At 35.5% G+C, this 54,928-nt stretch overlaps 2 long non-coding RNA genes and 2 pseudogenes across 2 annotated transcripts; 2 read left to right on the forward strand and 2 right to left on the reverse strand.

Annotated features, from left to right (window-relative positions):
• Positions 1-24,454: 24,454 nt before the first annotated feature.
• LOC130047466 (uncharacterized) lies at positions 24,455-26,164 on the forward strand. Its single transcript, XR_008796356.1, has 2 exons — positions 24,455-24,857; positions 25,555-26,164. It is a non-coding gene; the product is annotated as an uncharacterized LOC130047466 (long non-coding RNA).
• LOC125648815 (uncharacterized) lies at positions 25,518-27,771 on the reverse strand. The gene is made up of 2 exons (XR_008796355.1): positions 27,389-27,771; positions 25,518-25,914 (listed from the first exon to the last, which is right to left on the reverse strand). It is a non-coding gene; the product is annotated as an uncharacterized LOC125648815 (long non-coding RNA).
• Positions 27,772-29,516: 1,745 nt separating this feature from the next.
• Positions 29,517-37,193, forward strand: LOC125648413 (uncharacterized; annotated as a pseudogene).
• Positions 37,194-37,205: 12 nt separating this feature from the next.
• On the reverse strand, positions 37,206-39,591 carry LOC125648055 (uncharacterized; annotated as a pseudogene).
• Positions 39,592-54,928: the final 15,337 nt, after the last annotated feature.

Below are 54,928 nucleotides of genomic sequence, written 5' to 3' on the forward strand. Positions count from 1 at the left end.
GAAGTTTTTTTTTAATTCTTATTATCATCCTTTTTTTAATAACGAATTTTCCACTCAGCTTGTTTCGAGGTTTTGCAAACTAATCCGTGCGCAACTCTAAAACAATCTACACGTAGTCCACTATTTCGAATTCGTTTTTTTTAAAGTAATACACTATGCTATTTTATAAATTGGGATAGTTAAGCAACTATTTCGTTACACTGTCTTGAACCTTTCTTTGCATATGCAGAACACTGTTTCAAAGTTTGAATTTAGTACCAAAAAAATTACATATTAACGTTCCTGTTTATTTTTTCTTACCTTAAAAATGCTCTTCTTAGATAGATTTAACGTTCTATCTAGTTCATTGCTTGTAAATCCATCAGTATATTTATACACAACAAATCGTGCCAAAAACATTCTTTTCTTCCTTCCGAATTCCGGTAATCTGCATACTGAATCTAACTTTTCTGTCTCAATAATCAACTAAATGCTTAACCAACATATGTCCTGTGTATAGAATTTTCGGGGATTAAAGTCGGGGAAGATAGCTTTACAAGAGGTGGAGTATATTTGACCTTTAAGAAACCTTATAGCCTCTAATTAGGAGAGCAAGATTCAGTCATTTCGGAGGATCGTTATTGCCGATGGGCGCCCTGGTTTATGGTTTTTCTATCAAATATATCAGATAGGAACAGCATTAGGAACAAATTTGACAATTACAAGCCTTAATGAGCAAGCTTTCAACAACTCGCTTAAATCGAACCAAGGGCTACTGAAGATTTTCTCTAGACATACATATCAGGTTTCCAATATCAACAGAAGTCCCGGCATGTTTTGTATGTGATGGCCACGCTTTGTAGTAAGCGCTGATCCGATCTCCTCAGGACATAGAATCACATTATAAATGTTCGTGAAAGGTGATATTCAATTTAGTGCTATCATTCCAAAATTAAATAAAAGTTTCGGAAATTCGAGTTGAAAATTGATCTGCTCGATCTTTTCAAGTCAAATTTTCTTCTCTTTTTTGCATATTAGCACTATCCTGTCAGACTATTTTCAAAGATATGCATGTATTCATAAAAATTGGTTGAATATGTGAATTATGTAATTATAATACAAGTAAATGTCTATAAGATTTATCAAGTATAAAGTCTCTTTTAAAAAAAATATCACTGTTTTTGCATATTGCAAATTTGATAAACAATATCCTTTTTTTTCTTATGCCCCCTTTGATATTTTCTCACTCATCTAGATGTGCCTCAAATGTTGACCTATGCAAGGTGCTTACGGCCGTAGCAGTGAGAGGGCTTTATAGTGCCAACACTTACACTGTACCGCCCCTAAGGTCGTATCCGCCGCGACTTTCACCTTTACGGCTTAGAGAAAGAAAAATCATGATCTATGTTAAACTCGAGAATCGAACACGGGCCATTATCCGTCTTTATGTTGAATGGACACAGAGAAAACCCATCCTTATTCCTACTATATCAAAGATTTTTATTTCAAGCCAAAGTCAAATATATGCATTAAAGAATATTATTCCGTCGTTATTGTATCCGTGGGACCAGAGTGGCTACCGGAAGTCGCTACCGGAAGCCCCGGGTTGAATTGTCGATCGATGTTGTAAAGATATTTCGCAGACTTTATATATTGTGTTAGTGTAACGTGTAATGTGGGTTCAAACCACGGATAATAATTTTTCGTAAACGTTTCTAAATGATTGCATTAACCTATAGTTCTAAACAATGATAAATCAATTTGAATCAAACACTATGATTATTTCCTCATTGATTTATCATATGATTTTCCTCTATTTCTTGCCTAGTCTAATCATTCGTGTTTCAGCCTATGGTCTGAAACCACTGTTTCAGACGTTATTTCAAACTACAAGTCTAAACTCTTTATTTATTTGAGCAGTTGCTCCCGGGCTATCTTCTGAAGGAATAATGTCTCAAATGGTCCACCCGCAGTAATTTGACGTCCCGCATATGAGACAATAAACCTTACCTAAATTCTGGATCTGAGATCCGATCTTCTCTCTTCTCCGTCTACCAGCAAACAAACTCAGATACGCAGAAGTGCCTTCTATTTATACCTCCGATCAATTCTGCTGTATCATATACTAGTCTCCAAAACGTTTCAGACAATATACAACACACAAGGAATAGCTAATAATTGACACGACTTTGATTGACCCTGATGGCCTCATTTACATAATCAAAGGAATTCTTATTACACTAGTACAATTTTCTCTTCATCACATTCAAAATAATACTCTGCCTTAAACTTGACATTCTGGGTTAGAATATATGTAGGTCCACAGTTCCCCTTGGTAGTCGTAAGATGCGACTAAATGGGACAGTCCTTCGGATGAGACCGCAAAAACCGAGGCTCCGTGTGACAGCAAGTGTGGCACGATAAAGATCCTTCCCTGGTCTAACGGCGTAAGCGCCGAGCATAGACCTAAAGTTTTGCAGCCCTTCACCGGCAATGGTCACCTCACCTATCTTGTTCGTGCCCGTTAGTATATAAGACCCCAATAGACTGCCTCCGCCTGCCTCTGTCTCTGGCTGCTGCCCCCGCTGACGCCCAGCTATTCCACCCCAGTTTTAACCTTTCCTGTTTAGAAGTTCTTCTCCACGTTGTTTTTGGTTGGCCTACATTCCCCCTTCCGTCTGGGTGCCATATCAGTGCGGCGGTCCTTAGTACATGACCAATCCAATTCCACTTCCTACGAGTTATTACTTTGCTTGCTCTTTATTTTGTTCTATGATTGAGTTCTTTGTTTGATATTTTCTCTGGCCATCTTATTCACCGGCAATGGTGACGTCTCCATGATTGAAAAAAAAGGAGAAATGTTAAACAATATAAAATCAATCAATCAACTCGGCGTTTAGATATATCGACGACGTTTTATCTACCAACGATAATAAAAAATTTCATTCATTTGTCAATGCGATATATCCCAGTGAACTCGAGCTAAATAACAACACAGAGTCCTCCGCATCTGCTTCGTACTTAAATACTGCATAACTTTATGACAAACGAGATGACTTCAGCTTCTCTATCGTCAATTTCTCATATGTGTGTAGCAATATTCCATCACCACCTACATGCGGTGTTTATGTCTTTCAACTGATTCGATACGCGAGAGCATGTTCTGCGTATGATTAAATTTTAACTCACCTCAGCTGAAAGCTCAAGTGAGCTTTTCTGATCGCCTGTTGTCCGTCGTCTGTCTGTAAACTTTTAACATTTATGACTTTTCCAGAACCACTGGGCCAATTTCCATCAAACTTGGCAAAAACATCCTTGGGTAAAGGGCTTTCAAGTTTATTCAAATGAAGGGCCAATACCTCTTCAAAGGGGAGATAATCACAAAAATAATAAAAAAAAAAAACGGTGGGGTCATTTAAACATCTTCTCAAGAACCACTGGGCCAGAAGAGCTGACATTTACATGAAAGCTTCCTGATATAGTGGAGATTCAAATTTGTTCAAATCATGGCCCCGGGGGTACGATGGGGTCACGATAGGGGGTCAAAGTTTTTCATACTAATACATGTATATAGGGAAAATCATGAAAAATCTTCTGAAGAATCACTCAATCTGAAAATTTTACATTTAAATGAAAGCTTCCTGACACAGTGCAGAAATCCTGTCCCCCGGGGGAATGTTGATTCTATGGTCGTTATAATGATTGGCCACAATATGGGGTCAAAGTTTTACATACAATATATATAGAAGATCTTTAAAAATCTTCTTCTCAAGAACCATTGGGCCATAGAATTTTACATTTACATGAATGCGTCCTTATATAGTGCAGATTAAAGTTTGTAAAAAGCTTGGTCCCTGGGGGTAGGTTGGGGCCACAATAGGGATCAAAAAAAAGTTTTACATGTGAATATATGGAGGAAATCTTTTAAACTCGAGCTAAATAACACCACAGAGTCCTCCCCTTTTAAATATGGGCCAAGGGGTCTCAGGTGAGCGATGTGGCCCATGGGCCTATTGCCACATCGAGACAGGCTACTGATTGAGTTGATGCTGTGGGGGTTACAACAGTCTCGTTCAAAGTCAGCATTTCGTAAATTCTATGGTCATTATAATGATCTAATTTAATACAAGCTACATGCATCACTAAGTTGAATGCTATCTGACATGTTTCATACCAATCGTTAGGTCGTGTATTACAATCAAGTTTGACAACGCATTACTCCGTTTACGTGAACAAGATACAGGGAGCATGACGATTGCAACATATCAACCGAGGATGCTTACCCCTTTCAGGCACCTGGTTCCACCTCTGGTATGTCCAGGGGTCTTTGTTTGCGCTTCCCTTTTTTGTATTCTTTGAACACTGTTCGTTATCTTCACTTGTTCATTTGTGAATTTATGGTGTTTGTAAAATATTTCACTTAATGACGAATTCATGTTTGTAAAATGTTCTTCTCTATTTCATGTGTTATGAGGTTATTGAACTTATATTGGTAAATACTGGCGGAGTTGGGTTTGAAAAATTTGCTAACATATGAGCGACGGTTTACACCCAACGAGTGATAATATTCACCAATATAAGTCCATTAACTCCTTTATCCTGTGAATAAATTAATTCCAATGTGTAAATCATCGACATTGCTCTAATTTCTATATTGAATCAAGTTAATTGACAAGATGCATATTAACGCAATATGGTGGAAGTAATTATGTACCTTCAACACAGCTTTTGTCACACACACACACACACACACAGAGAGAGAGAGAGAGAGAGAGAGAGAGAGAGCTCATGGGTAATTATTGAATATCCCTATTACATGTAGTATGTTTTCATTTACTGAATATATACATTCAGAAGTTCAGAACAGGAATTGCCTGCTGTACGCACTATTATCAAACAGTGAATTTAAGAATATTTTAATAAAGAAATGATATTTTAATAAAGGAAGGGTGATTAGAAGATTAAAAGGATATTTTTCAAAACCAAGTTTTCTCAAAAACATAATTCAAAGTGTTTGGTATCGTTGGAATTGTCTCAAAATGCTGAAAAACAATAAACATATCAAGGGGCAAAATATTGACATTTTTTCTTTTAAAATTCCACCTTTATCTTGATGATTTAGCCTGCAGTACATTTTCACCCCTCCTGCAAGGCGTCCATGGCCACAGCAAAGCTCCCGGAAGCTGTGTATATTGGCAAATAACACACATCGTGGAACACGGTCTATCTCCGTGGATTTTCCATCGTGGACTTTCCACGCTAGGGTGTATAAAACTCCCGTGTTGTGTACTGTTCGTCTTAGAAAAAGTATAGAGAATTAGGCAATAGATATTCCATACATCATATCCCGTGGGGATCCGTAAAGCTCGGTAAATTACAACTAAAATGCACATAACTTCAAAATTACTTCTTTTTTAAAAAAAATTATTCCAAATTATGAATAAAAAATCCCATAGGCAGGTCCGAAACAGAAACATTTGTGGACATCTGGAGTCCCTTGGTAATCAACTAGCGAATCGTTACTTCTTGAGGATTTTCTTTTGTAATTGTAAACTTCGGCTTGCGAGGACGGGGTGATTACCATGACCTTGAAAACCTCAGTTTACCGCGGGTGAAGATGAAATTGGTTCATTGGTCGTTCCATCAAGCCGTTTTCGAAGACGGCATCAAGCATCGCCGCGTAAAATACAAGATCCCCAACCATCTACTTGACTGACGGCGACACAGATCGGAGCCTGCAATGCTTAAATAAACAACTTACCTGAGGATTACAGGTGAAGAAAAATGTTTGTTCTCTAAACAGATATTGATGTTAGCAATCTTGCAAAAACGCGGAAAGAAAAACAGAAAATATTATATGCAATAATGTTATGAGGAGGTCAGCATTTTGTAAAATCAAAAGGATTATCATGAACAAGGGAAGCAGAAATCACAGAGAGAACGGGAAATCGAAGTCATCCTCAGAACCCACCGTTTCATATATTTCATACTAATGCATACATGTATGTACATGTGATTTAATACCATTATAATTTATTATGAGAAATTTAAGCAAACTCCAATGGGTACCGCCCCCTTTTCCCGACTTTGTCATTTACTGACCCCCCCCCCTCTTCAGATTTGCAGGGGGGGGGGGGGCAAACAAACCGTGAGTATTCTTTCCAGTGTCGCTGCTTGCTAACACCTCTGTCATTGCAAAGCTTCTCATTAAACGCTTTAACGTTTGACGTAACTTAATCAATTTGTGGTGCAGAATTACCGTTCATAAACAAATTCCCAAACTTTTGATTTTAATCAAAATAAAGCATATTCTCTCGATGTTTTGGTCACAGAGGCTCGGTTGTCAGATATTGAAGTTTTGTATTATTTGTTCCCGAATAATAAATTGAAGTTTTTCCGTGGAAAACATTCGTTTACTCAATTATAATATTCAATTTAAATTCAGTGCTTATTTCAACTTAGACTTCTCTAGATTTATCCTATACATTCGGAACACCCCAGTGATTATATGGAGAGTTCCGGTAGGCGTCGTGTCACTCGATGCAAACTTCCGTTGCTTTCGATAAGTAGGGGCAGGTATCGAGGATGTTTCGGGTCACTGGATCTTTAATACGGCGTGTAGATACATGTATAAGCAGACGATAGGGAGAAGTCGTTGGATCTTTTTCCAACATAGATCTCGCCAGAAACCGGTAGGCAGAGAGTAGAAATTGTTAAAAATAAGCCGTGAATCGAGGGCCCCCCAGAAATCCAAGATGGCGAGTGTCGTCCCTTTACTTTTTTTAATGTACACAAGATACACCTTTTTTAAAACCTCGAAAAAAGCGGATTTTGGTGGTGGATTTTATTTATATAATCTATTATTCGGACACAAATCATGCAAATCTTCAATTTATTATTTGGGAACAAATAATACAAAACTTCAATATCTGACAACCGAGCCCCTGTGGTTTTGGTGTTAGCTAAATTGATCATTCTAATTCTTAAATTCCGTTTCGTTTTCCGTTCCGCGCTTTAGCAACACCCGTCGAACAGCAATTTATGAACAAAACAGGCTCCACAAGCAAATGTTTATGAACAGAACAGGCCACCGAAGCGTCAAAGGTGAGAGAAAATCCAAAGAACAATTAAAAGATGTAACATTTCACATCGACCGACATAGAAAAATGAAATTGGAAACTGAAAGTGGTGTTAATCATGTGCTTCCGTTAGGGATCGTACGATAAAGAAAATGTGTGGGAGTGTGACAAAATTCTTGAGTGCAAATTTTACCTTCACATTTACCCGTTATACCAGACGGATTATGTTTACTGTGAATTTATACAATAAAATATGTCCATTTTCTTCTTAAAATACATTGTTTAAAAAAAAATTGTGTTTGTAAATTATCTGTCTAAAAATAAAAACCAGGGTATGTTTATTATTTACGGTTAGAACATTTATTGATTTTAAAGAAAGGGGAAATTCATCAACGTTTCGTTGAATTGTTTATATGCATGTGTTGCACAAGAAATTGATTAGGTGCCGTATGTTACGATTCCCAGTACCCGAATGCTACACAAAGTCCTAAAGAGACCACGGAGTCGTAACATAAAACACGTTTAGATTTTGACTTAGGTTAGTTATTGTTTAATGTCACACTCAAGAATTTTTCACCATTGACTTAATGTATTCAATGTATAACGAAAGGAGATTGAACCATTTTGAATGACTTAATTCAAGATAAATGTTTATTATCAAATATAATGATGAAAGTGAAGTTATCTAGTAAATGATTAAAGGCTGATTGTTTTTGCATGTACTTAAGAATTTTCCTCCCTTGACAATAAGAAAAATATGATATATTCTAAAAATATGTGCAGTAAATGATTAAGTTTATTTCATATTTTGTAAAGAGAAATTTTAAGTAACTTTCTACCAAGAGATCTGTATGAAAATGCAATTTCTTTAAAAATTCTTAAATAAAACTTGGTCTTCCCATAGACTTCAGTGTAAAATTCAAGGTGAAATAAATCAAGCAGTAATCAAAATTTTGTACATTTCTATGGTGGAAATTTTTGTTAGTTTAACAAACTCTTCAAATTGACAACATTATTACAAGAGTACCGCCATCCTTTTATTAGATATGAAATAATACCGTCATATATTGAATACTTTAACACCGTTCACAAGGAGGACTTTTAAATGCACAGTCTTGAAGGGCCTGTCTAAGCTCAGCTTGAGAATGTCTTCTTGTGACATACAGTATATTGTGACACATAGTAAACTAAGCAAAATCTTAGCTAAGACAAACACATGCATTTCTTAAGAATTGCCTTCAATTTTTTAAAATTTCGACAAAATGTGGATATATAGCTAAACTGACCAATGGTATAACCATTTAAGTTAACCAAAAAAAAAAAAAAAATCATCAATGGGGAAAACAAAGCGTTTCATCGTGTTGAAAATATTAAAAACAAGTATATTAATTTGCTGTCTTCGGTTTATGAAAATCAACAGTGTTGTGAGCCACAACAAGTTCGTGTAACATGAACCGAAGGAGTGATTTCTACTCAATATATACACAGAACATGTAGGTGTACAAGCACACTCTCTTTGAGGTCTCCATGCAGACAATTGCGCGCGATGCACATCAGTGAGATTTTCATAGTTTTTGTTTCGAAATTGCAGAATAGTGTCTAGTGTTTAAATTCAAGGTTAGAAAAAAAACTCCAGACAAGTGCACTCTATACCGGCGATAAAATAACTCGGGTGTTTTGAATAAGAAATACTTTCATCAATTTAATTAAGTGATGCACAACTTAAAATAAACACGAGGCTGCATGTCAGGCGTTGTTAATGACTTCATAATTCTGTTTAAAGACGATTTTCAACCGGTCGCCAAAGTTCGGTTTAAACTTTAATTACATTCATAGCAAGTTTGTGACTGAAATACACATCATGGTACATATATTTACATTTTGCCTTCTATATCTTTATCATTTGTAATGATACACGTAGCCATTTCCTCATGAATGCGATGCAATTGTGAACAATGCACATCTGAATCTTAATTACTATAGTACATCTACCTCACCGACTGGGACTTCCAACAGAAATAGAATGAGACTGTAACTATATGATAAATTTATGATATAAATTTAATTTTAGAAAATACATGAGGACATGAACTGCAACGCTTCACGTCGGCATCCTTTTCATGACGCGCTAACACGCCTCTGAAAATAATGTTTTCGGTTTACATTTAAATATTTAAATTTCCATTGTTTCTAAATTCGATATCTTAACGAAATGAAATGATAGCCATTTCTTCATGAATATGAACAATGTGCATAGGAATTCTGATGAATATACAAGGACTATTTTAACGACTGAGAATATTTCGAAATTTAAATGAAAGTAAAATGTCAATATACAAATAAATTTCATTTTTGAAAATACATGAAGGCATTTAACAGCAACGCTTCACATCAGCCTACTTTTTATGAAGCGCTACATGTAACATGTCAGCGGTAAGTATGCTGGTGTAAAGAGTCGTAGTTCGCAGTTCATGCTCTCGTGTATTTTCCACCTTAAATGTACGACACCCTTGCCCCTTTAACGCAAATGTTTATATACGGCACAATCAAACTGTTCGTATATTCCTGTGACATGAAGTTAAACTTAAGGGATACTGTCAGCGAAGGCACTTGGTAGGTATTTTCATGTGTATGTTGTCTTCTCCGAAAAACCAATGACTCTTTTCTTAATTATTCGTTTAGATGATGTAAAAATACACATTTAAATCGATATGCAACACATTTTAGAATGACACAGACAATAGTGTTACCAATTGTTAGACCGCTTTTTACATACGGATTACTCCGTTTACTTGATGAAGATATTGGGCTCACAGCATGTGTGACCAGTCAACAGGGAATGCTTACTCCTCCTAGGCACCTGTTCCCACCTTTGATGTTTCCGAGAGGTCTCTTAATTTAGTAATCCTTATGGAATTTATGAGATTGATCACTGCTTGCCATCTTCATGTTTTCACCTTACAAACGTAAACAGTGCTTTCAATGAATCTACATTTGATAAAGACGTTAGCTTATTCAATTTTACATCTTTGGTCTGGAGTAATATCTTCCATGTAAACATTAAACGTTGGTTCTTTACACATTTCTGATCAGTCTAGTACATAATGACGTTCCTCACTGCCGCTCTGTACTGCTGAGGAGGGTACAAAGTGTAGGGTTTCGACACTATGACCCACCTGTAAGTTTGTCCTTTAAATATCAGACATAGCGATTGTATAGCATGCGTTTGTTCATGGAACGAATAACAAGGAGAAATGCGATACCGAGAACCCATTCCCACGTTAATCAGAAGTTTAAATTGAATTTGGAATTGATTTAAGCTATAATAACAGATTCGTCGTAGAGCACATTTTACTTCAGAAACACTTTCTTAACATTAAGTAAGTCACATTTTTTAAATAAACGATGACATTAACTACATGTAGTACAAGGCATGCATGGTTTGTTTTTCGAATCTAAAAATCAGGAGGGTTTTGATAAATGACAATTAATACACACATTTACAATGCCGAGTGATATCACTTGAGGGTAGGCCTTTTTCATCTGCATAAGTTAGCGGTACATTGGTTACTACATTATCACCGAAATTAATGGTAGATATAAATGCAGGTTTATTGTGATGATCAATCACTACTGAGTAATGATGTACAAGAGGAGTCTCATTACTTTTCGGAAGAAAATGTTTTCTGCAAATCATTTTTCTCTTGTATTGACAAAGGTCTTTCTTTATAATCAAAATTTCCAATTACATTCAGCTTCTCCATCGTCAACTTCCCATATTTATGTAGTAATACTCCATTATTACTTGCGTAGGTTGTGTATATATCTCAACTGATTCTATACACAAGAGCTTGTTCTGCGTATGATCAGTTTTTAAATCGAGACAGGCTACTGACAAACAATTTCATGGTGCAGGGGTTTCAACAGTTTCGTTTAAAATCAGCATTTCGCAAATTCTATGGTCGTTATAATGATCGACTTTGCCAATACAACCTATCATTGGTCAAATGCTGTCTGATGTGTTTCATACCGATTGTTAGGCCGTTCTTCGAACACTGATTTTGACTACGAATTACTCCGTTTACCTGATCAAGATGTAGGACTCACGGCGGTTGTGACCGGTCGTCAGGGGATGCTTACTCCTAGGCACTTGATCCCACGCGAGGTATAATTTCAGATACCAAAAGACATTGGAAATCCCAAGACCAAGAACAACTAGGTATGGTAAAAGGTATTTCAGCTATGCAGCCGCATTATGGAACTTACCCAACCATATAAGGGGAATCTCCTTCAATCAATTTAGAACTTTTATAGACACTTGGAGGGGGGAAACTGCAGCTGCAGCTCCTGTCGAGTACACGGTGTGGAGGTGCATGGCTGAATGAAAACCTCTTTTTCAATATATTATATACTGTTTTAGTTTGCTGTTTCCTTTTATGAAACTTTTGCAGCCTTTCATCTGTATTACTACCAATTTTTGCTTTTTGTTTAATTTATACATGTATTTTTTGTTCTGTCTATTGAAAGATTCATTTTTATTTCATCTTAAACCTTTTTTGTTTATATACCTTGTAACTTATTTACTGTAAACTGCTATATATCATTTATTGTATTATCATATTTTTCCTTATTTTACATTTAACAGTTTGTCGAAATGCGCATCTGGTGCATCAAAATTGGTACCGTATAAGTTTTACATTATAGTGCTTCTTAACAATTATTAAATGCTGAGGTTTGAATTTATTGCTTAAATTTTATAGTGAAAACTTCTGAAACTGTTCAGCTATACAGTATGCGTGTAAATATGTATATATGTGGTTTTTTGTGCATGCTTACCCTGTAATATTTTATTTTGTCTGTGATAGTCGGTTTAAGAGCTCTGTAGAGCTCATGTTATTTGTTACTATTGTATACAGTGCCGACTTTAGATAAAATTTACTTACTTTACTTACTTATACAGATAAACAGACTTATTTGGGACCGATAATCGAAGACATTTAGTATGCGATGAAATTAAGACATTTTTAAAATTAGGTTCTGTAGTGTTTTCTTATAGATCTAACCATTTTCTTCTAAATATACCGATGTATTGTTGAATTTCACTTTTACAAATCACAGAAAAGTGAGGTAATTAGAATAGGAGATCGTTATAAAATGTGTACGAGACTGTTATTTTAACAAGTTGCATAATAAAACCTGTATATATTCTTAATGTATATCGTATGATGAACTATCAGATGTGCTTTTACAATCTGTAAACAGTTTAACACGTGTGTTACATCTCTTTTAATTACTTGAATGATTTTAAGCATTTCCCATCAGTTATTTTTCTGTAACATTAAAACTCTAACAACATGTAATCTCACTCGATGTTGTGATGTATATAGTAAAATAATTAACTTTCCGTCTCAGTTACCAAAATTTGCGACAAACATCGTTAATGTATTCAGTTAATATAAACCGAAAATGCTTATCTGGAGGGCATATCTGTCTACGGTTTTGAGTTTTATTGAAAAAATACGCCTCCGAATTTAAATTTCATGAGGTTTCATTGTAATCAAAGGACTGCAGTGACATTATATAAGTCGTAAATCAGCCCATATCACCCATGAATACGGTTTTGACAAATATGTGTTAATTTGACTAATTGTGAAAAAACGTATTGAATAACAGTCGCGGCCACCCATAAAATGTACTCGCTTTAATGGAAATTTTGATCAAGGGAATAAAATTGTATGATTAATAATGGCCAAACGCACCCATTCTGTCAAAAGGACAAGCGACGTGTTGCGGATTTCGTATCTCAGGGAGTAATGTTTCAAGGTAAAAAAAAAAAAAAAAAACATTTGGAAAAGGGAAAGTAGACAAATTCATATAATACACGTGCAAGTCGCAGAAGATGAAAAAATATATAGAATAAAATTTAGATACGAAATAAGGCGGTGCTGCATCTAGTCCTATTTCACAAACAGGGCTCAATGTCTCGAAATATTTAATGTTAATACATATTTAGAACGGCAATTTGTCTTGGATTGTGTGCATGAAAATGTAAAGTTTGTCAATAACTTGAGCATCATTCCACATGTCTTTGGAGAAAGTCTGATATAGCTCTATTTCCTCATGGAAATTGATAGTAATGCTTCTTCGTCGAATTTAAGGAAGTTAGCGCCTCAGCTTTTGACCACAACTGCGCAGGATGCAATAACTTTGCAAGGCTGCTGGAAGATCTGATCACCAACAAATACGACGATATTGTCAATGAGGAACTGTCCTGTTGGGGTCCGGGTTAGAATAGGTCCTCAATACCCCTTGCTTGTCGTAAGAGGCGACTAAATGCTAAAACATTGACGTCTTTTAAAAAAACCCTGTTTAAACATACTTTGAAAAATTGCTTTCCTTGATTTTTAAGCTTCTTATACAGTACAAATTTTTGTCAATGACCATTTTAATGCAAAATTCTATATTTTCATAATGTTTTGTTTCGTTGATTTCTAATACTTAGCATAGTGCTCGACAATTAGCAATCGATCTAAATTTAATATAGTGTTCTTTTATTTTGGTAATTTTACAGATATAAGATCTTATGCCATACTGTCATCTTATTTCATTTAGTTGTGATTTATTCCTCTTCTTACATGTATCTTAGAGTAATTTGTTTTACATAAAGCGCTATATAAATTTTATTATCATTATATTATGAATGGGGCGGTCCTTCGGATGACATGGAAAAATTGAGGTCCGTGTCAAAGCAGATGTGGCACGATAAAGATCCCTCCCTGCTCAACAGCCAGTAAGCGCCGAACATAGGCCTAAAATTTGCCGCCCTTCAATGGCAATGGTGACGTCTCCATATGGTTGGAAGATGTTAAACAATATACAATTCATCTACCAATTTTGAATCCAATGAGGGCAAACAACAGAAACACTAATGGTATATACATTATTTACAACATTGGGACTTTGTGACTGGTACATGCATTAGGAACCTTGTCAAGAGGTTATGCTTTTACTTTGATTGGTGCTTGTAAAAGTGACCATGATTCATTGAAATATAGTTACCAAACTGTGTTTCAACTTCATATTATACACTAACGATTACAGTTCTTGTATTAGTGGTTGTTCTCGTCATTTTGACTCTACCTTGTTAACTTGTGATCAAAATATTTTCAGTTTGTCCATTTTATCAACGAAAATGAAAAAAATTCTTAATTTAATCAGACCAAATTATGATATACTGAAACTTTCGTGCATAAATATTTTGGATAAAACCATGGTTCATTTTGTTACTAATATTATTTTTATATATTAATTCCTTTCTGCTGTTCAATTAATATAGGAGGTCAGATCTGCGCTGTATAGATGAAAGATGAAGATAACGAACAGTGATTAATCTTATAACTCCTATAATGTAAAACATACGGTACCAATTTTGATGCACCAGATGCGCATCTCGACAAATAATGTCTCTTCGGTGATGCTCAACCGAAATGTTTGAAATCCGAAATAACGATAAATTTGCTAGAGCTATTTTAGAGAAAAACAGAGTACCAAAAAGTAATACAAAATAGAGAGTTGGGCAAATAAGAACCCCTGGATATACCAGAAGTGGGACCATGTGCGTAGGAGGAGTAAGCATCCCCTGTCGGCCAGTCACACCCGCCGTGAACCTATATCTTGATCAGGTAAACGGCGTAATCCGTAGTCAAAATCGGTGTGTAAAGAACGGCCTAACAATGGGTATGAAACACGTCAGACAGCATTTGACCCAAAGATTGGTTCTATTGGCAAACTCGATCGTTATAACGATTATATAATTTGCAAAATGCTGGCTTCAAACTAGACTGTTGAAACCCCTGCACCATCAACTTGTTTGTCAGTAGCCTGTCTCGAATTAAAAACCGGATCATACGCAGAACAAAGTATCGAATCCGTTGAGATATATACATGTATTCACCATATGGATGTGATAGATATGTGGACACTTGTGAGTATGTAGACTCGCATTCGTCGAATCATCTATCTTTATGAAATTCCATTTCCTCGTTTCTGTTTCATGATTGGTTTAAATTCATTTACAAATTCAAAATATTGAACAAACGATGCTCTAACTCATGACCTCCCGGTTACGAAGCGAATACTCTATCACGAAAGTACTGCAACTGGTGTTCTACAAGATAGGCAAGAAATGTAAGCTAAGTGCGCAATAGGAGATGTAATTTGAGGATATACACGGTTTATTATATATTCATTAACTTTACTTGAAGTTGAATTAAACAGGGTCGACCTTATTTAACACAAAATATCTTCAACAATTGATGTCTGAAAGTCTTACTTTGAGAGGCGTAGGTAATGATGTCTAAAGGCTTAGTGACAGCAAATGATACCGACACGTACAGAAGATAAGTACCATTCAGGTTGGTTATATTTTGCATAGAAAGAATGTTGGATATATGAAGCATAATCTGAAAGATGGCGGGAGGAAGCCCTTGAAGGAAAGAAGATATTCCTAAAACTATGGTAACTTTCAGTAAACGTAAATACTTAACGATCCCTGACCTTTTGGTGCCATGCAGCAGCAAAACCTCCATTATCTTGATGTGCTTGCTCATAACCAATAATAACAAGAAATGTTTGTAAAACATATATGCCCCCCCCCCCTCCCCCGGTGCAAAATTGAAAAGGGTTATACACATGCATCATTTAATTGATAGCAGTATTACCAATTCAAAATATTGAGCAGAAAATATCTTCCTATGTCAGGATGGATTGACCATGTGACCTAAAGTCAATAGGTATAATCTACTTCTTATGCTGTACCAGTGTACCAAGTTTGGTGTCAATCAGACAAATAATTCTTAAAATATTGGAGACAATATATTACTATGTCCAGTTTAACCCTTGACATTTGACCATGTCACCTCAAAATCAATAGGGGTCATATTCTGATAATGTACCAGTGTACCAAGTTTGATATCTCTCAAGCAAAGGGTTCTCAAGATATTGAGCGGACAGTATATTCCTATGTCCAGTTTGGGTGATCGATTGTATCTTGCTTAACGTCTCGCTCGAGAATTGTTCGCTCATATGGAGACGTCACCAAGACTGGTAAAGGGCTTCAGATTTAGGTCTATACTCGGCGTTTACGGCCATTGAGCAGTGAGGTGTTTTTAAGGTCATCTCCGAGGACCCGTGACATTCACATCTGATGCCGAGCGTTTGGCGATGGAACTGTCACTACCTGTTTTAACGACAAAGGTCTGTCGCGGCCGGGATTCGAACCCCAGCCTTCCACATGCGGGGCGAACGCTCTAACCTCTAGGCCACCGCGGTGGTATGTCCAGTTTGACCCTTGACCATGTGACTTCAAAATCAATAGGGGTCATCTACTCCTGAAGATGTACCAGTGTACCAACTTTGATGTCTATCAAGCAAAGGGTTCTCATAATATTGAGCGGACAGTATATTCTAATATCCAGTTTGAGCCTTGACAATGTGGCCTCAAAATCAAGAGGGGTCATCTTTTCCTCAAAATGTACCAAGTTTACTGTCTGTCAAGCAAAGGGTTCTCAATATATTGAGCGGACAGTTTATTCCTATGTCCAGTTTGACCTTTGAACATGTGACCTCAAAATCAAGAGGGTTAATCTTCCCCTGCAGATGTACAAGTGAACCAAGTTTGATGTCTGCCAAGCAAAAGGACTCTCAAGATATTGAGCGGACAGTATATTCCTATGTCCAGAGTAGATTGACCCATGACCTGAAAAACAATAGGGGTCCTCTTCTACTCATAACCAACTCACATATGAAATATCATTACGATCAAGTGAATGGTATCAAGATATTGAGTGGAAAAGATGTGGTCTACCAAACGACAGACAGGTGCAAAGCAATATGCCCCTCTTCTTTGAAGGGGGGGGGGGGGGGATAAAAATAATGGTATTGATAAATTGACAAAATATGTAGAACCACAAAGTACCCCACTTGAATTGCAATGTTGAAAGTAGCTATAAAGACTCAATGACAAATTCTCCAAATTATCGTCCACCACTGCGATACAAATATTGATAACTTTTGCAGGGAGGTTGTCCTGGAATCCCCGTACTTTATCGGATTGGGAGAGCGATTGGCAAGATAGAGAACAGCATGGACAAAGGAGAACTAATAGGCATATTGTAAAAAGTGTATACTTGATAGGAAAAATAAATTAAAAGCATGTTTCTTGTAGTTAAAAACATCTGAAGAATAAAGATGTGCCATGAACATCAAAACTGTAAAGTAGTGGTCTACAGATTTTGTACGCCACAAATTCATAGTTCATTTCTGTTCGATACAAATATCCATTACGGATTCAAGTAAGGACATTATTTCGAACAGAATTCCTTGACTGGCCCCGTATAATTTTCCTTTCTTGAACACGATAACATTTAAAATATCGTCAAAGGGGTGCAATCCATATGAGACGTGTAATACACCCATACTCTCCGTAAATGTCCGAAAATTTGAGATCAGCTTTCGTATTAAAGAGATCATTGCGAAATCGACTTTTTATGTCATTGATTTTTTCAGTAAAATTTCCTTTACATTTGTCGTATTTAAACTAATAAGAACAATATGATACATACTGTCAAAATCAACAAAATAAATATAACACAGGTTATGGTTTTGCCAGAAGTATTTAGGAACGTTCACAGTCACCGTGCGATTGCGTGTGGCAATAGAGCAGACTTTCCTTGCAGATAAACCGACCCGTGCTACATTGAAACTTGATAATGCATGATATCAAAGTCACGCATTCAACACATCCCTGAAAATTGTTTTTGAAAGATGGTTTGGTTGTTTTATCTCCCGTCGAAAATATTTCACTCATATTGAGATGTCATCAGCTGTAGCTGAAGTACCACGAATTTAGACCTATAAATGTATGCTTAGCGCTCAGGGCCATAGCAGTGAGGTATCTTTATCGTACCAACGCCTGCCGCGACACGGGACCCCCGTTTTTAAAGACCTGTGATTCTTACTGTTGAATGCCGAACCGGTATGGCGAAGGGGCAATTATTACCTATATTTTCTTAGAGCAGGAGCGGTCAGTTACAGCTGGTGACAGCTCAATATGAGGGAAATATTGTCGACAGGACGTCAAATAAACAACAACCTACGTAATGACATTTTAAACAAGAGTATCGCAAAGGGTACAATATACGCCCGTCGGACAGTGAAATTCAACCTGGAAGCATATTGTGCACTCTGAATTGATAGAACACACATTCTGAATACAAAAGTCTTAAAGGGGGTCATGGTGCACCAATCCATCTGACATGTGAACTGATTATGTATTTCTCTGAGAGTGAGGTTGTGACAAAATGTCGGTGCAATATTTATCTAGTATGATGATAAAAAGCTCAGGAAACCATTTGATCTACTTTTAGCCCTAAAGTATGTCAAGGTGCACCAATAAAGTTGAAATGTGAACTGATTATGTATTTCTCTGAAAGGGAGGTTGTGACTAAATTTCAGAGCAATACATGTGACCATACCAAAAAAAAAATCTGGAAAACTATTTGACCTACTTCTACCCCTAAAGTACTATGGGTTACAGTGCGCCAATCCAGCTAAAATGTTAACTGCACTTGACTTCCTCCGAGAGGAAGCCTTTGGCTAAATATCAGGGCAATATCTGTATCCGTAATGAAAAAGCCAGGAAAACTGTCTGACCTATTTTTAGTCCTAAAGCAGGTCAAGGATGGACCAATCTAGCTGAAATGCAAACTGAACTCGTCTTCCTCAAAGAGGAAACCTTTGACTAAATATTAGGGCAATATCTGTATCCACAATGAAATAAAGCCCGAATAACCGTTTGACCTATTATTTCCAAAAAGTGGGTCAAAGACGGACCGATCCAGCTGAAATGCAAACTGAACTTGTATTTATTAAAGAGGAAACCTTTGACTAAATATCAATATCTGTATCCATAATGAAAACAAAATGTGTTTGTGAAACACAAATGTCCCCGAAAATGGCCAATTCCAAAGATGTCCAAGGTCACACGGACATCTTGGTACCAGTAGAAAGATCTTGTCACAAGAAATGCTCATGTGCAATATGAAAGCTGTAATATTTACCATTTAGAAGTACCAATCTCAATTTTTTTTAAAAGTAGGTAATATGCCATGGTCAAAAGATTTGGTACCCAAGGAAAGGTCTTGTCACACGGAATACTCATGTGAACTATCAAAGCTCTATCACTTACTGTTCAAAAGTTATTAGCAAGGTTTAAGTTTTCAAAAAGTACGTCAAACTCCAAGGTCGCAGGGTCAAAAATGTTTCAACCCACGGAAAGATCTTGTCACAAAGAATACTCATGTGAAATATCAAAACACTTATTGTTCAAAAGTTATTAGCAAGGTTAAAGTTTCAGACAGAATGACAGACAGGACAAAAACAATATGCCCCCGCGATCTTCGATCTCGGGAGCATAAAAAGCCGGAAAACTATTTGACCTACTTTTAGTCCTAATGTAGGTCACAGTCGGTCGGACCAATCCAACTGAGATGCAAACTGAACTTGTATTCCTCTGAAAGGAAGATTACATGTATGTGTAAATTTCAGGCCAGTATCTGTATCTATAATGAAAAAAAGTCTGGAAAACTATTTGACTTACTTATAGCCCTAAAATAGGTCAAGGATGGACCAATCCAGCTGAAATGCAAACTCACTCATACAATTATTGAGAGAGATATTGTGACCATGCGAAAGATGATTCAAGCTTTAGAAAAAAATCGGTCGGAGAACAAACGACATTTTGGCGGATGAGGGTGTGTCCATTACATTGTGCATGTCCGTATTATAGGGTTATTGAACTTAAATCGGTGATTATTGGCACGAGTTAGCTGTGAAAATGCACCTATACAAGTTCAATAACCCTTTTATTATATAGCTAAAGTATTTAGTTGTTAAATTATATCCCTTTTCACTCAAAATACTCCAAAACAGACGAGAATTCATCAATATTGGCATCTAAGTTGAAGGTGTGCAATATCAACATGCATTTCTTAACTGTTCAATATTTAACCAGTCATTAATGCATGAAGCAAACCGATTTTGTGAATGGGGACATCATAAGTTATGTACAGTAAAACATTTTGCTTAAGTAAATATCAAATACCGGCTCTGTCAGATTCGGAGGACCGTCGTCTGCCATTTTGGCTTGTTTACGTCGTTACGGTAACGTCAAGATTGAACGCTCATACTCGGAATGTTTCGGGCGCATACAATTTACGCAATGCAGAGTTACCGTTCAATAAATTCTCAGGATATTGAACGCTAACATTCTCTAGATTTTACACAGATTTTATAATAGACTATTTATTAGCTATATAATAAAATGTTGATATTCAATCACGTGTATATTTTTCATTATGATATTTCAGGAAGAGTAATCAACAGTCACACGTCCTCTAAATTCGATCCCATGAGGATCCGGGTTAGAATAGGTCCTCAGTACCCCTTGCTTGTCGTAGAAGGCGACTAAATGGGCGGTCCGGTCCGTCAGATGAGGCCGCAAAAACCAAGTTCCCGTGTCACAGCAGGTGTGGCACGATTAAGATCCTGCTCGAAGGCCGTAAGCACTGAGCATAGGCCGAAATTTTGCAGCCCTTCACCAGCAGTGGTGACGTCTCCATATAAGTGAAATATTCTCGAGGGGGACGTTAAACAATATTCAATCAATCCTCTAAATTCATTGTATTAGTATCTTCAAAGAGGCATGTAATACACTTTAATTCGCATACTTTACATCATCCATTGTACGCAAGTACAGATACATTGTTGATTCATCGTGCAGTGGTTCTCAAATGAAAGACGAATATAACGAACAGTGTTCAATCTCAAAACTACTGTAATGTAAAACTTATACGGTACCAATTTTGATGCACCAGATGCGCATTTCGACAAATAATGTCTCTTCAGTGATGCTCAACCGAAATGTTTGAAATCCGAAATAACTATGAAGTTTTAGATCTAAATATAGCCAAAAACAGCGTGCCAAACAAGTGGAGCCAAATTCGTCCAAGGATAAGAGCTATGCATGAGGGATATAATCCTTAATTTTGAAATGAATTTCTAAATTTTATAACAGCAATTAAATATACATCCGTATTTTCAAGCTAGTAACGAAGTACTTAGCTACTGGGCTGTAGAGAAGGAATACAAAATAGAGATTTGGACGAACACGGGCCCCTGGATATACCAGAGGTGGGATCAGGTGCCTGGGAGGAGTAAACATCCGCTGTCGACCAGTCACACCCGCCGCGAGCCCTATATCTTGACCAGGTAAACGGGAGTTATCCGTAGTCAAAATTGTGTGCCAGGAACGGCCTAACAATCGGCATGAAACACATCTGATAGCATTTGACCAAATGATAGGTTGTATTGGCAAACTAGATCGTTTTAATGACCATAGAATTTGCGAAATGCTGATTTTAAACGAGACTGTTGGAACCCCTGCACCATCAAGTTGTTGAATAAAATGGTTTGGTACTTATTTTAAAAGTTCTTTCAAATTTGTTGCAAGAGGATATGTCATCATAACTGTAAATGAAGTATCTGTAAAAAATATATTCAAATATCTAACATAGTCAGAATTGTCTTTATAAATGGTGTCTGTTAAAGTGAGTATTTCTATTTTTAGGAAATATTGTGACTTTTGTGTTAATTTTAAATGCGTTTGCAGTTTAACTTTTTTACTCATACATGTAGTCGAGATCCATTCTAACCTGCGCTGGTCCTATGGATGATGCCAGGAAAAGAGATCATCATAATTGTTATTTGTACAATTATTAACTATATTCATTTTATTGTGTCAGACGATGTGAAATTTTTGAATTGTTTGTCTTAAAATGAAATTCAAAATATTTATGTTTTAAAATTATGTATTGTATAACGAGAGGATGTGAAACTGCCAGACCATGCTGTCAAAACCACCCAACTCTACGCTGATACACCGATACATTCTAAATTACAAGCCCCGTTAATAATCTTGTTCAATATCCTTTACTTTATCTACCTGGTAGTGGATTATCTGACATGGTTTATAAATTATATATTACATCAACATGTACAAAACAAAACGTGATTGTTAAACACTTGTGGCAGCAAAGTAACCATGACACCCAACGATTGAATATTGTTTAACGTCCCTCGAGAGTATATTTCACTCACATGGAGACGTCACTACTGCCGGTGAAGGGCTGCAAAATGTAGGCCTATGCTCGGCGCTTACAGTCTTTGAGCAGGAAGGGATCTTTATCGTGCTACACCTGCTGTGACACGGGGCCTGGGTTTTGCGGTCTCATCCGAATGAACGCCTCATGTAGTCGCCTCTCAAGACAAAGTTATTCAAGTGGGAGAAGCTCCAATGTCGTGAGGTAATAAAAAATCCAAGGTGAAGGTTACAAGGTCAAAGATTTTGGTACCAAAAGAAATGCATTGTCACAAGAAATACACACATGGAACAATGGAAACCATATCACTAACTATCCAAAAGTTATGACCAAAGTAAAAGTAGGTAAAACTCCAAAGCGATGGTTGCAAGGTGAGAAATTATCGGTCTTGTCAGATAAAAAAGAAACCGTACGAAATATGAAGCGGAATAACCACTGATAAGTTATGGCCAGGAGTAAATATTTTGCGGACCATCAGACTCACAGATCGACACATTAGGCTTAGACAAGTATTGCTTATACACCAGCAACTTTCGATCAATGGTTTTTTCTTTAATCTGACACTTCTTTGGTTAATCATGATCATTTTTCATCAACGCCATATTAATTGTTTGAAAGTTTATTAGACATTGACACAATGAAGATGTCTGTGCGAACGTATGTTGACGAGTTTTCCTTCTAGCTTTCTATACATCCCGGTTAGGGCGCTGCTAAACTAGAAGTTTATTTTAACGACACCCACAGGTCGGTCGTCTTTTACTTATGGTTATGGTGCCAATTACTTCAAAATCTAATTACAGACCCTGAAGCGTACTACTACACCACTTGCACGGAACGTTACGAAACGATTTTTGCACGGAACGGTGAACGGTTTGCACGAAACGCTGAACGATCTGCACTGAACGGTTTGCACGGAACGGTGAACGGTTTGCACGAAACGCTGACCACTTTGTGGACGTGGCTTGCACGCTTTGTGAACGGTCTACACGAAACGGTAGGCGTGGCCTGCACGAAACGGTAGACGTGGCCTGCACGCTTTGATTTTTTCGGTATTATTTGGTACAAATAGTTTCAATATAATTGCAGTATTCTAGATATTAAAAAAGTTGAGAAAGAAATGATAATGATTCATTTTAAAATGATTGCTCATGTACGACGCGGTAAATTTAATTTTTTCTTATCATATCAATAAATTATGAACACGTTGGAATGAAAACAAATGAATTCTTTTTTTAATTTCGGAAATAAAAGAAAAATATGCAAAAATTAGATCGTCGAGGAATATTGATTAATCAAATTTTATTGATCCATTGCTCTATTAAATTCATTGAAACTGAATATGAAATGGTCGCGTTTGTTTCGCTATTTTTGTACATTCATTCTGAGTGTTGATAAAATACATTTGCAATTTGTATATTCCAGGCCTCTTCCCAAAGACAGGCGTTGAATAAACCTATACATTTTATATACATAATGTACATGTGTACGTGAATGAAAACAGATAAAATGATTTAAAGAAATTTATCGTCAGGAAAGATTGAAATATTTTTGGGCGGAGAGAGGGTTGTGAACGGTTTGCACGAAACGCTAGGATTTTTTTCGGCATTATTTGTTTCATCCTGGGGTTAGTTTAAACGAGGAATAATTTGATGACTTACGAAAACGTTGGAATGAAAGGAAATGAATATTTTTTAACTTCGGAAATAAAGGGAAAATATACATAAATTGTATCGTCATGGAATATTTATTATTCAACTTTATTTATTCATTGCTCTATTAAATTCATTGAAAAAGTCGCGTCTGCATCGCTATTTTGTACATTCAATCTGGGTGCCATTAGAACACGTGTGCAATTTGTATTTCCAGGCCTCTTTTCAAAGACAGATCCTAAAATAAACCTATACATGTTTACATACGTGTACATGTATGACAACAGATAAAATGATTTTAAAAATTCTCGTAAGACTGGAACATATTCTCGGGCGGGAGGAGAAATAAATCATAAATGAATAAATAAAACAAATAATGACTAACTACAGTAATAATCAACAGATATGCGAGCGGATCTAACATCCAATTTTAATTAGATTGTTTCATTTGCCTCAATTTTAAACCTATAGAAAACTGCATTCATTTTTGATAGACAAAAGATATAAACACCTCTTTTGTCATATTTCAATAGCCGTGTTTCGAGTTCCTCCGGAACACCCGGGATTTTTCGTATTTAGCCACGCCGGTCACGTGATATGAGCAAAATGTTCCACAGGGGTACTTCCGGTTAATTTTGTTTACACTGGTAACAAAATTGTTTTTGACAAAATATAGATTTTGCGGCACAAACTGTCGCAAATCAGATAAAGGATAGCAAGGGATATATATTTACTTGGGAAGATGTCAAAGTTTACCTTTTCCCAAACCCGGGAAAAGCGTTCACGCAGAGGAAACGATGGCGTCATTTGTGTAGAAAACCACGAGCAGCCGAAATTGAGTGCGATTATTACATTCCGTGAAAGCTGAACCAACAAAGAAACATCATTGTTCTAGCCAGTTTCCTTATATTAACTTTTAGGAAAACCAAGAGGTTTGTACTGACTCTTAAAAATATAATATAGACTGTGCAAAATCTTGTCAATCTTAAGAATAGGTATACTTGTACCCTCATCCACATCTGAGCAGTGTATGTATTTTACAACAATGTTCATGTGACATTAAATAGAGAATTTCAATTAAGAACTTATGGTTCAGGCTCATAAAAATTACGAAGCAATTTCACAAGGGAGGGGGGGGGGTATATATATCTGCCAATTAAATAAAATATGAGAACACCAGATAATATATCCCTACGGACCTATACTAGAATTTGCATGATCATTTATTCAAGCTCCATACCGATGGTTCATTCACTGCAAAATTTTGAATTATATCAAAGAACATTGATCTTTTCTCCAACTTTTAATACAAATCAAGCACAGGCAATATGCATCGCTTGGGGTACTCTTTAATAGTAAATTCGAACACAAGTGATGCATATTGCTTGTGCAATCAAGGTACTTTGCATGTACATGTACATCAGATATGTACATTTCCACTCAAACCACTTATATACAAGAATGGAACCAGCTGAACATGAGCCAGGTTATATATTATGTATTTGCTCTCCTACCCCTTTGATTCAGTACTGTGTAAGGAAATATACTATTGAGTATATATATATTTTAAAAAGAATAACAAAGAACAACAATTTTCATTCATATTTCATTCAACATATATAAACACAGGTTGATAACAATGGCTGATCTGCATATAATGACTGCTAGTTATTGGCTGGTATGCAGTGAAAGGGAGCTAAAAAGGAGTAAAAAGTTCATATCAGCCAGGTGAGAATTAATTTCTTCTTTTTTGTGTGTTATACATATGTAATTCTTTTCTTTTGCTGCTTCAAATCTTGTGTATTTGAAAATTTTCAGTCTAATATTTTGGCAATGTTATAGGTAGTGTGGCTTAAATAAACCAGTGTTAAGGAATATCCAGTAATGGCATGACATCATGAGAGTTTGGCATACCGACATTCAGATGATTAATGATGAAACTGAAGACCTCAAGTGAAAGGCATGGAAAATGATCCTGTTCCCATATACCTGAAAAAGAGGAGGGATGCCACAATATTGATAATAGACTTTTGTCAATTTGAGAAGCAAAGATGTAAAAAATAAAAAAAAAAATAATGAAATTATAATTCATGTATTTGTTAAAAATACTGTTCACTGTACATACATGTATATTTTTTTTAACTTATTTGGAAATACATGAAGTAATTCATATTAAAACTGGGAATGTATGAATTTTCATGATTTTTATCAATAAAGCTTACCATATTTATTGTACATATATCTGATTTCCCCTATACATTGTAGTCATATGAGAGCTTGCTTGCATTCAGAGATCTGACATCATGTATAAAGCCGAGTTAAACAACTTCAAAATCTAACCAACATGTTTTAAATGAACACAAAAGATTCTTCCTAATTTCTTCTCTCTTTTTTTCAATTTTGTTCATAAATTTATATTGAAGTCAATTCACCTTTTTCAAACTTTTGATGCATATGACGGATTTCCTCTGTATTGTTATATCTATCAGGCCCAGCACAATCTCTATATTTAGCTATATAGTTTTATAAAGCTATTTCAAACAGCTTCATTAAGGAGGTATGCTACACCAGAGAAATTTGATGTAGATGAAAAGTGTAGGATATGTACAAAAATATTTTGAATTTGAAAATTTGAAAATTTATTTTGTCAAAAAATGCAGTTTTAGTAGAAGGTAATCTGAAAAAAAATTAAAACCCCTACTGTACTCGAACCTGCGACCTACAGTTCAGCAGTCGGTATTCTAACCAACTGAGCTACTCGGCTAGGTATTTAAATGGAAAAGGAAAAGTCAAATATTGCTGATATCGATTTTGTCATCCATGTTTTTAAAGGAAGTCAGCCATTATGACGATGTAGAGTACTACCTTAAGCTAGTGTCGATTAAATTTCTCAAGTGCAATGACACATAACAATATACATGTACTTTGAACTAATCACAACACTATTCTAGGTATAGATCATATGTCATTTTAAGAATTTTCATGAAAAGAGAATTTCTTTTGTATTGATAACTGTCCACTACCTTGTGTGTGTCGAAGCTTTGATAAGTATATGATGACTTTACAATGTGGAATCTGTAACAACTTAATAATCCTAAACATTTGACAATTTTGGATCAATATTACATGATACATAAAACGACTGACCTGTTTAAAAGATGTGCCTTAATTATTATTTATTTATATCTTTAAAAACATGTAAAAGTAGCTACTTTAAGTAGCTTTAAATACCTAGGTAGCTATTAATAGCTACGTAGGTAGAAATATTCTTTGGAGTGGACCTGGTTATATATGTTACATGTTTATGCCCATTTTGGCCCAGATTTGGTAACGTAAATTCTATTTCACATAGGCCCTAGACTGAACTGGACCTAATCAGGCTAATGCCTGCTTTATGAAGCAGTGCACATTGTGTTTTGTTTAATCATATATATATAAAATGTCGTCATAATTTTCATTTTACCTGTTTGACAGGTTTCAGTGAGTCTAATACGTTCTTTTCCTTTACCCCTCTGGTTACTAGACAGATGGGCCTTGTGTGAGTTACACGACATCGTGACGATGATCGTCTTCTTCTGTTCGTGACGAAGTCTTTCGTTGTATTTCGTAGATCAATAGTAGCTTATCAAACGCTCATAAACACATATGTACCGCATACACCCCAAACTATTAAATGTGTATTTCAATTTCATGATGATCGACAAAATTAAGCCTAGGCCTAATACACGAAGTGTCGACTGTTGGTAAACAAAGGTAAACAACGATAAACCGGAAGTAACCCTGTGGAACATTTTTGACGCGGCGTGACTAAACACAGAATAAACACTGTGTTCCGGAGTAACTCGAAACACGGCTATTGCCCCACCTTCTGTACGAATGTTAATTTCAAATACACGGATTAGCTTACCTCTATTGTGGTAAAGAAAAGAACCTTGGAATTTGCTTAGAATATACAAGATATACACAGGTCGAACTTTGCATTATGCAGACAGTTCCGATAAACAATTTTGATGAAAATATTTTTATTTAAAAAGAGAAACTTGATCATACAAATGTAACAAGACAATGACTTATTCCTATATACAAATAAAGAAAAAGATAACAAGGACATAGATATACATGTCTCTGCACTTGCTAGAAACTACCAAGGGTGAGAAAATGGTATCGGATTTAGCTCTGCCTGGTGGTTTTATAATAAACTGTTTTCTTTCGAGTATTTGCAGATTTTCACTGTTGAAAGCCCGTCTTAGAGACATTTTGAAATAATTGGTCAAATTCCCAACAATTTTTACCTGTCCTACAATCCATGCCGAAATGACTTGCACGGTCTGTACGTTTCTAAGGGCGTGGTTTGAACGATCTGCACGTTTCTATGGGCGTGACTTGATCCTGCACGGAACAATGCTTGCACAAATCGAAATGCACGGAACGGTGAACGGTCTGCACGAAACGCTGAACTGTCTGCACGGAACGGTGAACGGTTTGCACGGAACGGTGAACGATTTGCATGGAACGGTGAACGATTTGCACGAAACGCTCTATGGTCTGCACAGAACGGTGAACGATTTGCACGAAACGAAACGAAACGCTTTGGAGGCGTAGTAGCACGCTTTAGGGTCTATACACTCTCTTACTGGCATCTCGGGACGTCCTGGGTCTATAATTGTGGTTGTCTTGAAGATTTCGGTTAATATCCACAATTCTGAACACTCTATTCAACAATATTCATTTTGGGATAAGATAAGGAAAAACAAGACGTGTTTGTGAAACACAAAAGCCCCCGATAATGGCCAATAACACAAGGACAAATATCTTGGTACCAGTAGAAAGATCTTGTCACAACAAATGCTCATGTGCAGTATGAAAGCTCTAATATAAATTTACCATTTAGAAGTTGTTGTGTTTCACTCCTTTTAGAGAGAGCGGATAAACGTGGGCTTCCCACTCTCGTATGTCAACCATATTTCATAAAAGAATAATAAAGTCAGGATAAAAAGTTCAATCAACGAAATTTATTTACACGTACTATGCACAATACGGTGGAAAAAGGTATTATCCTAAAAATCACACAATTTACTGAAATGTCACTCCCGTAATGCCCAACAATATTTTGTGCTATAAAATACTCAACCCGCCAGCTACTTGTACTTTGACTAAATATATATGAATTCCCCATTTATAACATCCCCAAATCCTAATGTACTTATAATGAAATCTTAACTCCCATAGATATTCCAATCGAGTTTCCCATGAATGGGCCTCCCACTATACTATGGGTCTCCCACAGGGGTTCAACTGCAACTCAATAATGTTATAACTAATTAAATATAATTACCCATCTACTCTGCCTTTCGTCCATCATTTTCCCAATTTTATGGGAGATGTATATATAAATTGCTTAGGTCAGTGTCCGATCTCGGTTGGATGGGTTGTGTGGTCCAGACAACTAGAATCGGCTTATATTTATACCATTTAGGTACCCCTTGGTAACCTCAGTCAACCAAACATTGACCCGAATCGGTCCTGCGACACTTCCGGTATAAACAACCGGGGAAAATGCACGCAGACAAGATAGCTAATGGCATTCGGCAAACCTCGGCCGATTCCGGTACCCTACATCTAACCTCGGCTGTATGATACAGAACTACTTTCCCCAGAAGAGAAAAAAAAATGGCGGCCCCCATGACTGACATTACACCGGTAAAATCATTGTACGTTTCACCAGATATTCAAGCTTGTTTGTTGTGTAAAAAGTCATTGACTAAACGGTTACACTGCTTAGCGAAGTTTAAGTCAACAAAACATAATTATGTTAGAATTATTGAACAGTTTACTGGACTTGTACTTGAAATTGCTTTGTTGAATGAAATGTATGTATGCGAAACATGTATAAATAAGTGTCTATGGATTTCAAGAGGACGTGTGTTGACAATATCCAACAGTTTGAAAATTTACATAGACGACATAAACGCCTATCGAAAACCCCACCTTCGTCATTAAAAGTTAAACATACAGTTGCTGACCAGTTACAGCGTTCTGTGGAGAAATTGAAACGGTTAGATCTGAATGGGGGTAGATCTCGACAAAAATTATTGTTTGAATCATCCATTGACACTCATACATCAGCTAAATCGAGTGTAACATCCACTTTGGACCGTACTCTGCCATGTACAGGTTCTACATTGGACCAACCTTTGTCAACTTCTTGCTCCACGTTGGACCAACCTTTGTTAACTACAGGGTTTACTTTGGACCAACCTTTGTCAACTACAGGCTCTACGTTGGAACAGCCTTTGTCAACCACAGATTCTATGTTGGACCAAGCTTTAATTGGTGAGTTAAGACTACATATTATGCACATTTTCATGCAAATGAACTAATTAAAATGCATAGATAAGATGATGCTTTTACATAAAAGTATTTTACAAAGCTCTGCACTGATAGTATGTTACATCTTGAACTAAATGTTCATTATGATGGATCCAGTCCACAAAAGGTGAAGGTCACAAGTATGAAATGCAGTGCATATAGGAAATTCACATGCCTCACTTCAGTTGACAATGATAAAAAACAGTTGACATGATACTTGTTGGGTATAATATAATAAAAGTTGAATGTCTAAATTTTACAGTGATGTGCATCAAGGTGTATTTCAAGCATAAGTAATGCATAGAAATGTATATTGAAATGGGAGGTAATTTGGTTTGTTTACACTTTTTAAGCCGGCTGACAGCTATTCTCAGGACATGACGTCAGATGCTTATTACTAACCAGGGATTACCCCATTGAATACCCCTAATTTTGGATATGAATATTTAGTTGACACATAACTCTATCATTTGGTCTGCAATATATGAGAAAAAACCTCTTTTTTTAAAAAGTTACAAACAAAATAAAACACAGGTTTTTTTCTATATAAGTCTATATGTAAGCTAATAGTGGTCCGGGTCTTGATGGCAAATTATGACGTCATTATTGTTTACAACTTGGAGAAGTAAACAGCTCTGGCACAAGGGAATATGCTACTTGGATAAATTTAAAGAAATGTGGTATTATGAGACAGATTATTCCATACATTAATCATATAAGTTCACAAATGTTGACAGTACAAAGTAAGATATTATTAGTGAATTTTGGTAAGTTATGCAGTAAAAAGGCTATGTGGGATATACGTTTGTCAAATTTTTTGATGAAATAGAATTTCATTAAGGATTTGTGCAGTTATTACGTTAATAATCTTACTATTCCATGATGCCTTATACCATATTCTTTAAAGAATTTTAAGCGCTTGTGCCATGACTTTCATTTTCATTGAATAAGTGATCATGTGACATCATTAGATGGCATACTGGAATGTGTTTTCATTCATATAAGAGTCAAACATACACATACACAATGTCTGCCAATATTGCACTATACTGTGAGAGCTAAATCTGTAGATGTTTAAGTTCAAAATTACTCATTTTTTTTGCATTATATTTTTAAAGCTTTATTACTTTGCCTAAACTCAATGCATTGTTGACTACAGGCTCTACGCTGGACCAACCGTTGTCAACTAGGGGCTCTACTCTGGACCATACTTCCTATTGTAAGTGCAAAGCTGTGCAGAATGAAGTGGATGATGCTGATTGCGAGACTGACCTACATGATTTGATGAAACATTTTAACCAACAAACATTTTTGTCATCTACGATTACAAAATCAATAGAAAATGTATGTAGAGCTGGAAATAGCATTCTCTTTGTGAAAGACCCTGGCGAATTGATTAAGAAGAACTGGTTTAGAGAAGTTTCTATAGAGATGAGTGAAAAGTGTACAGAACTGTTCCATATATTGTTTGCTGCTGTTGGTATGTTTTACTTTACTCTTAAGTATAAATGTAAATGTTCAATTATCAAGCTTAGTAGATGAAAAGGCCTGTATAGTATTGTATTATCATTATAGAAATAAATACATAAATATTCTTGTTTCGTAGGTGACAGAGTTTCTCCTGAATCAAAACTAGCCACAATATGCACAATATATGGCATGATACTTCACTGCAGAAATGTTAAAGCATGTGCTATACAGCGCATTTACTCTGCCTTATGCTTAAGATATCATGCAGACAACAAGGTAAGGGTTTTAACCTCATTTGCACTTGCATGGTATTGTTACATTCAATAGATGTTATTGGGTTGTCAATATATTCATTTATCATGTAATTCATGTTATCAAAATTTTGATTTACCCAGCTACAGTGTATGGCATATCAATTTATTAAAGCTTGTTAGTTATTCTATCAAGTTTACATTTAATATGTTACCTAATATTTTATTAGCTCAAGTAAGCTTTTCTTATTGCCTTTTGTCCATCCTTCAACATGCTGGACCCCATCCTGTCATATGATCTTTAATCTTGAAAACAAAAGAGATTTTTACCCCCAAACTATGTTTTATCTTGCTTCTTAAGTCCAGGCAAATTAAGAGGAAGGGCCATTGGGGTCATGCTGTACTTCATCTCATATAGGGTTTTATGTTGCAAAAACTATCAAGATCCAAAGTCCATAGATTTTCTTGTTTTTTGTATCCATGCAGACAAATTAACTGATTTGCATAAGAAGGGTCCTTGGGTTATGCCAAACCAAGCCATGCTTTTTTTTTGTGTGTGGGGGGGGTGACCACACCTTAAAACTTTAATATTTATTTTTGTTGTTTCTTTTGTCATGACTGGTTCAATATTACACATTGATTAGAAGGCCCTTGGAGTACTACTGTCTCAGTCAATAATCTTTTTCTTCCATATACAGTTTGATAAAAAAAAAAAAAAGGAACACCCCTCACCCTAGAGTTATAAATAATCACTTCTATAGCATTTGTCATGTTATTTGATTCTTTCATTGTTTATTGATTATATCTGATGTTTTTGTTTTAAATTACGTATTTCTTGTTTTTTGTTTCACTAACCTTTTTTCTTACTAATGAATATTTTGATTTCTCAGAAGGCACATACATGGCACAGTAGTAAAATCATTTTCGCAAGAGATGTGGTGAAGTCAACTCTTCCTTACAACAATGGTTTGTAAAATCATATCCTGATATTAAGTCAAAAAAATGAATTAAATAGTGTCTCAGAGCACTTAAGAAGTATAAATGAACAGTCTTATGTGCAGGTACACAAAAGCTGCATGTGTTCAAGACTGAAGAGTGAACAAGTGTACCTAATATTTATATTGTTAAGATTATTAAAAATGTCTTAATAAATGCAAAATTTTCATTTAATATTCAATCACTTGAATAATGTATTGCAGAAAGCAATTGTAGATATTAGTATATAAAAAATCTTATTGAGTGTGAAATATCTTTCAGATACTGGAACGCCTGAATCAGGTGCATATTACTCTGTCTCATGAAACAAAGAGAAACATTTTAAATGATTTCGGGGAATATTCAACATTGAAAATCATTCAAGGTATCGCTGAAGGAAAAGATGGGAAATTGAATGGCGACAATTTAGATCTCTATGTTACTACTAATGATATTCGTATGGACAATAAGAACAAAGATTACCACTTCTTTGCAACTGATTTAACTTTTGATAGAGTTGATAGTACAAATCTTGATGACTCAAAGCCTGTCGGAGATGCTGAAAATATCACATATAAAAACTTTGTACCATCACCAAATGAAATCTCCAAGTATAAGGAATCATTGAAAACTCTTCTTGGAAGGATCCTGTGCGAATACATAGACCACTTCAGTTGGATGAAAACAGTTACACCAACACATATTCCCCATGATCATGAAAATGCCATGTCCAAGAAATCTGACCTCTTTCTTCTACCTGTCTTGCTTAAGAATGAAACATCATTATCTGATTGCATTCATATCTTGAATTCTTATGAACAGTAACTGACATTTTGGTACACAAAGGCTGGAAGAGGTGTGTTTGTGTTTTGTAACTTTGATATAGCTCAGATAGTAAGCTTAACAAAAACAAAACCTGTATCCTATTTAATGTTATCTTTTTAAGATTTCTTAGATGAAAGAAATTATAGTGACCTAATTATCTTTGTTTTTATAGTTTCAAGTTAAAAATAAATAATGTTTAATTTTTTCTAACGTAAACTGACATGGAATGCAGACTTCACACAAGAACAAAATCTCTTTATTATTTATGAGGTCTAAGTGACTTGTTCAAACACTCTAAGTACAGTGTATGATTAGTAGAAATTGGTAAAATCTTATATTTTCATTAAAATATCTTACAGCATCAGATCTAGATGATTTAAAAGTTCCGGTTGGAGGGGACCAACTCACAAGAGTCCGCCTACAGTCAGCCAAAGCACTGCAAGATGGGGCTTTGACCTCAACAAAAAGACTAGATCACCTAGATCCCATGATTGTGGAAATGTTTCACACATTAATGGATATATTAGAGGTAGATAAAACAATTTAGAGTAGTTGGGCATTCTTTTTACTTTTATACTCTTCTCTTAAATAAACCCCTGCCTTTTGTTGAACATTTACAGTACGTTGTATTAGTTTTTCTTCATTTATTTTCAGAAAATGTATAAGCGTTTCTTCAACACCTCCAGTGGAAGAGACAAGGGAACTATTTACCATATGAAAGTCTTGGTGCAGAGGTCCAACGTCAATGGAAAAGTGAAATCTCGCTATGAAGTAAGTTGGTTATAAATAAGTACTTAGAAGATTTCAGTTTGAAAAACCTTTTTAATCAACTGTAAATTTATAATGCCAATTGCTTTTTTTATTCAGGCTCATGAGGACTTCATTTTAACGGCTGGATGTGCATACTTCCTGTCCTACATTTTACAATTTTTTGACATGAATGCATTGACAGATGAGCCCCAGCATCCATTACTTAGAAAGAATATGAAGATGATGCATAAACCAAAGAAGGAAGAAATTTTTTCTCAGCTGCTTGGAGAAATAATCGACAAGTTGTTGTTGACATTCCCTGAAAAGGTATGCACCTGTATGTTATATAGTACAGTTTACATATATGTTTGCATGTGGTTTTAAATTTATTGGGTTTTAAATGCTCATATTCTTTTTTTAACAGCCACAGATTCCATTAACTGTGAATATCTTGGGAAACAACCTTGAAGTGAACAGCACACTAAATGAAAGAGGCTTGTTAAATTTTCAGCTGAAAATCAACAATACAAAGGATCTATTCAGACTTACACCTGAGCAAGTTAAACAAGGAGTGACCGTAACTGTGTCAAATCATGAGATTCCAGTCACAATTTCACTCTCTGAACACACAGATGAAGATACTGATGGTTTACAGAACTATGTGATGCAATTTCTGCAGTGGTATTTTATAATTTTGACCATGAAAGATGCCATCAAGGAGGGAGATTCCTGTAGAACAAACATTTCTCTGAAATTTTGCATACCCATATTCTTCAGTCACTCTGTGTTATCAAAGTATTTAGAAGAATGTATTGACTATATTTTAAAAACTGAAATCATGCTCTCTGAAAAGATGGCTTTGAAAGTCAAGTATGGTTCCTTTGTTAATCTGAGTGGCCGCAGAGGTGACAACAAAGCAGCAGATCTACAGAAAGAGAAAGAAGTTTTAGTATTAAAGGAATTGATACGAGGACTAGGCTCCAATAAAACCGAAAAAGCAATAGTTACCATCACAAAAGCAGCACACGTTGTACAAGATGTTGTGGGTAATTTTGACAGAATGCTTAATATTCGTGACAAAAAGATGCATCACAAGAAGCGCTCATTTCAGGAGGATGTGAACTGCATTCTTAAGGAACTTCTTCCTTTGAAAATTTGGGAGAGAACAAATGGAAGGAAATTGGAGAACTTTCAGAAAATAATTTTATTGTAGACATAATTCATTTTAATAATGTAGTAATGAAAAAGGTAGAAAGACTTAAAAGAGGGATAATTATAATTATCCCTTCATCTGATTCAAGTGATGATGAATCCAACTCAGAATGATTACATGTAATTGTTTTCATAATTTGGCTAGTAATTGTTGTTTTTCTTTTCTCATTTCATCAATATTGGTCAAGGTCAAATGTAGACATGATATATGTTTGTATAACCTGTATGTGATTTCTTGAGTTTTTTTGTTTTACCTATGATTATTGACAAATATTGTATAAGTATCCATGCAGTGGATAGCAGAGGACAATCAGCTGTAGGCTAGTGGATAAATGTTTATGTTACATCACACTTTGTCATACAAATAGTGTATATGAAATGATAAGCTAGCTCCATATCTCTACTCAGAAAAAAGATCAACAATTCATGAAATACATCAAATGATGTAAATCAACCACAATTGTATGGAATGAGTCTGTCAGAACCTGCAATCGTCTTGCTTTTTTTTTAAATTAGCATATTTACAGCATCGTATTTTAAACAAGTGAAATCAATGTATTGAATGGCCTATCCTTTAGCGCAGAGAACAAATAATATACTCATTTCATGTATATTTAATAATTTATACTATCAGTTTTCTATTCTCTTATTTATCTGTCTGTGATTAGTGTGAATGTGTTTTATACAGGACCATGTCCACAATATAAACTAGCCATTTGATACTAATTGTGCTATCCTGTCTAATTGAAAAAATTTATTATTAGGTCACCTGAGTCATTCAGGTGACCTATTGCTATCTGTTTTTGTCCGTCGTCCGTTAACATTTGAACATTTTCAGCTTCTTCTCGGAAACTGTTTAATCAATTTCAATCAATTGTGGCATACAGCATCTATGAGTGAAGGGGAATAGAAATTGTCAATTCCATGGTCCCTGCTCCCCTGGGGTATGAGGGGTGGGGCTAAAACCATCAAAATTAGTACTATCTTTAAAAATCTTCTTCTTTACTCCTGGACATCAAGCAGTCTAATTTTTGGTATGATTGTAGTGAGCATTGAGCCCTCTACCAAAATTGTGAAATTCATGTCCCCTGGGTCAGGGCACCTGGTGTCAGGATGGGGCTCTATTGATCATATAGTGAAAATGCATTATCACTTTGAAAATCCTCTCTGCCCCTGGGTTTTCATTTGATATTTCTCTGGATCCTCTACAGTGTTGTGTTATTCTCATGTGACTGTTAAGGCCCTTGGGCCTCTTGTTATTGTTTAGAAACATGTTCTGCAAGTACATCATAGATATGAAATATACTGGTATTTGAGGGGAAACTTTTTAAATACATTTTTGACTGTTTTTGTATGATGTCAAGTAGGAAGAAAACCAAGGATGATAAAACTAATCAATAAAAAGTTCAACATGCTTATGTGAAGTTTTCAGATCTGTTGAGCAAGTATTTTACAATTTGAACAGCAACTTATTTTCTCTCCTGAATGTACAGGACTATCAAACCCAAAGTAATTTACTAGCATAAGTCTTAAACAGCCACGATGTGTGCAATACTTTCGCATTTCATCTGTTATACCTTTCCTGTTTTTTGCAATGTCACTTTGATTGAAGTACATAATAGCCGTGGCTTCTTGTCCAAGACGTCCAACCCGTCCAATTTCCTGGAGGTATTTTTCTAGTGTTGTGGGGGGTCTGCTGTGAATAATTCGAACGACACTGGGTGAATTAACGCCCATTCCCAGAGCAACTGTTGCAAAGACCAAACGCAGTTTAGGGTCAAGACTAGTAAGTTCTTGAAGTATAATCTTTTTCATAGACTCTGGATAGTCTTTGTGATATTGTGCAAAAAGTCTATTTTGAGGAATTTTTCCCCCTCATATCCCAAGTCCTGAAGATTGTAGGCAGCATATTGGAAGAAATATCCAAGGGCTTCAAGATTATCTACATACATAATTGTTACAGGAAAAGAATGCCTTTTTTCTCTTAATTCTGAGATAACAGGTTCAATCAAGTCATCATATTTTTCAAATTTTTTAATGTTCGGAAGCCTGGTTCTTGTCTCCAAAAAGATGTTTGAACGATCTACATTTTTAGTGATCACAACAGGATTTTTCAGATTAATCTGTTTTGTAAGGGTAAGGACAGATTTTGGTGTTGCAGTTGCAGTTAAAAGTAAATGAAGTGCCTTTTCAAATACACAAACTACATCCCCAAGCTTCATAAAAGCAGGACGAAATTCTTCTCCCCTACAAAGAAATGAGTATAAAAATGATAATGGTCCAGTAAAGGATATATCTGTATTTCACAGGTTTCTCCATTTTAAAATTTTACTGTCGCTCAAGCGTGAACAGCATTTTCATATATCAATTACATTTTTTCATTTGACAAACATAACAAAATGTTGGGAGTAAACATATACAACATTTTCATTTATATTAATGCTTATTCACTTTTTCATGAATATAAACCTCTGCCTTCCTAGCAGACCCTTGTCAATAGTGGCAGATCTTCATGAAGTGTGGTGAAATTTACTGTGGCGCTAGATATTTTTCTGTGGCACAACTAAATTTACTATGGTGCTTTTACACAGTAAAAAAGCTCACGGAGAACCCTGTTAATGACTGATAAAATATTCTCTATTGTACATTATTTTGGTTAGAGTGATTTCGACTTTGCGGGGCCACTAGGCAATCTGCCCACTTTGCACCAGCCTTCATTTAAATGCCTAGGGAGGGAATTGAACCCTCGTACAAAGTCGAACCACGAGAGATAATAGTTAAGGAAGGTTAATCAAAATCTACAATACACAATAAAATGTGCAATGAGCTTTTAACATTAGTGTACACTTATGAGATAAAAGTAAATATAGTTTTAGGTAGTGCATACCTGTGAAGTAGATTTGTCAACTTGAAACCTTGCGTACAACATGTCAGTAATGCATTTGTGTCAGAAAATACTATGAATGTGAAGAAATATTCTGCTGAAATATATACAAAATTGAACATTTGAAAAATTTACCATTCAGAAATCATGTGGACTTCATCAATTACTACAGCACAAACAGTATCCTGATATAGTTTTGATCTCAGCAGTTTGGCAAATCTAGTTTTCATTAATGCCTCTGGATGGGAGTAAATCAGATTGAACTCCCCTTTCTGTAATTTTTCAAATGGTACATCACTTTCAATAGTACAAGGTTGACTGGAATCATCTTCAAAGTTTTCCTCATCAGCATTTGTTTCATCAAAAGCAATGCCATGTGTGCCTACATGCAATGAGTTCATGTGTTATTTTTGAAAAAAAAATTTTTATTGTAAACTTTTAAAAGGTAATGTCATGTAACTTTTAGACATTTCCACACAACAATAATTACGAAATGCATTATGGTAGTATATGCATGACCAAACTTCCAACACTGATTGACTTAAAACCACATATATGTGTAATATATATATATATATATATATAGAGAGAGAGAGAGAGAGAGAGTTACATACCGGTGATGCTAATGGTGCATGCATTTATTCCTGCCTTTCTAAGAGAAAGAACTTGATCTTGCATAATAGAATTTAACGGACACACAACTATCACAATCATTGGTTTGTCTTTATTATGCAGGTGCTGTGCAAACCACGGTAACATGTGAAAAATCACACTTTTTCCGTAACCTGTTGGCAATACGGATATACAGTCATTTCTTTCGTATAGAGCTTTCAAAGTCTGCAGCTGTTTTTCTTTCAGTTTAAACGATTTTTCATATAAAATGGGACAATGCTGTACTGCAAACTGTAAACATCCATCAAAAGACGCCATTATAAAAACTTATTACTGTTGCGTCAGATTTTCCGATTGAGTAAACAGGCGACCGCATCGCAAAAGCCCAGCGTAGTGGGATATTACATTCTATCATACAGCCGAGGTTAGATGTAGGGTACCGGAATCGGCCGAGGTTTGCCGAATGAGCTAATGGAAAACTGCTAATATTGAAGTAAAATGGCAGTGTAACCATTATAAAACGGCAAGTACAAGTAGCTATTATCGTAATACTTCGATAAAAATATAGGCATGGGAACATTCAAAGATGAAACGTGATAAATGACAGACCATGTGATCTAGAGCTCGGGATCGGGCCGAATCAATACGGAACCCGATTCTAAACATATAAAATGTGGCACGCATGTAATCAATGTGTATTTTGAATATAAGCTAGCTTTTCATACCAATTTATTAACACGATATAATGCTGGACAGAATACATCATGTAATAAACTAATGACAATAATCGTGTGAGCTGCGAGTGATCTGAATATATGAAGTGAAGAACCGAATTTCGTAACAAAGTTATGACCAATGTCAATTTTTTAAAAAGTAGGTCAAACTCCAAAGTCACAGGGTAAAATATGTTGGTACCCACGGAAAGGTCTTGTCACAAGAACTACTCTTGTGAAATATCAAAGCTCTAGCATTTACTGTTAGAAAGCTATTAGCAAGGTTAAAGTTTTCAAAAGAATAATTCAAACTCCAAGGTCAGTGTCACAGGGTCAAAAATTGTTGGTAGACACGGAAAGGTCTTGTCACATGAAATACTCATGTGAAATATCAAAGCTCTAGCACATACTGTTCAAAAGTTATTAGCAAGGTTAAAGTTTCAGACAGAATTACTGAATGACAGACAGGACAAAAACAATATACCCCCGATCTTCGATCTCGGGGGCATAAAAATCACATTATCGCTTACTTGGGTAACGAGTAACCGAAACTCTCAAATATATTTGAAATCCCTACAAAATGAACCAAAATCCCCAACCAAACATTAATACCTCTAGGAATCATAAGCTTGGGGATGAAATATATTGTACCACTATATGCTTATAACTTTGTAGAGTGAAATGAAATGTTGCTTTTGTAAGCGTTTCTCTAGTTCTAATGAGGATATCGCAATTTTTAATTTGCGATCCTCAAATACCACACTCGATTTCATAACACTCCATGTTATACATGTAATGTGTTAAACCGTATGCATAAAGACGAGACACCAGATTAGTTATGGATTCTTTAATTATGGTCTTAGACACATCAATAACTATGTCAAATGATGAAATCGAATCAAAGGAAAGTAATGGTCAGGAATGAAATCACGTAATTATGAAACAAATTTTCTGAAATCGATTATAAAAGCAATATTTCACTATACTAATATGATGGTCAGGAGCGGATCCAGGAATTGTGGTTACGGGGGGCGCCACCTTATCAGGCAGGGGGTTTGGGGGCCGCTTTGAGGCCCCCAGTGGGTCCAGGGCGAAGCCCTGATGGGGGCCCAGGGGGCGAAGCTCCCAGATTTTATAGGGCTTGAAATAGGTCTCCTATTTAAGGCATTTGTACTATTTTCTATCATTCTTAATAAGGTGAAATTAGTAAAATGACGCAAATTTTAAGGGTTTTTGGAAAAAATTAAGTTCTCCCAATTAAGTAATTCAAGAAATCAAAAGTTTTTGTCATTCATTTCTCCGGGAGTGGAAGATATTATTGCTTCTGTTATCGTTTAGTACATTTTTCTAAACAAGATACCACGATTTACTTTAAATTTGAAAATGTTAGGGGGGGGCTGCGCCCCTCTTAAATCCGCCACTGGTGGTACATGTATTTCAACTACAAGGTGGGAATATTAGCGTTCCATTGTGCGTAGCATTGGGTATTCTGAATCAGTTGCTGGTGTAACCTGAACGGCGAGGCTAAGAATATATCCATCCGTGCTTCGCGTAAGGTCAGTTGTCTGAGTATGTACTTATAAAAATTTATACGGTTATGACTACGCTTGTGAATAGATGACCAGGCTCCGAAATGTCCCCAGAACACCGTGAAACGGGATCCCTGCTATCCGGACACTAGATCAAGAATTATCTTATGAAAGATCTGTTTCCACAAAACGTACTAGAGCCCATAAAAAGAAAGCAGGCTCCGTGAAACCTCCGATATACAAGACATTCTTGTGAAAAAACTGTTACGTTCGTGAAACTGTGAAAAAAGAAAATTTGTTGGATTCGTGAGACTGCGAAAAAAGAAAACGTGTTACATTCGCGAGACTGTAAAAATATTGTTCCGGTTTTGGTGTGTGTGTCTATACTTTGAAACGTTGTTTTGTGCTTTCTTCGAACTTAACTTAAAATGTCTGCTATTGAATACAACGTTTATAAGCCATACTGTCGAATTTTAGTCTCTTGATACTTACGACGTCTTAGACCCCATGTAACATGAACTACGTGGGACCTCTCTAGCTGATGACTACTCTGATGATCTTCATCACGTGATTCGACTTTCGATATCAAGAGGACTCCATTGACAAACCAATTCTGTTGATCCTTATGAAGTCATAAAATGCATTCAGTTGACGTCCTTGAGGGGCTTTACATTCTCATTTTTATTCATTGAATCCTCTAATTGACATAAGTACAATGTAGTAGAGTATAGTACATTGTGTTCAAGAATACCCGAAAAAACTTTTTAAATCATTCTTCAAATCAAAACAGTGACCCATCATAATTAATCATCGGCGTCCGCGCACCTCCTGGGTGTCAAGGTCTGACTCAGATGGATACGTCCACATTTAAGGTTCTGCCATTTTTATAAACTATTTAAGTAACTCCTCAGTATGAAGAGTTCTTGTATGATTTCCGAAATACGTTTAAATCTTACATGCACATTTTAGTATTACTATGCATACTTCGTACATCTGCCTGATTAGCTCAGTGGTTAGATCACCTGTATTGACCCCGAGTTCGATCTCCGACTGATCCATAATTTATCTCCCTCTCTTTGATGCAATAACTTTTGATTATTTACTTGCCACAGTCATGAACGTTATCAAAATAAACTAACTATAACACACACCTGTCAATACACCCCAAACTTTTTGTTGTTGCAGATATCCAAAATGTCACGAAAAATAACTATAATTGAGTTATCACGTTTGCAATTGATGATTGGGTCAGATTGTTAGGCCGTTCTTGACACATTGATTTTGACTACGGATTACTCCGTTTGCCTGATCAAGGCACAGGGCTCACGACGGATGTGACCGGTCAACAGGGTATGCATACTCTACATAAGCAACTGATCCCACCTCTGGTGTGTCCAGGGGCCGTTTTTGCGCAAATCACTGTATTGCATTTCTTTTGGGAGTTATGAGATTGATCACTGTTTGTTAACTTCACCTTTCCCCCGATTATTAGGCCATTTACCTGATCAAAATATATAATTCACGGCGGGTGTTACAGGTTGACAGGAGATACTTGCTACTTCTAAGCACCTGATCATACCTCTGGTGTATCCAGGAGTCTTTTTTGTGTTTTTGTTTGTGTTCGCACTACCCATTATTCTGTATTCTTCATGGGAGTTATGAGATTGGTCACTGTTCCTTATATTCACCTTTTCATTCATACCATATGACAACCTCGGTCTTGAAAGATGTATTTATATATACACAACCATATTATATCCAATGAGAATGGAACTTAAACAGCACTTTGTCACTGACATTGCCTTTCAATTGCAGAATAATTCCCTTTTAAAAAGAAAAACAATAAATCGCCGGATGGAACGTGATGAAAGGTATCATTTATTGATACATTGTAATATTTAACAACTGCACAAACAACATTTAACTAAAAGAAAATAGGATAAATGTCCATTTTCATTAGTGTCCATTTTATACGGATTTTCACATACATTATTTGACAAGTGTTACAAGTACTAAAAATTCATATAGACGAGAATAATAGAGCAATCATTCTCAAAACATGGATTTTGAAGCAAAGAAAAAACATTCAAGAATACAATTTCATTGCACTTCAGTTTGTAAAAGGAAATATATGTTATGTGTGAGAGAAAACCCCAAAACTAGTTAATCGGCAAAAATCAACATTTGATATTTTCATTTACAAAAGGAAATCTGTGTTTCTAAACAAATGATATCAAACAATTTTTGATTTTAAACTGACAACCGACACAAATACTGGGGATCATTCGCTGTTCTGGTATAGATACACATTTTTACAACATAAAGATATCGAGACTAATGCGTTTGCTTTGGTTTGCCCGCTTTCAAAAGTATCCACGATTGACTTGCATTTTTCAAAAATTGTTTATAAAATGGATAACCTTGAAGTAAACGTGGAATTACTGACAGTGATGACGGAACTCGCAATTCAGTCTCTACCTCGTTAACTTCTGACGAAAGGGCTTAACTCCCTTTTTATCACCGAAAGGTGTCGGACTTTTTAATTCAACTATTGAAAATATTGTGAATTACATTTTAGCGGGAACTTATAAGTCACAGTTGATTTGAATCGGGTCGACTTTATTTAAGGGAAAATATTTTTAACAATTGGCGTCTAAAAGCTTTACTTTGAGAAGCGTAGATAATGATGTCTAAAGGCTTAGTGACAGCAAATGATACCGACACGTACAGAAGATAGGTCGCATTCATGTTGGTCGCATTCTCCACAGAACGATCCATAGTTACTATCAGAAGAAAGATGGCGGGAGGAAGTTCTTGAAGGAAAAAAGATATTCCTAGAAATATGGTAACTTTCAGTAAACGTAAATAGTTGACCGCCCCTGTCCCTTTATTCCCATGCATTAGTGCATTCAATGTCTTCATATGCTTTCTCATGACAACTATTAAAGCAATAAAATTGATAAATTGCACTAAAATAGGTAGAACTGCAAAATATCCCACATGAATTGCAGCGTTAACCGAAGCTAATGATTGAATGAGGTCAATCCAAAACAAGTTCTCCAAATCAAATTCCAGTATCGTGCTACAGGTCGTAATAATTTTCAAGGGGCGGTTGCTTTTGAATTCCTGGACTGTTCGAATGGGTTGGAGTGGAATAGTGATAGGATAAGTAAACATGGAGGCGCATGTAAAAAGGTGAACAAATAGGCATAATATTGTAAAAAGCTTAAATTTTGAAATAAAAATTCTAAATTTCATAGGAAAAACAAATAAAAGCATGTTTCTTGTGGTTAACAGACATCTGAAGAATAAAGATGTGCCATGGATCGTCTTTAAAACAGCAAAACTGTAAAGTAGAGGTCTACAGATTTCGTACTCCACTAATCCATAGTTCATTTCTGTTAGATACAAATACCCATCACGGATTCCGGTAAGGAGTGAAAACAACACATCTGTAATCATTATTCCGATCAGAATTCTTTGACTGGCCCCGAATAACTTTCCTTTCTTGAACACGATGATGGTTAATATCGTCAAACAAAGAGGAACAATCCATATGACAGGTGTAATATAGCTCATAAAAAACATACCATATTCTCCGTAAATTTCCGAAAATTTGAAAGCAACCTTTGTGTTGAAGGAATTTTCGCGGAAACTAGCAGAAAATTCATTTATTCTTTGAGTAAGATTTTTCGTTCTATCTGTCATACTTTAACTGTTTAATGAGAACGAACAAAGTGATGAGTATTGTTAAAATCCACGAAAACGAAATGAAGAATTATATCAAAGATTAATGTACCTGAGTTTTGCCAAACGTATCGAGAACCGTACACAGTCACAGAACGAATGCTTGTGGCGACAGAGTAAGTTTTCCTTGTATATAAACCGACCAGAGCTACTGTGAAACTTGATAATGTATGATAACGAAATGACGCATGCAACACATCTGCGAACACTATTTTGTGAAAGCTATTTTCAACAGAAAATATAACCATCGTATAGCATAAAAACAAAATTATATTCATATTGATTATTTTTCAATCTCTTAAAATTTATTCATTCATGTGCTTTTTAAAATTACTATATTATAGTTGATTTTCCCATGACAATTCAGAGTGTTGTTTGAACAAGACTTGTAGTATTTAGTATACCTCAATATAACCATTCTATACGATGCGTTACATGATATAGGGCTCACGGCGGGTGTGACCGGTCAACAGGGGATGATTACTCCTCCTAGGCACCTGATCCCACCTCTGGTGTGTCCAGGGGTCCGTGTTTGCCCAACTATCTATTTTGTATTGCTTATAGGAGTTATGAGATTGATCACTGTTAGTTATCTTCACCTTGCATGATACATGAAAGATAACGAACAGTGATCAATCTTCAATCGAGTTGTCACCAATAAACAATAACGTTCATCTCGTTTCATCCGGTGTTTTTATTTCTCTTCTTTTTTTTTAATGGAATTCTTTTTGCAGATTGCAAAGCAACGTCACTGGGAAAGTGCTGTTCAATTTGCAATATCTTCGGATGTATTGATTGATTGAATATTGTTTAACGTCCCTTTTTTCACCACATAGAGACGCCATCATTGCCGGTGAATGGCTACACATTTTAGGTATATGTTCGGTGCTTCCGACCTTTGATCAGAGAGGTTTCTTTAACGTGCCACACCTCCTGTGACACGGCCCTCTGTTTTTAAGGTTTCATCTTAAGTGCAAGGTGAAGATAACGAACAGTGATCAATCTCATAACTCCTACAAGCAATACAAAATAGATAGTTGGGCAAACACGGATCCCTGGACGCAAATGGGTGCTGAGGACCCATTCCAACCCGGATACCCACGGCATTTCATCGAGTGTAATATGAATGGAAATATATATGTATCTTTCAAAACCGATATTGCCATATGGTATGGATGAAAAGAAGTTAATGCACATTGATCGATCTCATAACTCGTAAAAAGAAAACAGAATAATGAGTAGCGCAAACACGGACTCCTGGACATACCAGGTGAGAGCAGGTGCCTAAGTGGAGTAAGGATCCCTTGTGGACCTATCACATCCGCCGTGAGCCCTATATCTTTATCACGTAAACATAGTAAGTCGTAGTCATAATCAATGTGTAAAGAACGGTCTAACAAACTCGTTAACTCACACAATTTAATCAAATACATTTTCCTATAAAAAGTTGTAGTGATCCCTTTCTGTGAAATATATCATTTTTTTGCAGGAATTTGATAGCAATAGATATTTCATGCTTGTTTACTTAGTGACATGCCCTACAAATTACGTTCAACGCGCGATAAAGGTCAGAGTGGATCCTTATCTGGAAAGTCCCGCATTGTTTAATTTGAAGAATGATTTAAAAAGTAATTTCAGGGATTTTCAAACACGTTGTGATACATTGTGCTTATGCTATATAGAGGATTAAAATCTTATGAACTGAATAAAGAATGTGAGAAGTGTAAAGACCTGCACAAGGGAAGTCAACTAAGTGTATTTTATGACGTCATAAGCATAAATAAAATTGGTTTGTTAATGGAGCCATCTTGCTATCGAAATTCGAGAAGGTCAACAGAGTGGTCATCAGAAAGGTCTAGTGTAGTTCATGTCACATGGGCTCTAGGACGTCGTAAGTATCAAACGAAGCAAAATTAAAACGACAGTATGGCGTGGAAACTTTGTAATGAATAGCAGACATTGTCACATGAGGTATTCAATGTATAACGAAAGGATAATGAACAATTTTGAAAGATTTAAATCAACGTAAATGTTTACTGTTATATAATGATGGAAGTGAATTATTGGAATTCATATGATTGGTAATTAATTAGAACCTGACCTTTTTGCACTTGAGACTGTAAATATAAGAAATATCTAATTTTCTAAAATGTGTGCGGTAAATGATTAATTTTATTTCATATTTAATCAAAGAGATAGTGTATGTAACTTCCTACCAAGAGATTTGCATGAAAATATAATTTCTTCTAAAATATTTTAATAACACATGCTCTTCCCATAGACTTCAATGTTAAATTCTAGGTGAAATAAATCATGCAGTTAACAAATGTTTGAAAATTCCTATGATAGATTATTATTATTTGATAAACCCTTCAAAATGATACCATGATTACAAAAATCCCACCACCCGTTTACTAGATATGAAATAAGTCGTTATATATTAGTAGACATTAACGGCAAACTGACAACTCAACTGTATGACAAACGGGATATCCCGATTTCAGCTTCTCCATCGTCAACTTCCCATATTTATGTAGCAATATTTCATTATCACCTGCATATGGTGTTTCTATATCTCAACTGATTCGATATGCAAGAGCTTGTTCTGCGTATAGTCAGTTTTTAAATCAAGGTAAGCTACTGACAAACAAGTTGATGGTACAGAGATTTCAACAGTCTCGATTGAAGTCAGCATTTCGCAAATTCTATGGTCGTTATAACGATCTAGTTCGTCTATACAACCTCGCATTGGGTCAAATGCTGTCCGGCGTGTTTCATACCGATTGTTAAGCCGTTCTTGGCACACTGATTTTGACTGCGGATAACTCTGTTTACCTGATCAGGATATAGGGCTCACGGCGAGTGTGACCGGTCAACAGGGGATGCTTACTCCTCCTAGGCACCTGATCCCACCTCTGGTGTGTCCAGGGGTCCGTGTTTGCCCAACTATCTATTTTGTATTGCTTATAGGAGTTATGAGATTGATCACTGTTCGTTATCTTCACCTTGCATATAGCGCCTAATGTAATGATATAATTACTCTAATAACATATAAGCCAATTTAAAATAACCCCTAGGAATAATTATATACATAAAAAGGACTTAAGTACATGTATGATAACAAACTACAGTTCAAATAGCAAGTGAAGGTTTTTCTTATATGTTCAATTGTTACGCATGGCGCATTAAGACGGAGGCTGATCTATTGCAATAGTTCACTTGAATAACTCAGGTGAACTATAGATATTTATAGGATTATTAGGTCTCATAGACTTTACTGTTTCAGAAAGAGTACGAGTATGGAAATGAATCGGGTTTCGAATTTACTGGCTATACCGAACATGTCTACGTCAACAAACGAAATCATTTGAAACTGAGTTTTCGGATCAAATGAGGCTTTAATGAATTTTTGAAGGTTGTTTGGACACAAGTATAGTGGGGAAGTATGTAGAATTTTCGATGTTAAAGGATCATATGGAAAGAACAAAAGGAAAGGCCATCAGGCATTTTTAATGTTATTCGCAGGAATGAAACAAAACAACAGATAAATATTTATTTGTGAATATCGTATCGTTGTAAAATAGATTTCAATTTGTTGGAGATCGCCTTAACTTGAAAGATAATGAGCTTGAACAATTTTTTTTACCAAAATATGATTTGTAATTACTTTACAGATTATCAAGATGACTCCCCTTTCTCAAATGATTATTTTGTAGATGTGCAAGACAACATTTTACACAATAGGGAACTAGAACTCCTTGTGATGTAAAAATGTCTAACCTTGCCTCATTTGGAATAATTCTTTGAAATTTAGAGGATTTTGTACATATAACACAGATGCGTCTCGTTTAGCCAATGGAAATAATTGGAAGTTCAATACTGTTATTTGATACAAGAATTCCATGTTCTACGTGTTCTGCCTTACTAGTTATCTCCATATCTTGACCTACTGACACCCCGGATACCCCACCACCTTCACCTTCATGTGTAGACCCTTCAGGAACGTTATTCGATCTCCTTTCAAAAATACTGATATTTGAGGTACAGTTGGCCGTATACTTACCCACATTTAGGTATGTATAAACCGGTCCCCTCTTTGCAATATCTGAAGATATTCCCATTTCTTCAACTTGAGAACCATATATTGGTTCACACCCCCCTTTTATCTCGGAACAGTTTTCTCCTGCATTTATCACAGATGATATCGCTTACCCCACACCTTTCCCCAATGACACAATGTATCCTCTTTTGAAGAACCCACCAACAAACGAATATTTTGCTGGTGGATTTTTTCGACAACATCGTTATCAAAACGTAGCGTCTGTGTCGAATAACAAAGTTAAAATGATATGTAGCCTCCTACTATTCATTGAATAGAAACCCGTCTGAGTGAATCTATTGTTGGATTTCTCTTTCCATCGATTGATTATGTTTGTGTACTAATCTTTAATTTGATAATGAATAAAATGTCGTTATGTATAATAATTACTATAACTATTAACAATAATGATAAATAAAATGTCGTTATGTATAATAATTACTATAACTATTAATAATAATGATAAATAAAATGTCGTTATGTATAATAATTACTATAACTATTAATAATAATGATAAATAATGAATAAAATGTCGTTATGTATAATAATTACTATAACTATTAATAATAATGATAAATAAAATGTCGTTATTTATAATAATTACTATAACTATTAATAATAATGATAAATAATGAATAAAATGTCGTTATGTATAATAATTACTATTAATAATAATGATAAATGTCGTTATGTATAATAATTACTATAACTATTAATAATAATGATAAATGTCGTTATGTATAATAATTACTATAACTATTAATAATAATGATAAATGTCGTTATGTATAATAATTACTATAACTATTAATAATAATGATAAATGTTGTTATGTATAATAACTATTAATAATAATGATAAATGTCGTTATGTATAATAATTACTATAACTATTAATAATAATAATAAATGGAAAAAACCCAATCACCATCGATGGGGTTCGAACTCGCGCAAAATGGTCCTACGTCCGTGAAAACACTTCCACGCTACCTATTGCGTTAAATTTGGGACATACGTTACATGTACACCAATAATTGTTGGGGACTCGGGGGGGGAGGGGGGGGGGCTTTTTTCGACATTTTCACCCTCATGGCAGTGGTGCCATGAAAATTTCATTGTGATGATGAATCTGCAAGTCACAACAAATCTGAAAATGTTTAATTTATCAATGGGCACACACTGTCATTATGCTTTTTGAAGGGAAAGTACTGTCAAAATTGAGAACATGAGAAAACAGTGTTATTTGTCAAATAGATCATCTAATTAAAAAAAACCTATAACCCTGTTGTCAATGAAATTCAGAAACTTTAAGATTTGGAGATATTTGAGTGCATATAGACAAAAAGGTGACCTCAAATTGATAACGTTTTTGCCGGAATCCTGAATCTCGCTGTGGGTCGATTCCTCGAGCGAATCCATATCAAGCTTTATGAGATCATGGCGATACAAGAATGCAGCGATTTACGGCCTCCACAGATTTTTCTGCGCCGTAAATCGAAGGTTTGTATGAGTGGTGGATCTGTAGCTCTCTGGTCTGGCCCAGAATTTTCCCAAAGAGCTAGATATGTCGCTACATCTATGTATTCTGAAGAATTGAATTAGTATATTGCGAAAAATCACAACTTTGAATTATCACACTTAATAAAAAAAAACCTCCGATACACAAGAAGTTTTAGTGGGAAAACATTTGTGAGACTGTGAAAAAAAACAACTTATTAGATTCGTGAGACTGTGAAAAAAGGAAACCTGTGATATTCGTGAGACTGTAAAAAATAAAGTGTTAACTTTAAAAACGTTGAACACCTGCGCAGGATGCTGCAACTAAATATTTCCTGGTTAAATATTGATCCCATTGGTGCAAACATATTACATATTTTTGCTGAACCCTATCCAGGTGAAATGTTTTGTATCAATTCAAATTTGAAAGGGTTTGGCAGGGACTATATTTTGTGACGGAAGGATTCATTAATCAAACAGTTCTAATTCTGCATGATAGTACAGTTTCTGTTTCATCCAATGTATCGTCTATTTTTATACACCTATACATGTATTTCAGTTTTATTTATGATACCAGTAGTTGAGACTTGGAACTAGTTCAAATTTGTAATTTATTAACTTGGTTGATATATTTTTCCAAACAAAACACTGATTCTTAAAAAAGTTTTAATTAATTTACTCGAAATTTTGCATAAAAATTCAGTATTTTCGCTAATAATTCATAACTTTGATCCCCAACCCCCACTTTTATTAGTTGCATTTTCAATTTACCAGATCTTGAAATTTGTGTAAAATTTTAGAAATTGACATTACTTCTGATATGTCTTTTTAAACTATCAATTTTGATATCATGAAGTTTTTCGTATATCAAGTGCAAAAAGGTCATTATTTATTTCCATTACTAGTATTATTTTTTTAATCTAGTGCAAGGTGAAGATAACGAACAGTGATCAATCTCATAACTCCTACAAACAATACAAAATAGATAGTTGGGCAAACACGGACACCTGGACACACCAGAGGTTATATCCCTCATGCATAGCTCTTATCCTTGGACGAATTTGGCTCCACTTTTTTGGCACTCTGTTTTTGGCTATATTTAGCTCTAAAACTTCATAGTTATTTCGGATTTCAAACATTTCGGTTGAGCATCACTGAAGAGACATTATTTGTCGAAATGCGCATCTGGTGCATCAAAATTGGTACCGTATAAGTTTTACATTATAACCCCTGGGTCGAGGCCTCTGCTGGTGGACTGTTAGTCCCCGAGGGTCTCTACAGCCCAGTAGCCAAGTACTTCGTTACTAGCTTGAAAATACGGATGTATAGTTAATTGCTGTTATGAAATTTAGAAATTCATTTCAAAATTAAAGATTATCTCCCTCATGCATAGCTCTTATCCTTGGACGAATTTGGCTCCACTTTTTTGGCACGCTGTTTTTGGCTATATTTAGCTCTAAAACTTCATAGTTATTTCGGATTTCAAACATTTCGGTTGAGCATCACTGAAGAGACATTATTTGTCGAAATGCGCATCTGGTGCATCAAAATTGGTACCGTATACGTTTTACATCATTCTACTTCCTTGGCCTATTTATTTCAATATTTGAAATTAATTGCATTTCTGATCAAAGAAATATTTGATTTTATCACAATAAATAACACTTAACAAGGCTTTACAACAGTGACATCAGATAGAATGATTGTAAATTTTCATTGTTTTGTATCACTAAGTTTACATATTCCATAATGAATATATACTACACACTTACCCATTTTAGTCTCACCAGATTCTTCTTGTTCCGTGACTAGCTTAAGTACTAAGTTAATTGTATTGGGATCTAACAATAAAAACACATTGTAAACAAATTAGGCTACGTATAAAAGCAACCATTTTGTTTTTAAAATGATACTAAAAAGAAGGGGTTTTAACTTAATTTTAATGATGGATATCATATTTACCATGATTCTGAAGGTTTATCAGAGTCTCATCATCCAGCTCTAAAATAACTGTTTCTACTGTCCGTTGTAAATGAAACTGTGTTCGCTGGTTGATTGTCACTGCAATTACACAACAGAAAAAAATTCTACTTGAAAGAATTATCCTTCAAACATTATACTTTTTTGCAATTGTATTTTTGCATATAATTTGGTTTATTTACAAGAATAAAAGTTCTCAAAGTCTTCACCCACCTGCTCGACGCCATACCGGAATGCTATTCTTTCCTCTTTGGCGCGGGAGACTGAGAAGGCCTTCTAAGTCTAACATACCAAACCAATCGAGTGGACAGAGTGATTATTCCGGAATAAGAAGGGTTCCAATCGAGTGCGCCCCTGAACTTTGACCGAACGTAGAACCACTGTGAGGTGGGGACTAGATTGACCCTCTGAAGCACTCTTTATCTGAGTCAACACTTTTTGATAAACTATTAGCTTGAGATTTTGCTACAAATTTTTTCTTATGAGAGAGAGTATAAGTATCTGAAATAACTGCGGCTTCCTCAGAGTTCTCACATTCTTATCATCTAAATGTGTTCTCAAATCTTGATGAACACACTCCTTAAACTCTTCTACAAAGATGAGTTGACGAAAGTTATTGAAATACATGCACGTGCATTGCATTTTTGGAAGAAAATATTCGAAATCAGAATAAAAAAAAAGGATCGATATGAAACCTTAATAGAATGATAGTATATCAGTTGTAGAAGAAAATGTATTTTGGCTGCATGCGCATGCACGTGCATCACAGTTTTTGTACACTAACTTTGTAATCAATCTCAACGTTTTTGTTGTTCATTGAAATGGTTTGAGAATTATATCATAGGTAGATATTGAGACCCTTAACTGACTTGCATGGTCAAATTACCAATCTGCACGCGCGTGTACGGGTACGTGTGCTTTTTTATTGGATAACACTAAAACACCTGTAACTCTCTAATAAATGAAGTGAATGACTTGATATTCACAGCACTGGTATATAATATAGTTACCTATAAATTGGTGTAATAAAATATGGGAATGCGCGTGCATCGTCTTTCGAGAGTTCATTATTTGAAGGACCATAACGGTTTTTGTTTTTCATGATATTCTTTTGATGTTGAGATTTAAGGTGTGTCTTGGTACTCATTAAAAATTGTTGTGGTGAAAAATTAGTGCTCAGCACCTGCATGCAGGTTTGCTAAATTCTGATTGGACGATTTTAAAATCACTATAGCTTTCTTATATTTCATGCATATGCTATTAAATTCATACTGTAGGTATATGATACAAAGGCCTGTTGAATGATATCAACAAAAGTACTGAATCATAGTCACGTGCACGTGGATGCATGTGCATTGCTTTATTTCATTATTTGGTACTGGAATGGCCATACTTTTGTAATGAAAGCCTATAATACAATGATTTTTGCTGTAGGTTTACAATATCAATGCTTAATTAATTATGTGAACAATAGGTGCTAAATTAAATTTACATGCGCGAGAATGCACGTGCATTGTAATTTTTAACTTGTTTAATCATGTTTTCTTCTTTAATATTTTGAGATTTCAATGAAATGTTTTGAAATTTATGTGGCAGATGCAAGGTGAAGATAACGAACAGTGATCAATCTGTGGACCGTTTACTCACTGTCATCGTCAAAATAACTTTCACACACGAGCAGGCACATGTGATCAGTTTTGATTGGCTAATATTTTGATATGAATAAGAAAATTGGAATGATTTCTTCACCATAGGTTTATAAAACAACAACTCAGAATGAAATATGCTGGGTTTTACAGTAGCTCAATGAACCCACTTTTAAATGGGGGAATGTTTGGGAACAAGATAACGAGCATTGATCAACAATCTCATAACTCCTATAAGCAATTCAAAATAAAGAGTTGGACAAACACGGATCCCTGGATATACCAGAGATGGGATCAGGTGCCTAGGAGGAGTAAGCATCCAATGGTCGACCGGTCAAACCCGCCGTGAGCCCTATAACATATGTAACGGTGTCCCTTACAATTGGAACTAGTTCTAATTAAAATTCAAATTGCGTCATTTCTGCTTGTTGAACTGTTTGTTTCG

This window comes from Ostrea edulis, chromosome 6 (genome assembly GCF_947568905.1).
Source record: "Ostrea edulis chromosome 6, xbOstEdul1.1, whole genome shotgun sequence".
In the NCBI taxonomy this organism is placed as follows: Eukaryota; Metazoa; Mollusca; class Bivalvia; order Ostreida; family Ostreidae; genus Ostrea; species Ostrea edulis.